Source organism: Leptosomus discolor, chromosome Z (assembly GCF_034619465.1).
Source record: "Leptosomus discolor isolate bLepDis1 chromosome Z, bLepDis1.hap2, whole genome shotgun sequence".
NCBI lineage: Eukaryota > Metazoa > Chordata > Aves > Leptosomiformes > Leptosomidae > Leptosomus > Leptosomus discolor.
Window position 1 is genome coordinate 62,391,979 of NC_141419.1, and position 71,336 is coordinate 62,463,314.

At 41.1% G+C, this 71,336-nt stretch overlaps 3 protein-coding genes across 5 annotated transcripts; 2 read left to right on the plus strand and 1 right to left on the minus strand.

Annotated features, from left to right (window-relative positions):
- Window positions 1-627: 627 nt before the first annotated feature.
- On the minus strand, window positions 628-12,363 carry LOC104349610 (programmed cell death 1 ligand 1). Of its 2 annotated transcripts, XM_086479593.1 has the most exons (9): window positions 12,350-12,363; window positions 9,201-9,269; window positions 8,242-8,595; window positions 7,466-7,747; window positions 6,106-6,216; window positions 3,574-3,624; window positions 2,592-2,651; window positions 1,547-1,605; window positions 628-904 (listed from the first exon to the last, which is right to left on the minus strand). In XM_086479593.1, the coding sequence occupies exons 2-8, from the start codon at window positions 9,253-9,255 to the stop codon at window positions 1,583-1,585; spliced, it is 936 nt and encodes a 311-aa protein (XP_086335719.1). In that variant the 5' UTR covers window positions 9,256-9,269; window positions 12,350-12,363; the 3' UTR covers window positions 628-904; window positions 1,547-1,582. The 2 variants fall into 2 exon arrangements, with proteins under 2 accessions (XP_086335719.1, XP_009953503.1); XM_009955201.2 differs by having other exon boundaries at window positions 628-1,605.
- An 8,835-nt stretch (window positions 12,364-21,198) lies between these two features.
- Window positions 21,199-48,540, plus strand: PLGRKT (plasminogen receptor with a C-terminal lysine). Of its 2 annotated transcripts, XM_086479582.1 has the most exons (5): window positions 21,199-21,226; window positions 21,486-21,572; window positions 42,543-42,673; window positions 43,656-43,765; window positions 48,340-48,540. In XM_086479582.1, exons 2-5 carry the CDS (start codon window positions 21,492-21,494, stop codon window positions 48,459-48,461), a joined length of 444 nt encoding a protein of 147 aa, XP_086335708.1. In that variant the 5' UTR covers window positions 21,199-21,226; window positions 21,486-21,491; the 3' UTR covers window positions 48,462-48,540. The 2 variants fall into 2 exon arrangements, with proteins under 2 accessions (XP_086335708.1, XP_086335706.1); XM_086479580.1 differs by lacking the exon at window positions 21,199-21,226 and having other exon boundaries at window positions 21,434-21,572.
- Window positions 48,541-55,255: 6,715 nt separating this feature from the next.
- On the plus strand, window positions 55,256-58,082 carry LOC147413298 (relaxin-3-like). The gene is made up of 2 exons (XM_086480314.1): window positions 55,256-55,493; window positions 57,715-58,082. The coding sequence occupies exons 1-2, from the start codon at window positions 55,256-55,258 to the stop codon at window positions 58,080-58,082; spliced, it is 606 nt and encodes a 201-aa protein (XP_086336440.1).
- Window positions 58,083-71,336: the final 13,254 nt, after the last annotated feature.

Sequence of the window (71,336 nt, forward strand, 5' to 3'; positions counted from 1 at the left end):
TACAAAGGGCCCTAATATTTCCAAAGCCATTCTTGCACTCCAGGAATAACTAAAAATTGGCTATTGCCTTCAGTGCCACCCAGACTGTGGCCTCAAAAAGCATGTTGAGAAACAGGAGGGGATGTTCAAGTTCCCATAGCACCCTTGAAGAAGCAAACGGTAAGAATCAGTATTTGCAGGCTCTGCAATGAATTAGGGAAATCACTTTATAGTAACTATTTTACTTAACTGAGGTCTACCAATGCTATTATGGTTATGAAATGCATTTCCCTATCCTACTATATAAAGCAGGTTGCTGAGATGTATTAAACACAATTTTATATCAGCTAGTGAAGCCCTAGGCCAAGGCTGCATTCACATTCTTGGGACTGCACAACCAACTCATTTATTTTGAACTGCAAAACAATGAGATTCCAGCTCTCCACTGTCTCTTCTTTGTGGGATGACATGGGTGTAGACACTATTCTACACCTGAACCTTAGATAGCAAATTTTCCCAGAAAAAGGACAAGTAGTGCTAACACTGCTTATTGAAAAGTCAAAGAGAGCAGGAAAAAACACAAGAAAAACAAAATACTTTTTATTAAAAAAATATAATTGTAAATAGCATTGTAATAAATAATTTTAATCTGTGTATGACCCAAAAAAAGCTACGCACCTAGCAAAATGTAACAAAGCAATAGCTTAAGAAATGGGACCCAGGAGCATGTTCCTTCAGCATTACTTAAGTAGTCACATGAGCATGTATTTCACGTTCTAGAAGTGAGAAGGGTCTCTGTCTTCTGTTCCCGAGATGAAAAAAAGGCAGTCCAAATCAAGAGCTGTTCTTCCTGAACGTCCAAAGAGTTGCATTATCCCCAAATGGTAAATCAGAAGGGTGATGAGCAGTAACCAAGTAGTGCCAGCTGTATCACAAGGAAATGAAATCCCCAAAACACTTCTCAGAGAAAGAGATCGAGAAGCTCAGTATTTTCTAATAATTTCCAAACCATAGTTGTGAAGAGGGTTTCAGTATCTATTTCAGGCTTAACTGTGAGTATCTGGTATTTTAAGATCTACAGTAAGGACAGAAAATGTCCTGTCTGTATGGCATCTTGCCTTGTTGCACCCTTATACTTTATAAGGATCAAAGCATTGAAAAAAAATCTTCATAAGCTGGAAAACAAAATATCTGCAGGGAACAGAGAGCTTGGGGCCAGGGGTGGGGGAAGAAAGCCCAGAAGATGGCCTGTTCAAGAACTAGCTATGAAATTCATGATGGTCATAGACCTAAAGTGCTTTACCTTAAAGATATGTTTAATGAAACGTCTCTTTGAAAGTGCATAAACTTGAGAAAGCAGAAACTTGGACATTTAAATAAATACCTCCATACCTGGGCACATATACAGAAGCCTGAATCCAAGGAGTTTTTATGCTATAATAATTCTATTCACTTCATTGCTGTTTTTCCCAAGTTACAACAATATGGAAGAAGATTGCCATCACAGAATAATTTAAAAGAACTAATATCCCCCTAAATAGAGCACAGAACATCAGAGCTGGCAAACCTTTGTCACAGAGGAAAAAAGCTTCCTCTGCTTTCTCTAGGTCTTCTCAATTTGCATATCTGTAAAAGGAAGAATCATACAAAAACATTAACAAATTAAAAAATGATGACATCACAGAACATCTCATGGCTTTGGGACTCTATTTCCTAGAGTTTGAAGGTACCAAAAAGATTTCCTTCACGGGCAAAATTAAAGATCTGACAGGAAATTAATTAAAAGGTCACATAGAAAAAGACGATCATGGGAGAAAATGAAGTAGTACTTCAAACACACCAGTGGGAAGTGCTCTTTAGCAAATAGAGTGAAATTGCTGTGGCTTAGGTCCTCCATTCTTTTAAAATCTTCTTTTAAAGCCTTTCAAATACATTCGGTGCTCTATCTGTCGGTATCCCTAGCAGCATATCCCCAGCCCTAACTCTTTGACTTGGAGCTCTATACCTGCGGGACCAGCAGGGTTACCTTTGTTTACTTTTACTAAAGTAAAGTGTATCAGGGAAGGATCTGAGATGTAATTAATATAAGTGCTTCAGAAGTCAGCAAGAATGTGAAAGAAAAACCTTAATAACACCATCCTTCTGCTCCATACCATAGTATGTTTCAGAGATTTCAGAGATTAGGTCATTTATTTTCTTGCTTTGCTGAGACAGAATCTCAAAACTTGAGACTTGCTTGAGTGGGTTAAGATCTCCCTCTCAATTGCCATCAACACTCCTTTAGTTGTGCTTGCACACTGTAGCAAAAGTGTCAGCTAGAAAAAAGACTAATTTGGCTTGTAATATATCTTCACATTCCATTTTTGCATGGCTTTTCTTCTTATTTTTAAAAACAGACTAATTATTTGATATAACTCCCAGAACACAATGAGTTATGATGGTGAGTTTGCAAGACAGAGAATGGGAGGCTGTACTTCTTTTGAACGCTCCATCTGTTGAAACCATGGACTAAATAAACCAGCCATGAATCAAGGCTCTGATGACCCCAGACGATTTATGCTGTCATAAATTTACAATTTGCTGCTATTTTTCCCTTTATCATTTATACTTACATTTCAGCTCTTCAAAGGAAGCATCTCTGCAGTCATGTGTATCCTTATCTTTTGACATCTCTTTAAACAAACGATATACATACAGATAACAGTCAGCATAGCTAAAACTTCCCATATAGTGATAAACCTTTGTTAAAAGCTGCTATCTCAGGCCATCCAGGAACTATGTGACTTAAATGCAGATCGGGAGAAGTGACTGATACCAAATGTTGTGTCCATTTGTGGCAAGCATTCTAGGAAAAATCCCAACTGCCAGTATGAACTAACTTTCATAGAGCAGTTTAATTTGCAGTGGTCTTCAAAAAAAGCCATGCAACAAATTAAAAAAAACCAACCATGAGCCATCACGACAGGAGGCTAAAGGATTTTAATCTCTCCCACTGTAAATATTAACTCTCTCCACTCTCCTCCATTTCTCACTGAGCTTTGGTCATAGCAAATAGCATCAGTTGCTCAACAGGAGGAAAAAGAAACTGTCAGGGAAGTTAAAGTTTCTTCCTATGTTTTCTCTCAACACTGCCAAACCCTCTGTCCCCAATGTTGTGACAAAGACCCTCGAATGCACGTTGTCATACTGAAGAAAACACAGGATCATGTCAACACGGCTCAAATTGCAGCGCAGAGTCTGCACACCAGGATGTGCTGCCACTCTGAGGTGTATATTCCAGGGAGCACCTCCCATTCTATCTGACTTTCCAAAATACAGCACACCACTCTGTCCTTTTCTTGTGCATATCAGGGCTGCATCTGCTCGTGAACAAGTACGCTTTTCTTTCATGTTTTCTTTTCAAGAAGTTGACATAGTAATGAAACCTCACACTTCAATTGTAATCTATAGTTATTACATAAATGAAAAGCAGAAAGCAAAATGAAAGTTGACTGGAAAACTGCATTTGGTTGTCATCATCACTACAAAGTAAATTCTCAAGGAATTATTTCCACAAGAATCACACTGGGCTAGATTTATGCCATATGTACATACTTGCTATTGATGAATTAGCCACAGGTGTTCTGTTGTCCTTATTCGCTCCAGCTGAAAGAAAATAAGAGAGAAAAAATCAAAAAGAAAATGGAATACTTAATTTAGATCTAATGGGGGCTTAAACACACTGGTAGGAAGGGCACACTTAGCATAGTGTAATCATTGGTTCTCAAAACACTCCATTTCTTCAAAGACTTTAAAATATTTTCTGCAGTTCCCCCAGTCTGTTTCCTTTCCAATTTACTTTCCTCGTTCCTAAGCCAAAACTCCATTGATACCATACACTAACATCACTGGAAAACACTTATTCAAATGGTTTTCCATTGTATATTTTCACCTAGAATTTGAACATATTGGGCAACAGGGAACAAGAAGGGGACCACCTTCTCAGTGTTTTCGAGGGAAAAAAAGCCCATATTGCAGAGAGGTCCCGTTCTGAAAGAATCACTTGTCTAGTCATCTAGGACAGCTTGGGTTTTAAAAGAAAAACCTGTTGCTACTACTTTCAGCTTCTGAATCAACTTGTAGTTTATGACACACACACCCCGCTATATATAACATAATCATGATAATCACATACATACATCATGACATGTATATACATTATCATGTATACACACAAACAATAAATATTATTCAAGCAACCTAGGAAACTTCTGACCTTCACTGAAATCCCCAGATGGGAATCTTCTGAGAAGTCAAGGATTTGGCTGTCCCTTCTTCCACTTTCATATTCTGCTCCTGTTCCTATCATGCTCTTAAGACAAGTATATTCTTATACCTACAGGCCTTCTGCAGCCTGTTTGCATCACCTGCAAGCCTGTTAAGCTTACAAACACCTCCCAGGACATGTTTCCATAGCACCGATGAAGGAGATGAGTTTGTGATCAAAACACTGAGTATCCACATTTAGTTCTATCTTGTATATATTTTATGGAACTTGAATGTGACTGCTTAGTGTAGAGTTTGCTTACAAATGGTTTTGTATAATTTCCAGACAGAAATTAGAGCTGTTCCTGGTTTTGACTGTGGAAAAGAGAGCTGGTAGAAAGGAAAACCAACAGTTCTGCTATACTGCCTCAGAAAGTACTCATCTCTCAGTGTGGAAGCTTTTGAAACACCACTTGAAAAGACAGTACAACTAGCCTTTTCATTAGTTCCAGCTGACTATGACAGTTCACGCTACCTACACACATTAACATCTCCTATAAAATTCAAGAATTTTGAGAGGAGCATTTAGTCAACTATCTTGTTCAGGGTTGTGGAGCAGTTCTGGTAATAATTTACAGAGTCATGCCAGTATGATACTATAATGCTAAGAGTATCAGCTTCAATGCTTCTTGTGCTTTTTCTCTGCAGACAACTTGACAAAAAAAAAAAAAAATAGAAATGGTATTTGGAAAAAAGAAGTAGCTACACACCAGCTAAAAAAAATCCACAAATCTGTTGTACAGAGGAAGTGTTTTGGCCAAAACCAGAATGTACAGCAAAAACACTCCTTTTGACATTTTCAAATGAGTCCTATGGATGTTCTGAGATCTGCATGACTTCATTGTATCTGTTAAAATGAAGAGTATAAAATACCCCTGAATATAAAATCCTCAAACACACCTACCTTCCCTCCAAGGAAAAAAAAAACAATACAACCAACCAAACAAAGAAAAAATATAACACGTTTCAAACATTTTTTTCTTTAATTTGGGGGCAAACGGTATTCTTTTCACTCTTAGATACCCTAAAAATTATTTCTCCAAGTTTTTTCTTTGGTTAGCTAGCAAGTGAAATCAAATTACTGCCAATGCTTTAGCTCTTCAGCACCCTGTGATGCTGAAAATGTCCAATTCAAGACAGCAAAGTGAACTGAAAAAGCTCAAAACTTAACAAGGAAATGAATCAAGTGGTATGAAGCCACAGTGGGAACATAGTCTCTTGTGAAAAAAAAAAATCAATCTTTCAGACTCAAAACCTTGGACATACCACTTCATATGTAGTCCACCATTTTTATGGTGTTTGAACCAAGATAAAGATATACATAGAATTTATAACAATTACATCACTTAAAAAACCCATGCGCTCAGAGTCCAGTAAAATTTTCCAGAGAATGCAGGAAAAAAAATTTAAAAATGAAAAAACCTCCAGTGTCCTATCTGCTCCTAGCATTCTGGTCCCAGTCAAAAGGGAGGAGGACAGAGAGTGGGACACTTTCATTTCCAGTAGGTGCATAAGCTGTGCTTTGATGTTTGAATAGACTATACACTAATCTTACTGCTCTGCATCATTACGTAGAAGAAAAATTAATAGACATGCCTTGGTAAGTGGTTTGTGAAGGGCTGACAACCTGTTCCACTCTGCTAACTTGCTAGTATTTAACTAAGTCAGACAAAGGAAAAGAAATAAACAATGTGGTAAAAAATTCAGTGGTTTCAGGATGAAAGATCTAAGGCAGACTTTTATTATTTCATTCCACATCAGCGAGGATGAATTAACAGAACAGACTGACAATAATAGAGATAAAATAAATAATTTTAATACCTTTTCTTATGCAGAGCATAAATAGAAGCACTGATCCAAAGAAAGCAGTCAGAATGAGAATTGCTCCAACAAAGCGTCTGCTCTCAGTCCACAGAACACCACCAGCTGAATCTTCAAGAAAAACAAGTGGGGGAAAGACATTACCTAATTGTGTAAGCTTCTCCCTTTTCCTTTCAGTTTCACAGTATTATTTTTGCTATGAGCAGTTCGGACATGATAACAACATTCTAGATTGTGTCCAAGGTCAGGTGCTGACGGTGCACTTCACCATATCTCATCCCAATAATGAAAAAAAAAGAGAGAACATATCCATATTTATCTTTGCTTCCTGCATTCCATGTGACAGTGCCTTTGCTTCCTGTCACAAACCCTGCTTGTCACCAAGGCACAAAGTGTTACTTCTAGCGCAGTTTCCTGTGCTACAGGACTACAGCAAAGAGTTGATTGAGAAACAGAACAGAGAGTCCCTTTCATCTGGTAAATCTCTGAATGCAAACGCTAAGCGGCCTCCTTGAATCCCAGAGGCATTTCTCCTTAAAACCAAACTTGCCCACTCACTACTCGTTCAAAGGATGACCTGGTTTTTCTGACTCTCAGCTGCCTGTTTCCACTCCTCGTCAGTCCCAAAAAGTGTGCCAGCACAGACATTTTTAAAACTGCACGGTGAACAGGACCAGGGAAATGACCTGACCAAGTAACAGTCTGATAAACAGAAATACTATTTTCGAGTTGGATCAGGTGTCCAGTCTGGTTGAAGGCTTGTGCAAACATATCAGGGTACAATTCAGAAATAAAAAGAGTAACCAAAAGCAAAAGCAGCAGGGGTGGTGCCCAGTTAAAAGGTGTAATGAGAAATTCTATCGGTCTTTTCCATTCAGGCATCTTCCTTCAATTCAGACTTTATGAGAAAAAAATGTATCCATGTACAATTTGTTAAATTTAAATATGCTCAAAGCGAAGGCTATAGTGGCAGGAAAACCCCAAATTGTTCAAATCTATTTGACAGTTATCATCAGCAAAATAGAACATTCTTGGAACGTGTGTTTAATTTATATGGGAGGGTTTCATTTCTAGGCTCTGAGCTATATGCTTTTCAAATAATGGAACTTTTTTTAACACTCAGACTCAATTTTCACATAACTGTAGGTCACGCAAAATTCTTATCCCTGAATTCCATCCACACATGCATGATGAACATGTGATTATGTACACTAACAGCAAAACTTAACAACACAGGTATTTCTTTTTAGCCTTTTCAAAATTAAATAGGAAAGAGAAACAAACCATGCCTGGTTCAACCGGGAGAAAATAACATACTATCTTGAAGTGTATTACCATAAATAAAACTTAGAAACATTACCTGCTATGTGTAAACTGGCAGATGTATTTTCTTGCAGCTCTTTATTCCAGAATATACAGTAAAAAGTCTCATCAATTCTACTTTTGATTGTAAGGGTACTTGTCACACGATACAGCTGGTCACTTCCAGTTTCATAACTTGTGTTTGCCTTATCAGTCAAATCTTCATATTGTCTGTTTTGCCATATCACTTCAGCTTGTGGGTATCCTTCTGACTGACATGTTAACTTCCATGCGTTGTCTCCTGCGCTCACCACTCTTTGAGTTACAGTTCTATAAGGTGCTAAACAAGTGGAAGCAGAGTATTACTAGTAGGAAGCTAGAAGAACAGCATATACCAGCAAGATGCCTTCTCTTTATCCCCAGCCCCTGGGACAAGTTTCAGTACACTAGCTTGAATTTTGTAAATAGTACTCTTGATAGGAAAAGTAAATATCACTACTGTGTCTCTCCATAGTAAGTTGAGGTACAGGTTTTATTACAATTTTGAGGCTGTTTAGAAAGAAAATTGCATTGCTTTTCTGGTCTTTGTCCTGTCTAAATGGTTTCACAACACCATTCCTCATATGTCATTATGGGAAATAAAGGACAAAACATGGATTCAACCTACACAGAAACACAAAGTTACACAGCTGCGCAAGCGCTATGAGGTGGCTGCCGCCTCTGGAGAGGGAGGTTTCTTTAAATGCTAACCCAGACGTGTGTTACTTCAGGTACTCCTCTGAAATCTCTTAACAGTATCAGATAGCACTGGACCTCCTGCAGTAGTGCACTCACCCTTAACTTGCAGATTGATTGTCTTGTAGTCGGCTCCCCCATAGCCAATAAGACAGCGGTAAACTCCTGCATCTCTGAGCTTCACATCAGTGATCTGAAGGAGAGACTGTCCCAAGTTCAGGTTCTCTTTCAACAATTTTATTCTTCCCCTAAAGTCACTGTGTTGACTTTTGAAGTCTTCCTCGCCTTTGAGAAGTACATAAACCTGCTTCTTCAACTCATCTTTCTTTTCCCAGCTGACACTTAAATCTCTAAACCTTAACTTCCCGTTCACTGGAAACGTGCATTCCATGGTCACATTGTGGCCATGTTCCACAGTGTAGAGCAACCGGGGAGCTTCAACTGTGAATAAAGCTGAAAAAACAAAATTTGGAAGAAAACTTAATTTTCCAATTGTAAGCCTAACCTTCGAAGTCATGTCTTACCACATACATAGGCCGTCTTGAGGACCAAAAGTATCTGCCCTGTTCAGAAAAGCTAAATATTTTTGCATGCACTTGCTTTGTGCACACACGCAGTGTGATGCTGTACTAAAAACAGGCAAATGTGTGTGCACAGCCCCACAGCTGTTGCCTTCAGAACACTGCCACAGTAATGGGTACTTGTTAGTGCCTCAGATGGAAATGTTCTGTTTATATAAATGTCAACCATTTTTACATGGAACACATGACAATTCCCAGGTCTGACAGTCTCAATAAAACTTTTTGTGTAATGAAAATGGTACATTGTCTGAAATGGTGTCTATGCTGAAACACTGACAGGGATTTGAACCTGGCACTGTTTCAAAGCACATATATCTAGTTTAATGTAAAAGCATGCTAAGATCTTTTTATTTAAAACATTGAAGGAAAAAACCCAAATGCTAGCACCTGAAGGAAAACTGAAGATTTAACATTTCTGTGCTTATACATGGAAAGGAAACAAGCAGTTCTGCTACTTCTTATGACTCAGCTTCTTACCGTTTAGGAAATGCCAGTAGAACAAAAATGTATACAAAAGCAAGGGCTTTTCCATGATGTAGACAGAACCTAAAATGATAAAATAATACACAAATATAAATACCTGCTGATCTTCTAACTTTCACTGTAAAATACACTTCGTAGCCACTCCACACAAAGAACTGGACAGAAGGCACTGAATTCCACTCTAGTTGAAAACAGGACAAAATTGCACCTTTAACTACAGTAGATGATCAGGCAGAAAGCTTCCTGCATGGGTCCAGAAAGGACATCTAATTTCATTTGCTTTAAACATTTATCCTTGGTTATGACAAAATATATGCTTTATCACTACCAGTCAATTAATAAATAAAATACAAATACCCAATTCTTGCTCTAAACTGCAGCAGGGAGTGTTGCTCCTGCTAGGAGGGAAATGGAGGAGTTTTCTATACGCGTTCAGTGAAAGAAATAGAACTTAGTTCTTCTCCACCTGTTCGCCTTCCTTTAACATTCCCTGAATATACCCTGTTTTGTAACACCTGGTCTCCCAGTACTTATCACAGGGCTGATGAAGTTACATGTATCATGAACAGAATTCATGCAGTAGTTAATCACTTAACCAGTATTTACACAATAGTGCCTCTGTAAAACAGTGACAAAAGCAAACAGTCTATGAACAAAATCTATTTTCTTTAAATTCTGCTGCTTTACCTCTGAACACGTAAATTATTTCAATTTTCTCTCAGAACTTTTTCCCCTCTTTACTGACATAGCTTTTATACTCCTACACAACACTCTAACATTATAAAACACTGACTAATGTCAATTCATACACTTAATCTTCACACACCCACTGCACTTGCCAAGTGTGTATTTTAAATCAGAGCAACACCAGTATCAAGCACTGCTATCATTTTTCAAATTACTGTCAAGAAAAATTCAAACTCACTGTAATGGAAGTCTTTCATGAGTACAGAGAACTATAGAATTTTATCTAAACAAAGACCTCATTTTGTATATGCAAACAGCCACAAAAATAAGGAAAGATTGCCTTCAACTGTTTTCTAGTGGTAGTTTCAGCATTTGTGCAAGAAATTAGGCAATTTCCTTCCCATCAGGCTTCCTAACTGATGATGTTCTCCTGGACTGCAACTCTCACCATTTTTGGCAAGATGTTTTGTCTTCCCTTCTCTGGTGCACTCCTGGATGACAACACATAAACTTTTACACTTCTAAGACCCATGCTTGTAGCCTGCAACTGCTGAACTTCAATTTGCATGCTTTCTCCCACTGTAGAGGAAAACAAGCCTTACTACACACAAAAGAAGTATGACTATTACTTACAAAATTCCTCAAGACCGAGATAGTCTGCTGCTGTATTCAATTTTTCACTTTCAGAGAGAAAAAAAAGTAGGTCCAAGTCAAATCCAGATGCACATGAAAAAATCCTCCTGCAATAACCATTACAGACCGTCCTCCTGTTTCACCCTGAGCAGAAGGATTCCCTGGCTGGATCAGTTGAAGCTGCTCGAGACCTAGATGCCAATCAAAGATCTTTACCAAAGCTGCAATCTTCTCACTATGTTTCTAATATATCCTACCACAATGTCCCTTCTCACCTCCTGTCAGCTTCTGACATCTGTGACAAACACAGTTTTATAAAAGCAAAAAGATATTCACTGTGCAAAATGCTCTTCTGTATTGCTGCTGACTGTTTCCCTCACAATCAAATGAAGAAGACAGGAAAAACAGAACTATTTGCCCAAAGACTTCTTGTGACAGAACTTAAATGTTGATGTAACTCCACCTACTTCTTTAGGAAACTTCCCCATTATTGGAAAATTCCCCACTAGGGAAAATTCTCTATTGCTAACACTGGTTCACTGTAACCAGAGACAGAAATGTTGGAAAAGTTAGTACATAAAATGCCACAGACATTTAATGAAACAAGTCACCTGATCAAAGCTATATGTGAGCAACAGTCACTGGAACACCAGTAGCAAGAAGTCACCCATCTACACAAACTAAGGGTCCCTACAGTGTTGATCTGAAGCTATGCCAAACAGCTGCTAACAATGACTGGAAATTTCTACACAACTTACTCATGTCCGCACAAGTCATAAGTAGGAATAATGAGAAAAGCTACATTAAAGTTCTCTGGTAAGAACCCATATTCTTTTCCCAAGATTCAAGCACAACACCTTACTACTGTGTAGTGCAAGAAGAGTTGTTAAGCCTATACATCAGCTTAGCAAAAGACAGAGAGCACTGTCTTTTTCTTGATTCTAGAAGCTGTTCACAGAAAAAAAAAAAAAACAAAAAACAAAAACCAAGTATTAGAAGCCAAAGGAGCACTCATATTAACTTACAGATCATAGTGGGATAACCTGGTCAACAGCAGAAAATACAACTTTAAATATATGTTTCAGTGTAGGTTCACCCACTTATGTTGTCTTTGCATATCTCAAAAAAGCGTTGAGATTCTCAGAAGAGTTAAAATACTGTGAAATGACCACATAAAATTTTTCAGAAGTATTTTCTTCTTTCCACTTGACAGCCTACTCACACTATCTGTCATGGAAGCAAAAACACATAATACACAAAACTGGTAAGAGTTAACCTTTTTACTTGATATGTGGGAGGAACGTGGAGACAGTGGTGTACACAACAGCTGAATGTAACATTTCGGTTCTAATAACCTGAAACTACCTTAGAAGGTTGAGGGGGTGGATTTCTGCAATAGGTGAGATTGATGAAGGTTAATTTCCACTGACTTCTTCTGAGCTTAAAAACAGGCTTAATAATATTTTCTCAGGGAAAACAAAAAAAAAAAAAAAAGAAACTGAAACAAATTTCTAAAATACTGTGAGACCACAGAAGCCATTGATGTAGCTAGCTTTCAATGTCAGGAGTTTAGTTTCCTCTTTCTCATCGCTTGCCTTGGGGTCACAGGGTTGCTTTTTCCCTGTAAGTATTTAGTAGCAAATGAAAGTCCAGGACAAGTCTTTTCTGGTTTTGCGTAGTGGTGGTGGTGCTTCGTTTTTATAGACGCATACACACACTTACATACATACATACACACACACACATACATGCTGCGGTTGAACTTTTTTTATTTGCTTGTTCTACGTCTGTTCTGTAACAGATTCTCCAAACATCTGTCTTACCTGCCACTGGGCGCTCCTCAGCAAAACCTGTGACCGGAGCCGCCCTCGGGGGAAAGAACCGGGGAGGGGTTCCGGCGGCTGCCCGTGCCCCGGCGCAGCGCGGCAGGACGCGCTCCGGCAGACCCGGCCGGGCACCGGGACCAGGACCTGCCGCCTCCCCGCCCCGCGCAGGAGGAGCCGTGGGCGGGGAAACACCGGCCCCGGCAGACAGCGCATCGGAGGCGGGCTGGGGACCCCCCCGGCCGACCCGCAGCCCGGCTCCCCGCTGCCTGGCGGGCCCTCAGGCGCCGCGGGCCGCCTGCCCCGGCGGCTGTGCCCGCCGGCGGCCGCTGGGGCTCTGCGGCGCGGCGGCGGCTCCACCTCAGCCCGCCCCGGTCGACCTCGCTGCGTTAGACCCCGGGCCTTCCCCGCCCGCCCCCGCGGCGGGTTCGGCGGCAGGGGAAGGCCCGGCAAGCCCTCCCGGCCGCGGCGCTCCGCGGAAAGTCAGCCCAGAAAGAGCCGGCCCGAAAAGCCGCGCGGCCCCGCGCTCCCCCGCGCCGCGGGCGGGCGGGCCAGCCAGGGAGGTCCCGCCAGGGAGGTCCCGTCCGGCTCCCGACGGCCACGGGTTCTCGGGAAACGAAACCGAAAGCGAGCACCGCCGCCGCCCTCCCGCGCGGGGGGAAAGGGGCGCCCGGCGGGAGCGGCGGTGCGCTCAGGCAGCACGGCTGCTCGTTCTTCTCCCCACCTTTTTTTAACGGTTTCGTGGTGAAATCATACCCTTCGCTTCCCGAACGGTGAAATCATATCCTTCGATCCCCACGATGCTTGCACGATGAAATCCGCTTAGGTGGAGGAAGACCGGTGCCGAAGGACTGGAAATCCAGCTGGTTACATAGCATCCCGGATGCCGGTAAAGTCCAGGACCTGTGTGCTGCTTCTCCAGAGACAAAGAAGCAACCCAGTTTTACTTAAATAGCTCTGTTCCCTGCCACTTAGATATCCTGCTGAGAGATAAAACTCCAATTCAATAACCTGAATGTACAATCTGATAATACAGCATGGTATACAGTTTCTTTGCTGTGATAATGTTTCTTCTATTATGAAACATAACCCCAACAAGATTTCTGCTGTAACTTTCCGAAAAGAAAGCAACCCCAAAACAAGAATATTACTCAGAACTTTAAACTACTAAAGAACCAAGGAGCCATCGTGAGAACAGTTTACTAGCGAGTAAATTTACAGGGTGGAATAGAAAGCAAATCCAAAACTGTAACACATGGCAGCATGCACGGGGCAGAGATGTGTACAGAAGGAGGAGAAGGACACCCAAACCCTTATACTCTCTGTGCTCTAAGTATCAGGTACTGCCACCTGCAATACATAGTTAATGTTTTTATGGGCCATAAGTCAGCAGGTGGTTGAGAAGCCACCAGGATCTCTACCTGGAAGCCATCAGGTTTTCTGTTGATACAGCACATTGCTGTGGAGGCTTGACAAAGATTGGTTTCCTTCACTGACTTGGGTCCGAACCTTCCAAAATCGTGTAACGTGAGTTCCTCAGAAAGGAAGATGTGGAACTTTAGGTTATATGATAAAAGCTGCTCTGCATCCCTACAGAGGTGCAATGGCAGCTGGAGAAGCCCAAGTTACACCCTGTCCCTCCTGCTCCCAGGGCCATCACAGGAGATATCAGCCCGTCAGAGACCCATCTCCACAGGCACAGAGGAGCACAGAGGCCCCAAGCCAGGTGGCAACCCAAATAAAAGACTCAGAGGAAGGGACTCCCTGCCTGGGCCCCTCCCAGAAGAGCCTCAGCCTCAGGTCTGAAGCCCACCAGGATGAACCAACACCACAGCATCTTTCAGACTGTGGGAGCTGCTGCCTGGTGGTGTGAGACACATTATGGGATGCCGGGGAAAAGCATTTTGGCATTGAACAGGGCTTATTATGAGATGCATACGGGAGGAACCAAAGGTTCCAAAGTGGGAACCAAAGGGACAGATCTAAGTGATTTTGGGAGGAACAACTGTGAGACAATAGAGGAGTAAGTGGATAAAAAGGACCAGTTGTATATAAATAGGTGCTAGTCAATGCACTTGTCTGGCCACGCCCTGCACCTGGTTATTGCAGTCTGTCCTCTCGTGAAATGGCTTTCTGAGTCTTTTCATGGATGAGGGACTTTTTATTCAGGGGTGGGCATGTGTATATGGGGGTCTGAGTGCCAACAACTGGAGTCACACCATGATGCAGCAACTAGAGACTGCAGTGAGCAGACTTCAGTGCCAGCAACTGGAGCGAGACCTTGGCTGTAGGGCCCCTGTGTCTGTGGTGGCAGCAGCTGGACTGGGACCATGGGCCAGACGAGCCCTGCGTCTGGGTGCTGGCAGCTGGGGAGACCAGAGTGACACCAAATTGCCAGCTCCTGTGATGGGACAGGGGATCAAAGGCCATGGGTGTAACACCTGGAGCAAGAGGGTGTGTGAGCGCTAACAAAGATCTGGCCAGATGAGCCAGTGAGGACATGTGGACATGCAGTGGCCAGGGAGGCAGGGCGTGGGTGTCTCTTAAAGCAAGATCACAGGAGGAGCTGGGACCCTGTCAGAGGACTTAAGAGTATTGTTTATGGCCAAAGGGGAAACAGAGCATATATATAAAATAAGCAATTTTTTGCTATCATACCAAGCTTGCATTTATCTACACCACATAATTATGTTAGCCATAAAATCATGGGGGTACCCTGCAAAGGTAAAAAATAAGGCAAATTAGCCACAGGAAACTGATCACCTGGTGAAACTGCTGCCAGAGACAAGTCAGATAACACCAAGCTGCAGGCAGGTCAAGAAAAGTTTAGATAGGGCAGGCCTAAAACACCTCAGCCCTGAGGCCTTGCAAACTCAGTACAAAGCTTATGGCCTGCTACTAGGACTGGAGATAAGAGTACCATAGGGCTACATGGCAACAACAGCTCCCTGGGACTACACGTATTAGTTTTAGCAGTCACAGTGTATTGTAGCATACTTAGCACATGCAGTTTGTGTGTTGGTCACATTGGGTGTTTCATATGCAATGTTACAGGGGAAAATCTTTCTGTGGATCTAAAGACTGCAGGTCAAGCAGAAGATTGGTGACTGAAGTTAACACTCGGCTTTATGAAGCTGCCTTCACCACCAGAAGGGCTAAAAGGTGTTACTACTAGACCATGCCTCAGAGCACACCTGGTTCTCTGGAAATCCTTCTAACATCCACAGCAACTGCTGCAGAGGGTAACCAGCATCCACTGTGATACCAGCAACAGCATCTGTGACCTCTGCATGTACCATAGAGGAGAGGACAGCACCTCTACAAACTCCATAATGACAATCCAGAAGTGTTAGGGAACCTCTCTAATGTATCAAGCAAGATACTGAAGGGCTGTTAGACTAAAATGTGACAACATAAAAAGGATAGTACAAACAGAAAATGAAATGTTGAACACTTCTCTATTCTTCAGTTTATTATAGCGAAGAAAATGCTTTCTAGTAAGCACTAAATCAAATCCCGCTAGAAAGAAAGAGAATCAGATCATGGGAGCAGGTATCACCTGGTTAGCATTTACAGCACTTGTAATGCAAGAATCCTTTTCCAAATGGAAAACCAAAATGAGCAAATATGAGCTGAGCAATCATTATCCCTGGGAATTATGAAGCAGCAGCATATCTCTTCAGTAACTTCTTCACTTTGAAGTCACAGGGTGAAAAAAATCTATTACACATGTTGTTACCCAGTGGGTTCCTCTCCAGTTGCAGATTTCACGACTTAAATTAACACTGGAAGTTGGATTTTGATTTTAAAACATCGGGAATTTGATGAGTCAGAATCAAAATTACCCATCCAGTTTTGTCCTTGCAGTTCAGAAAAGAGGCACACCTGTCATGGGAACCGGTGCCAGACATCAAGGTAACTAGTACAACTAATTCAGCTCCTATTTTAATAAACTTTAAATTGTTCAGTAATCAACATGACATTTGTAAATGACAAATTTACTTACAGAGCTAGGTAGTGTACATAAAAATAAGGCTACAAAACAGTCACAAAACCAGACAAAACAGCCAGCAACCAGTCTGAGAAGTCTCTTTCTAGTAACAACAACCAAAGACTACAAAGACATTCTGAGAACAAAGAGGAAGCTTCTAGTTTAGGAGCAACTTTACTAAGCCAATAAATGCTTTAGTTAACTAAGAGGATTGGATAACATTGGGACTTGCCTTATTGCAAACAAAAAACGCTGTGTCAAAGCTAAAGGTTTATATTCACTCAGTGTACGTGCTTGGATTTTCAAAGTTCAGCTATCTATACACATTCACGCACTTCCTTTTTTCAAAAGTTGACTAGTGGGAGGAAAACAAACCCCAAAAATCTTCAAGGATGTTATAATTTTTTGTCATTAACACAAGATAGTCGAAATCTGGATGTTTTGCTGAACACTCATTCCCAAAAACAAGTTAAAGAATTCATTATCATAGGGTTAAAAAAGTCTTAGTCATTCACGTTTACAGTCAGTCCACTTCCAGTGTACTTGGATAAATCCGCTACGGTAAAACAGGAAAATTGGTTTGCTAAAGACTATGAACTTAGGGCATTGATTTTTAACTCTTTCAAACTATTTAACTATTTTGACCCAGAAGCTTTAAAGTTATAAGATATTAAATAAGCATTTGCTGTTCCATTTTAGAAAATACTGATAGATTTTAGAATTTAGTTTTGTAGATAATCTTTCCAGTTCAATGGAACCAATCAGGCAGACTGGTACAGATGCAACCTCCTTTCCAAATATTAATTCCACAGGCTATCTGTAGCATAATTTGCTTCCTTCTTAATGTGGATAATGAATTGTTTTACAGCCAAATCACTATAGTAAAATTCAAACTGATTCATCCAAGTGCACTACATATAAAGGTAAGAGAAAGAATGCCTGCTTTCTTTCAAACATTTCCTGTGGTTGTTCTTCTATGTTCCCTTTTCTTTCTTGTCATGTAAAAATCACATTTAACTTGCCCAATAAACTCTGCACTGGCACAAGTTATAGTCAGTTCCATTAGTCCATTTTACTTAATTCTTGTAATGGAATTTACTAATTCCAATTAATTTACTAATTCCATTAGTCATTTTTACTTAATTTTTTTGGTTAAATACACAAGCAAAATTTCCTAAGATTTAATTACTTTTGGACCAACTATTTGTGGAGAAAATACATCTTATCATTTCAGTTTTTTAAAAAAGATGACAAGAATGAAGGAGATATGACTGCCTGGCTAACGGCTGCCAGTTTTGCATTACCATAAAATGTCTTTATGACTGTGCGTGGGTCTTCTGCAACAGCAGCAATGCCTACAGCTTTCTATACCAATGGAACACTGCCTGCCTTCTGAAATGCCAGCCGTCCAACAGCACCATGCAATATGTGACGTTGTCTGATTTTTCTTCTGTGGACTCCGTATCATGACCTGACAGACTGCTGGTCAACAGGCCACAGCCTGGAGAGCTGGAGAGCCAGGAGCCTGTACCTAAGCCTAGGTTTATACTCCTGTACTCCACAGGGCAACGCTTCCCAGCTGATGATGTGCCAGCACATCATGAGTAAGGTGCTGTACCAAAGTAGACTTGGCAGCTCTTGTTCTTCATTATGCATTTGAAACACAGTGGTGGCAAGTTGCTGATGGAGGGATAAGACAGGTATCAATCAGCCAAGCAGGACAGAGATCCTGGATTTGACTGTGGCTCTTCAGAGGTGTTTCTGATTTCCTGTGACAGCCACTCAAATAAAGAGCAGCAATACGGCTGGGGGTGTGGGAACTAGAACAGCACAGGCAATGTCCCCCAGTGTGGTGCCATGCATATTCACAGTAGCAGTGAAATCACACTGTTTGGATGGTGTCTGGAGCAGCAAGCAGGGACCAGCGAGGAGAGGCAACAGCTGCAGCCCCTGTTGCAGATGGGCTTCTCCCCAGTGTATACAGTCCGGTGTAGCTCAAACCTGCCTCCCCTCCACATGTATAAACCACAGTGGCTCTTTATGCCCTATGCGAAACTAACCCCCATTCTCCCTGCTACTTCTTTAATCCTTAATTCTTTCTTCAGAAACTAGCCCCATTTCCCTAGCAATCAGCCACAGTTTCCCACGCGTTCTCTATTCTTACATTACTGAAATCTGCTGCCCCATCATGTTAACCCCTCCACAGAAACTGCTGCAATACGGAGGTCTACCAGAGCTGCAATACAGAGGTCTAATGCAGTCTCAAGAACTGAACAAATTCGGACAATTCTGCTCAAAACCAGCAGAAATTTGGACAGACCAGAATGGTTTGCTTGGCTCCAAGGGTCTCAGTGGCTGCGGGCTGACGATATCTTTGGTAACCTGTTTTGAAGGAAAATTCTGTTCTTTCAAATTTACCAGTGAGAGATCTATCAATCACCATTTTCTCCGATGACGCCTAATTAAAGAAATACCTGTCAGTGGCTGCCAGCGCAGTACTGCCATCTTGCGCGGAGTTGGACTATAGCAGGAAACGTCTCCCCTGGATCTCTGCTGCAGCAGTAGCAGCTAAGACCTCAGGGAGTTGCGTTCCTCACACAAGCCACTACTCCAACACACTTGTTGGAGGACGGATTCTTCTACTCACAGATGGCCAGGTCTGTTGTGTAATTTAATCTATTAGCTATAATTTTTTCTGTCCTCTGCCTTCTCACTCTGATCGCTCCTTCTTGGTATGCCACTACTTATTTATTTTTCCAGTTCCTTCCCATAATTATGCTCATCTCTATTTTTCATAACATTTTACACAACCACCCATCACTCATGTATCTAACAGACTTCCATGTATCCTTCCACCATGCCTTACTACCTTCTTGGATCACAAGCAATTAGAATTAAGTACATGTAGTCCAAAGCATCCTCCAGTTCTTTGCACAGGGTTGTCATTTTGTGACTCAGCTTTCCTGTTTCCCCTCCCTTGGTTGTTGCTGTCATTCACTGTGTCTTTATGGCAGAGAATGTTTTGATTCTAGATAAAACCTTATGCACATATTAAACCCCAGAGAAGTTTGTGAGAACAAGGCTTTTCGATGTTCCTTTCCTATGACTGGCAGCTAGTCATTTTAGATAAACCAAGACTTAGGCAAGAACTTTTTTACTCAGGTGAGCCATGTAATACCTTCAGTAAAACTATTAACTGCGGGCAAAACCCTCGCTTTCAAAGGTGTATGCAGAATCTTGGGGCAGCTGCCTCCATCCTTGCAAGCGCTTACATCTATAAGCAGTTAAATGAACACTTACTCTATACTGTAAATCGACAGTAAAAGTCTGACATGATCCAGTCTCTCAAACCTCTGGAGCTGAAAATACATACTACCATCCTGTTTTTAAAGTCTTTACAAACTGAAACTATGTGTGGTCAAGAGATTAAATACTTTAAAAACTCACAGGCATTTTCAAAAATTAAAAAAAAAAAATTCAAGTTCTTGGGAGGTCTTGAAGTAAAAATGTTAAGCAATTTTCCACAATAGAAAAAAAAATTTTTTTTCCTTTTCTCCTATTTTTGCAGTGCCATTAGAAGAAGGGGAGGAGGAAAAATGAGAAGACAGCTGTCTTCTCAGGCATTTTTTCAAAAACACAAACTTTGCAAAAAAATACAGATTTAGAAAATTCATTAATACTAACTACAAGAATCACTTACAGGTCAAAACATTTAGTAGATGTTATTTGAAGATGACACTCACTACGTCTGAATTGTGAACCAGAAGACTCTTTCTGGAAAAAGATGATTAATTCTTATCGTAAAGTGAGATGTCAAATTCCACTATGAGGTGGCGTTTGAGGTGCCATATATTCTCATGGACTGGTGTTGGAAACTTTAATGAGGTACTCTTTAGTGCTGAAATAATCCTGGCAATCCTATCCAATATTTGTATCCCTGTTTAAAAAGCCAAGTGACAGTGCCTAAGTTTTGTCTCAACACTTTCTTAATTATGAAAATTTTATTTCTTTGGATTTCAAAGCCAGCCTTTATGTATAGTGCCATGAAAACACTCTGACACACGATGAAAGGCAGAGTAAAACAAGAAGCCTAATGTCAAATGCATTTAATTCCTTTCTGTGCCAATTTACACTCAGTACCAGGCTCCATCACGCCCGAGTTGTGGCTCTGCCAGGGCCTCTGTATACACTTAACGTGGAGAAGAGTTCCTGGAAGTTTCTTGGGACAGTTTCTATAAATTTAAAAAAAAAAAAAAAAAAAAAAAAAAAAAAGGACAATGACATGCAGCCGACTGCAGCGCTGGCATTTCCCCTCCATTGCATTTTTAATACCCACCCAAGCCGCAAGAACCAGCATGAAGCCCATCGCTTCTCTGCATGTTTAGCGTCTGAAGTCACCCGAAACCTGCAACGTCACTTCAGTGACGTTAACTGTCGGTTAAAACCACACGTGGTATCAGCCCCACCTGAACGGAACCGCATTTTTTTCAGGCTGCTGGAGAATTTAGGGTGTTTACTCGAACTTAGCTTGAAAAGAAAATTTAAAAAGGCACAATGTAACCTGGTTACGGAAACCGGAGGCCCGGGCACAGGCCCGCCCTGCCGCCCACCCACGGCCGTTTCGGGCGGCGGGCGGCCGCCGCTCCCCCTCAGGCAGCACCCGCGGGCGGAGCCCCGGCCGCCTCTCCCCCCGCCTCTCCCCCCGCCTCTCCCCCCGCCTCTCCCCCCGCCTCTCCCCCCGCCTCTCCCCCCGCCTCTCCCCCCGCCTCTCCCGCTCACGGGGCCGCAGGGCAGGGGGCCCGCGGGCGGGGCGAGGGGAGGCGCAGCGCGGCGGGGAGCCCGAGCCGTTGGGCTCCGACCGTGACCGACCGGCGGCTCTCCCGGAGGTGAGGCGGGGCCGGGCCCGGCCCGCCGGGAGCGGGGTGGGAGCCGCCCGCTGGCAGGGAGGAGGGCGCGGCTGGCGTAGGCCGGCTGGGCGTGAAGGGGCGGCCCGCGCAGCCGAGGCCTGCCCCGCGGCCTGCTCACGGCCCGCGGCCCGAGGCAGGCTCCTCCCGGGGGCGGGCAAGGCCGAGGAGAGCCGCCCGCCGCACCGCTCGCGTTCCGCGCCGCGCCGGCTTCACCTGTGTCGTCTCCTCCGCGCTCTAGGGCACGATGGGGTTCGTCTTCTCGAAGTCCATGAACGACAGCCTGAAAGCTCAGCAGGAGTTTATGCTCATGAACTCACGGCTTCAGGTAACGCGTGCGCCGGCGGCGGTGCGGAGGAAGGTCACCCCGGGCCCGCTGCCTGCGCAGGGCCGGGCTCGCGGCTTCGCCTCCCGAGGTTGCTGTCCGCCCAGGGTTAAAGGTGCTCCTTTTACACACCCCGCGCGTGCCGGCGCCGTCGTCTAACGCAGCAGGTTCGGACGTGTAAAGCCCCTGTTTTCTGGATCTAACCGCTTCCTCGGAAGTCGGCGCCAACAGGTTGTAGAGGTAGAAAAGACCCTTGCGGCAGTTAAACCAGAAAAACACAGTTTAGGAAACTTACCTTGAACAGTCTCCTGAAGCGCAACAGGGCTACTCCGGTGTTAAGCAACATGTACGTGTTAAAGTGAATCAGTAACAGCACGGTTACTAAAACACGGATACTGTTCTCTTAGAACACATGACTTAAATACGTTTCAACTCCTCCACTATCCAAATCTTTCAACCAATTCTTTCTTTAGGTTCAGTTAGATAACTGCAGTTACTCCAGATCACTAGAAAGACGCTACACAGCTGTTAGAAACCCCCGACTAAATAGGGCGCAGGGGATTGATTATTCCCTTGCATAAAATAATAGAATAGCAGCAGAGAAAGAGGAGGAAAAGCAGTTGGATGAAGGTTCAGAAAGTTGTGCAGAACAGAGCTTACAGCATAGCCCTACTTATAGCTTTCTGATTTGTTGTTAGTATCTTAAGAGCTGTAACTTTTTTGTATACTGAATGCTAGAACAAAATCTGAAGGACTTCGTTGGAGTTTGTCCCTTTAGTTTTGAGTTTAGATTGAATGCAGGTGAAATGTTTATAGTGACGAACTTCCAATTTATTAAGTTGCCGGTAGATGGCATTTCAAAGCAGCGCACAGGTAGTGGGTTTTGCAGGGTCACATGCAGGCTGAACTCTGGAAGTGACCCTGGAAACGTGGCTAAGGAAGGATTAAGATAGCATAAGGAAACACGATACAATAAAATACTGGGTAGCTCTTAACTGTTCAAAGAAAATCAACTTTAGCAAGGTTTTTAAAAATAATTTTTCATCTGTGCTGGGTTATAGGTTTCTCAGATGCAGCCACAAGTTTTGCTTACAAACAACTTATATTTTTTCACCTACACTGAGGGGCTTCTTCCATGCCCAAAGTTTTTGGAAATCCAAATGACAGGAAGGTTTTCAGTTGAGAGAATGATGATGAAATTAAAGTGGAGGCTTGCTTCGTGATCTGCTGCTCTGCTGTATGGAGTGAAAGACAGACACGAGGAAACAGTTTGAATTCAGGCTGACATTTGTAGGGTGCTGTGGGCTTTGAATGGCAAACAGTCTTTGGCCTCTTGACCCCAGATGCCCAACAACTCTAGTTCTAGCCCAAATGCTCAGGCCACATAAAAAATAAACTTCTCTGAGGACAGGTGCAAAAAGGCCCTCAAGATTGCGTACAAAATTTTTGCAAGTTGCTCCTTAGGAGCCCTCCTGTGCTGTATTTCTTCTTTTTGACAATAGTAATAGTCAACACAGTAGATTTCTTTCTGAAGCTGTGAATGCCTGATCATATCTGATTTGTACTATGTTTGCAAACATACCAGCCGTGTTAGAAAACCTGCGTCTTTTAAAAATGCATAACGTGGGCAGTTGTGTCAGGTGGGAAAGATGCAGTGGGAGCAAGGGGAGGACTAAATTTTGTGCTGTAAGGGGATGAAAGAAAACAGCTCTGCTCTGAGCTTAGGGAGCGTGTAGGGAAGAGGAAAACACTGCCAGCTGTCTTTTCCATATGTGAGAAAAACCTGGGATGTGTCTGGAGTCTAGTGTTAGACAAACTACTTTCAGGCTATTTGTGGAAGATAGTACTGCCTGATTTATTTGCTGTTAGGTGGAAATTGTAACTAGAAATACCTGGAGAAGTTGGGTCATGCCAGGAGCAGAATGAAATAGCTTAACTTAGAGCATGAGATATTCTTTTATGCTGAAATACTGGGATTTGGATGCTATCAGTTCTCCCATCTTCCTCTGAAAACCAGCGTATTTATTAATAAAATAAAAGCTTCCACTTCAAGCAGTATGATATATTTGCTATGGGAGGTTCAAAAATACTGATTTGTTTTAAACATAAATCTATCCCAAAACAACACATGGGATCGAAACCTTTTGGAACTTTTCATAGCTTCTTAATGTACTTCAGAGTGCCCCATGATTACCAAGTTGAGGGAATAGGGTACTATTGTTACTCCAAGCCAATTGGTGTGGATCAAGAAGTCATCGAATTATTTTCTCCTGGAATGCCCTCCCTACTAGCAGTGATGGTGTGACGCTGCTCAGAAATGAACTAGAAAGTCTTTGGGTTGACCTGAAACAAAGCACAGCAGGCATTGATGACACAGTCAGAATCTGTGAAGGCTTCTGTTCCTTGTAGATGAGGAGGAGTCATAAAGTTACTGTAAATTGTTTGGAACAGGATCCTTGTGCTACCAGTCTCCATGGCAGAATGCTTGGGTCCTTTTTTTTTTTTTAAGCAAAAAAAGTGAGTTATCTTCTCTCCTCTGAATGGAGAGAAGATACAAAACTGTTCAGTCATTGACTTCTCTGTGAAGGATTGTAAGCTGGAAGAAGACTGCTGCAAAAATAGGAAGGCGAGTAATGTGATGGAAATTTATAAAGGGCTCCCAAGCCTTGGTGCATGCTAAAGCTTGGTCAGTTTCAGAGTCACTCTGATGTGTGCTGGACACCCAAACCAGCTCGACTGCTTCGGAGCGAGAGTGTTAAAAGATGGTGTAAAGCTTTGTGCATATTTTGTTCTTTGTACCCTTCTGGGATAACTCTGAAAAGAAGGGGTTATGGCCTTGTAAATTGTATCTTACTGCTTTTTGAATTAATAACAAAAACTCAACTGTCAGTTTGCCTTGATGTTGAAGGACTTGCCAGTTGTTTGTATTGTCTTGGTATGGCTCCGGAATGAAATACCAGTCTGTATCAAGTGGAGACTGTTTATGGTAGAAGTTTGTTGAGGCTTCGTTTTTATCATAAGCCCACTCCTTAAAGTGTAACTTGCAAAATTATTTCCAAACACTAAATATATCAGATCTACAGCTCAAGCCTAGCACATGGCCTTGCGAAGTGCTTTTAGCATGGCTGAATGGGTAAGGGGAGGTTCCAGGTCTCGGAGCATTTATAGCAGATGATGTATTTTCATGAGCTATGCGAGTGCTCTTTAACACAATTAAAAGCAGGAATTTCATGTATTTCTTTGTTAAAGTGCTATGTTCTGTACTTTCTGTTCTGGTTAGACTTGTATTCCTTGCCATTTTTTTCAACAACCCAAATGTATACCTTGAAAAAGCTATTTCAATAACTATTTACTAAGAAACCCATTTCAAGACGTACAAGGCAACTTGTGAAAAAAAAATACACATTTTTAAACTGGCAATTAAGAATGCAGCAATATTTGTGGCTGATTGTTCATTTTACAATGTAGGTTAGAACACCTTAAATATAACCTTTTCTGTTTGATATTTCTAGACAGTGATATTCCTTGACCAACAGGTAGGTCTCTTCACGGGAAGCTGGCTGAGTTCACATACTTTGAAGCTTTCTGAAGACTTTATTGTGATGAGACAGGCTTAAATATGATTCGTGCATAATATAAGTACATTGTCTTCAAATAATTAAAAAAATACTGAAACAACTTTGTATACTCTCTTATAGTGTTATTTATAGTGATAAGCAAAATCATAGTAGAAGGTCATGGCACAGTACAGATTAAAAATTTTTAATTTAGTTTATTACCATTAATGAATTTGATTCTAGGACTACATAGAGCAAAGCTTACTAAATTAACGTTGCACTACAGAATATTTCTGTGCTGATGTGTAAAAGACATTCTAGGTGCAACTTTAAAGACTTTTCCTTTAGAATATGGACATAAAAAAGCTCTCTTGTGAATTTTTTTTCAAGCTTTCTCATGCATGTAGAGGAATCAAAAATCCTTTGTTTTGTTTTGAATGGAACCCCACCAACTCTAGTACTATGCCCAACCCCCACCCCTCCCCGTTAGATTTTAGTATGTGCCCTGCAGTTATTTTTATAGAGGTAATACCACTTTGGGCTCTTTTTTTGCTTTTCCTTACTTTGCTTGGGAAACTGTACACAGGGGAAACCAAGTCAGGTCTCAGATTTCCTGTGTATAGGCTGTATTCAGTGAACTACAGGATAGGTAACCCTTCAGACGAGGAGGCTGAGATTTTATTTTCTAAGGGGTTTTTTGGGTTATTTTTCAAGTGGTATTATGAGAGTTGAATGACATGAAGATACCTTGATGTATGTGGGAATAATACGGCATAGTAAACAGTGGTTTCTAGTCTATGAAATGAAAAAAATTAAGTCCTTGTAGCATTTGAAATCCTTGGTAATTGTTTTCAATTATATTTCAATGTATAAGGTGTTTTCTTACTTAATGAGAAGAAATTTTTCATTGGAATTCAAGAAAGAACTGGTGGTACACAGAGTCCTTTAATGATTAGCCTTTTTACTCTTTTGTATATATTAGCTTGCAACATCATTAATAATGAGATCTGAATTGATGACTAGTTTATTGTTTTCTTGTATCACGCTTTTTTTTAACATGAGATGACCAAAATGGGAAGGTGGTATCTGACCGATTTGTTTGTGATATCTTTGTGTATAACTATCATACCTAAGGGATTAAGTACTCTCTTGATGTTTTATACCTATTGAAGTTTTCACCCAGACACTGTTGTGGGAAAACTCTACAAAAAAGCAGTAAGCAGAAAGAGAAACACTGATTTTGGTCAGAGAATGGAATAGAAAGATCTGTTGTATAGGGGACTGCCTGGTGAAGTGAAGTAAGTGAGAGCAGGTCAGCTCAAAAAGCAAGAATTGTGTAGCTGGACTTTAAGCCAAGTGGAAAAGATAGTTCCTAGCTTTGTTGAATTGCTAAATGTGTTACTAATCAGGTTCTAAACAATGAACTTCTCTCTCTAGTAACTTAGAGCACAAGGAATTCTCTAAACTGTCGCAGAACTCTGTTTAAAAAAACACAACCCAAACCCCAGAAAATTAAAAACCTCTGTGTTTTCTCCAAACGAAACAATAAATCACATTCCCCTGTCCTGAAAAATTGTTCCCAGTATAGCAGCACAATAGGAGCATTTTGTTGTTGTGGCAGATGTTAAATAAACAAGTCTAGAACATATCCTGTCCTTGCAGAAGCTTTTATGAGTGACAAAGTGCTGGAGCTTTTACGGTATTGATGGTTCTGGAGAATGGAGGCCTGTATGTTCACAGGTACACATTTACACAGCCTGAGAATCAAGCAGGAAGAACAAGAGCTGTTTCTGGTCACAAAACTGCAACATCATGGGAATAACTGACGCATGGTAGGTAGAACACCTCATGCAGCTGGAAATCTGTAATGGACAGGTACAAGCTCTTCAGGAAAGACAGGTAGGGAAGACAAGGAGAAGGGCTGCCCATAAAGTGAAGGAGTAGCTTGTGGATTATGGTCAGAGGAGAGGCCATGAAACATGACACTGTGGTGGGAGTGTGCTGCAGACCACTGAGCAGGGTGACGGACACATGAAGCCTTTAAACAACTGAAGAAAGCCTCTGTATTACTGATTCTGGTTCTTACGAGACTTCAGTCTCCCTAACATCTGCTAGAAGGGCCATAAAGCAGGACATAAGCAATTGAGTACATTTCTGGAAAATGTGAGGGCTGTTTGATACAGGTGGGTACTGGATGGGCCATCCAGGGCTCATGCGCAGCTGGATTTGTTACTTGCAAATAGGGAAGAACTGATTTGGGGATGTAATATCAATGGCAGTCTTAGTCGTGGTGGTGAGATCAGGGTCCTGAGGGGACTGAGGAAGGCAGGTAGCAGAGTGCTGACCCTGGACATGGGGAGAGCAGATTTTGTCTTACTTGGGGAACTGGTACGTGAGATGCCATAGGAGGTGACTCTGGAGGATCAAGGAGTTCAGGAAAGCTGACATGTGTCCATGGCAAGACAGAGACCCTGGCAGCAATACAGGCTGGGGACTAACAACTGGGGATCAACTCTGTAGAGATGGAGGGAATGCTGGAAGACAGCAGCCAGAGCATAAGTTGGCAGCATGCCCGGGCGGCAGAGGAGTCAAAAGGACCAACAACGAGGGCTTTATGAGCAGTAGTGCAGCCAGTAGGTTGAGGAAAACAACTGTTGCCTTCTGTTCAGTGCTTTGTTAAAAGCATTTAAATACTGCACCCAGTTTTTGCCCCCCTTCTCCTACTGCAATACAAGAAAAATGTAGATGAAATGAGCAAGTTTAGCAACGGATCATCAAGATGGTGAAGGGCTGGAGTACTTCCTGAGAGGAGGCCAAGTGGACTTACTCAGTGTGGAGAGGAATGCCTTCTGGCATACAGGATTCAACAGCAGCCCACCAGCGACTGTGAGGAGGTTATCAGGAAAGCAGAGCCAGGGTGTTCACAGTGATGGACTGCAGGAGCGTGACAGATATTGGATATATATATTGAAACAGGATGTGGGGAGCAGTTCAGACTGAATGTAAGGAGAAAGCTTTTCCCTTACAAGGGCAGCCCAGCAGTGGAGCAGAGGCCCAGTGAAACTGTGCAGCCTCCATCCTTGGAGGTTTTCAAGACCTGACTGGATAAAGCCCTCAGCAGCCTGGTCTGAGCACATGGCTGACCCTGTTCTGAGCAGGACCTGCTGAGGTCCTATCCAACCTGAGTTATTCTGTGACGCTCTGACCACCATGGAAGCAGGCACAGACTGTGGCCTACTGTATTTTGTGGATCCTGTGAGGTAAGATTCCCAGTCTGAGAATTATGATGAGTTACTGCTTGATGTCAGCACTTCTGTTGAGCACCACATGCACAGCAAACAAGCTGTGACATGGTCTAGCTTTTAACTGGCAGTTGTCAGTCACATACTTTAGGTGTGTGTGACACTGATACAGAAGTAACATCACAAGGAAGGGAATTCAGAATTGAAGCCTCAGTTTGCCCTGCATGTCAGACTGCAAAAACTAAGGAAAAATGTGGGTGTCTGTTGGAATAATTTGCTTGAAAATAATTGTACAATCTCCTGTATATTTTGAAAGTTTCATAATATATATTGCTGTATTCAGAGATAAGCTTCCCCACCACTGCTTAATATTACATATCCAATGGTAGCAAATACATAAGGCTTGCCAATGTGATGCCCATCTACGAGAAGGGCCAGAAGGAGGATCCAGGGAAATACAGGCCCGTCAGCCTGCCTCGGTACCGGGGAAGATTACAGAGTGGTTAATCTTGAGGGCGCTCACACGATATGTGCAGGACAACCAGGGGATCAGGCCCAGCCAGCATGGGTTCATGAAATGCAGGTCCTGCTTGACCAACCTGATCTTCTATGATCAGGTGACCTGCCTAGTCGATGAGGGAAAACCTGTGGATGCATCTACTGGACTTCAGCAAGGCATTTGACACTGTCTCCCACAGCATCCTATTGGACAAGCTGGTGGCTCATGGCCTAGACAGGTGTGCTCTTAGCTGGGTTAGAAACTGGCTGAATGGCCAAGCCCAGACAGTTGTGGTAAATGGAATTAAATCCAGCTGGTGACCAGTCACAGGTGGTGTCCCCCAGGGCTCAGTATTGGGACTGGTCTTGTTTGATATCTTTATCAACAACCTGGATGAGGGGATCAAGTGCATCCTCAGCAAGTTTGCAGATGGCACGAAATTAAGCGGGAGTGTTGGTCTGCGTGAGGGTAGGAAGGCTCTGCAGAGGGATCTGGACAGGCTGCATCGAGGGGCCGAACTCAGTTGTATGAGGTTCAGCAAGGCCAAGTGCCAGGTCCTGCCCTTGGGTCACAACCACCCCATGCAGCGCTACAGACTTGGGGAGGAGTGGCTGGAAAGCTGCCCGGCAGAAAAGGGCCTCGGGGTGCTGGACATGAGCCGGCAGTGTGCCCAGGTGGCCAAGAAGGCCAACAGCATCCTGGCCTGTATCAGCAATAGTGTGGCCAGCAGGAGCAGGGAGGTGATCGTGCCCCTGTACTGGGCACTGGTGAGGCCGCACCTCGAATACTGTGTGCGGTTTTGGGCCCCTCACTACAAGAAGGACATTGAGGTGCTGGGGCATGTCCAGAGAAGGGCAGTGAAGCTGGTGAGGGGTCTGGAAAACATGTCTTATGAGGAGCAGCTGAGGGAACTGGGATTGTTTAGTCTAGTGAAGAGGAGGCTGAGGGGAGACCTTATTGCTCTCTACAGCTACCTGAAAGGAGGTTGTGATGAGGTGGATGTTGGTCTCTTCTCCCAAGTAAGTAATGATAGGACAAGAGGTGATGGCCTCAAGCTGCGCCAGGGGAGATTTAGATTGGATATTAGGAAAAATTTCTTTACTGAAGGAGTGGTTAGGCCTTGGAACAGGCTGCCCAGGGAGGTGGTGGAGTCACTATCCCTGGAGGTGTTCAAAAGACGTATAGAGGTGGTGCTTAGGGACATGGTTTAGTGGTGGGCTTGGTAGTGTTAGGATAATGGTTGGACCTGATGATCTTAAAGGTCTTTTCCAACCAAAATGATTTTATGATAAAGCAGACAAAATCAGCAATTCCGGTAAAAAGCTATAACCATTATTTTAAAACTTGTTGCAGAAGTCTTGCTTTAAGATTACAGCAGGTTGTCGCTGCCAGACTTTCAGGGGCAGATGAGACTGATAAGAGTGGAAGACTGGAGTTCTTGAAAAATGTAAGTTTTAGGAGAAAGTAATACAGGAGGAGGCAAAAGTCACTGAAAGTGCTGGAAAGAAAAGAGATTAGTTAGGGTGTACCATCATTTCTGTGGCTAACAGATTTTTTTTATTGTTTTGGGATAGCAGTTCAGAGCGATATGGAGTTTTGTTTGGTTGAGTTTTGGGGGTTTTTGTCCCAGCAAGAGAATTCCTTATCAGACAAAAGGATAATCTTCTCTGTGGGAAAGCATAATTACATTCAAGAGTCAGAGATAATCCTCCAAATTAGTCTTTGATGGGAGACACATAACCTTTGAGAAAATAAACAGGCTAGGAAAATAATATACTTCTGACAAACCTTGTATTTACCCATAATAAAAATGTTTGATTATAACCTCCTGTCTGCAATATGAATCTCTGGATAGTCTCATTCCCCTTCTTCTGCCATGTCTCCTCTCTCCCTGTTTTATTATGTCAGACTGTAAAGTGCATTCTTCTCCCCAGGTGATATTGGATAGTCAGGAAACAGCTGTAGATCTGCTTTCATAACAGTTAGTCTTTGGGATTTTATAGACTTGCTCCCTGTATGCTCCCTGTGTGGGCATGGGAAAGGTTCCATACTCTTTGGGGACGAAAATGCCAGTATCAGGTAAAGCTGGAAAAGTAAGGGGTTGATTTTTCTATTTTGACAATATCATGCAATTACATTTTCTTTTCTGAAAATCCATGCTAGCCTCTCCTTGTTTTTCAAATCTTTTCCCTATTTTGGGGTCCCCAACGTCATGTAGGTTAATTTTGAGCCATGGGACGACTATATTATCCTATTCTAATGTGGGCCAGCCGGTGGTATTGAAGCTCCTCTGCAGTTCTGTACCTAATTGGATACATTTATGCTCCTTTCCTTTTTTTTTTTTTCCCTTGGTGGTAGATTTAGGGTTTTTTCCTACTTTGTTTCAACAGCTGCTTTTGAAGTTTTGGCAGTGATGCAAAATAATAAGGGAAATAAAAACTAGAGGCATTTTTTCTCCAATTAGTAAAAATTGTTAAGTTAAATAGCTGGGCAGATAGTATAAGAGAAGTGTAAGAGATTGCTAGGGAAACTCATCCTCCAGTGTGATAATGCATAGTCTGGCTTTTTAAAGATGCAAAAGAATATATCAGCTTCTTCTGTAAGTGAAACATTCTTTTGGACACAATACAGAAATGCCAAACACATTTGACTCTTGCAGATTCTATACCTGTAGAAATAATGTAATTCATTCAAATTATAGATCACAAGATTTCTACTTCTGAATATTTCTCTTAAGTGTTCTATGCTTTCTTCTGCTCTTCAGCTCTTGCCTATGGATAAGGATGTATGCATTTTACACTGTATGTGTGACCTACGGCACATACATTCATGATTCAACTTGAAGTTAAACTGCTGTTGAATGTTTTCCGTGTCTGCAAATGGTTCTAATGCTCTCAATCTCATAAGAACATGCTTTGGAACATTATTTCATCTTAACGTTAATTAATTTCGTTGGACTTTAATTTGGGGTTATAAAAGATGTGTGACAAAGGTATTTACATTTGGAAAAACTATCAAAAACTCAGTGAAAGCATAGATAAATGCTACTTAATATCATATTTTTTCTTTCCTCTATGCTATCAGCACTTGGTTAGAGGCAAAACATAGCATGATTGCATTACTTCCCTGCCAGGGTTGTATTGCCTTAAGAGGTTTGCATTGAATGGCAATAAATGAAAGGAATGAGGCAGTTTTCTCTTCATGTTCAACAATTTGTCCTTAAATCTGAAATTAAAGTATGGAAGTACCCTGTAGCAAGCTTCTTAATAGACCATGTCTTACGACCAAATTATATTGGATTTTTTTTCTGAATTAAAGTAATAATAATAGTAAAAAAAATAAAGTCAGACCTATTATAAGTGATGGAAAAGGACCAGAACATTTCAATTTATATCCAGACACTCAGCAGTTTCTCAAAATAAAATCTGGCCATAATTCAATGAAACGTTGTTTATGTAAAATTTTAGATTGGAGGATTGGTTTAGTATTCTGATTGTCTTGATGAATTGGAAAATGCCTGAGATAATAGGCAATGGTATAATAGGTAATAGAGTAAATGCCAGTCCAGAACATTATATCCAAGAAGGAAAAGTTAAATAGATTAACCGAGTATAAGTGATTGGACATCAGGAGCTTAAAAAAGACCTAGGTTTTATATACTTGTGTGTAAGTATCAGTGTATTTTTTATGTATATATATATACATATATATATGCATGCACCGATATATAAGCTGAGTCAGATTCTTGCAAAAAGCAAACGTAATTATGGATTTATTAACCAGGGTATAAAATTACTCAATTTGCACTAGTGATGATGTTGCTGTTAAAAAAGATTTTGATACTTCATTTAATGAGCAGAGAAGCTGTGAAAAGTTCAGAGGATGGTAGTAGAAATAATAAAGGCATTAGAACCTATGAGGAAAGGATGAAAAAATTGTATTTGTCTGATGCTATAACCACATCTGTTATGAATTTTAAGTTTATGGTGGTTTTTTAATCCATTAATTTTTCTTATATGTCCTTCTAGAGATATTGAGTCTTTTCCATTGCAAAAGCAAGCAAGCGAGGATTGGGATAAATATTAGGAGACTTTGATTGTTTAACTGTCATTATACAGGTTATTAAGAAAGGCAGTTAAATCTGTCACCAGTGGTCTTGATTGGGATAAATAAATGTCTATTTCAGCTCCCTGCTTTCAGGCTAACTTTAAAGGACCTCTGAATATGCTTTCTAGCCTTATCCTCATGACTATGCAGACACAAGCTGAAGTACCTGAACAGAATGGAGGTCCATTTAACCAAGGGCTGGGTCATAGGTAGTAACTTTTTCTTCTAGATTTATGTTCCACTGAATACTGCTTCTTCCTTAGCAACAACTCTTTTCCAACCTTACAATTTCTACCCAGTTCAAACACTGTGGTACACAGTTCAAACACAAACAGTTCAAGTACATGTGATAATTTTTTTAAAATACAGAATATACCTGTTTTTCAGGACTCAGCACTGATTTCTGTGCAAATGCTATTATATTGTATCGTGTTACCAGTGAGATTTTTGTCTAGCAAAGGTTATAAGATGTTGTAACTTCAATTATACAGCTGTTTGTTATTGGTATTTCATTTTCATCTCCATGTCTTTCTGAAAATGTACACAACAAAGTTTTATATATACACCCAGTAAGAAATAAGCTAAAACCTTTCAACAGGAGTTTTAATTATCTGATAATCTAGTTATCCTCCTAGTGGTTTTTGAAGTTCTTACTTTTTAAGAACCCAAAATTTCTGTCATAACATACATAACAGGATATGATGAAGGAGACAGCTGAAGCATTTTAAACACTTGTTCAAGTGAAAAATGAGGTTACTCATTTAGCATAGATAAAGTACAAGCTGTATTTGTACCTGCATGGTTAAGGAGATACATGGTTTTCATACAAATATGTACACCTTCCTTCGGTTATTGTTTTTGTGAGATTCGAATTGAATAAGGGGTTCTACTGTCCTTAGGATACATTAATACATAACACTTTGCTGAACGTCCTTTACTACTGCAGATACTGAGAATTTTGTGAGGGAGAGATAAGGAAAACCTGACTTATTTATCAGGCAGCTTAATGATTTTCTCTGCCCTCCTCTCCCCAGTTAGTTTTAATCTAGGAAAGAATTTGTATTTGAGATGAAGGTTTTATGTGCGTATTTTTTATTTCTGTTAAATTAAAAATGTATGAAGAATGTAAAGATGCTACTACAAGATAGGTCAGTAGGAGTTTTATGAGGGACTAGACATTGGGCCGCATTCTGTTTTAGCAATTCAACTTAAAGACAAGTGCAAATTGTTAATGAAAACTAGAGGAGAAGAAAACAAAACTTTTGAAAACGGCAAGTATTAATGTCTGTTTGATGTGTAGTAGACTAGGAGTCCTCCATCTTGGACAGGTAAGATGAATTGACCTAATAAGCCCATCATTTCATTCTTGGTAGGGACCTATATGTTTTACATGTCCCTTGTCCTTATCCTAGGGTGCTTTTTGAGTAGTGAGCTAAAAGTAGGAATGGAAAAGAGAGTGTGAGAAATTATGAGTAACGGCAGGGGAAGTTGCTCTCTTTTATTTGAAGATGAAGTACATTTTCAAATAATGCTGAGGGATTCTGTTGGGATTTTTCTTCATAAATTCAGTTAACTCATTACTTAGTCAACATATTGTTGATGATTTATCAGTTGACCATGAAATGAGGTGGCTGTTGAAAGGCCTATGTGTGCTATGTTTTGACTCTTGGCAGGAGGAAGAATGGCTAATGTTAAAAAGCCAGTGAGTTTCTGACTAATAAATTTTATTTTCATGCTTTATCACTTTCTCTGACAAAAAAAAAGAGAGCTGACACATGCTTCTGCATAGGCTGCTTTCTATAGAGTCCTTCCTCTGCCTAATAAAACTTTGTGTGATCACATTCTTTCCATCTACAGATTTGCCAGCTTATCTTTGTTAGTAAAAGATCAGCAACCTCCAAGATGATACCTGAAAAATTTAGTTTTTCCTAATATCTTAGACACGGACTAATTTTCTGCAGGGTTTTGTAAGTCCCTAACCTTTTCCTTTCTAAAGTTTTCACTGAGAATTAGTCAAAAGGATTTTTTTTAAAGTTCTATTACAGTGAAAACAAACGTTCCCTTTCTTCCGTGTGAAGTAAAATGTAAGCAAGCTTTTCCTTTCCTGACTACTACCATCCTTTTCCCTTTATGGTGGGAAAAAGCGAGATTTGTTTTCTATTGACAAGATACTGGTAGTGCTTATGGCATCTCTAATGCGTTTGTCTTGAAGCACTGGAAAAATTGTTTTGCCCCTTAGGTGATCTGGGCTTAATTCAGGAAATAAATGCTCTCTGGTAACAATTCTATATCCTTATTAGTTTGCGTGCATCAAATGGAACGGAACAAGATGAATGATATCTGTACTGAGGAAGATTAGAACAATCTATCTCACAGGAAAAAAGCCAGTTTGGTTGGTATTAGCTGGGAGATTGTATACTCTGCCTGATCACTATGAAGAAATAAATGCCGTGGTTTACAAAGAAGAGATTTTAACAGCTATCTCTAACATCCAAGGACTACCAGCAAAAGATGCAAACCAGACTGATTGCTCCACCAGTAGTAGGACAAATGTTAGTTAAATCTGTTCAGTGGAATCAGTTCTACCAGCCTTTTTTCTGGGGAATATCTCTGACTAGTACATATTGTTGTGAATGCAGTTTGCTTAGATAAAACTTCCGTCTTTCTTGGAGGTGCACCTGCAGCTAACCCTTACGCATGTAGGCTTTGTTGGGGGGATTTAACTGACTTCAGATTAAAAATGGCTTCTGAAGCTGCCTCTAACACTATGAATTTTCCAGAGTTCCTTCCTTCTTAGTAGAGCAAACCTACCATTTTAGTCTTCTGCTGTTTAGTCCACTGAAGTAAAATCTGGCCATTTACTTGTTTTTCTATGAAATACTATTTCTTGAATGCTAAGTTTAAAAACAAAAAAATAGGGGGGCCGGGGAGGAGCCCTGTATTGATCAGTGCTCATAAGAACCTGGGAGGTACAATGGATAAAAGATCTTATACCTATTTTAATTCCATAACAAAAGTGGTATAAAGAGAGCCACAGTAATTTTGCAAGTGAGAATCTGAAATGGACAGGAAGAAACATCATGTTTGCAGGTTTTGTTGGTATTGTAACACCCTTACTACCGCAGTGTCAGCCTTTTCTTCTCCATTTCTTAAGCCGTTTCTTTTGCAGCCATTTCTTCTGGTTTTCATTTTGATTCAATGCTCTGAGTCTTTCGTTTTGAAGAAACAGATATGTGAGGCACACAAGGTGTGTACCTAGAGGCGGTATTGGCGGATAGAAATAACTTTCTACTTAGTTATTAGTCAGATTCCAAAATTACTTGATATTGTAATGTTCACTCTTTATCTTTCACTGCGTGATCTATTTTATTATTCCTACAGGATGGATACATGTTTTTTACGTAAATGGCTATCCAATTACTTTGGTTTGTCTTTATAGAGCTTGTATAAAACTCCTGAGAATTCTAAGCACTGATAACAGTACCTTAAAACTTTGCTTACTCTGTAGATATTATTAAATGCAGGTGGAGGACACCCTTCTTCACTCTGCTGCATGTCCATTGCTTAAAGGCCACACGGCAGAAGCATGGAAACGCTAGACTACTGCCAAGAAATCTTGCTTTCATACCACAGTCCATTGGATGGAGCAGCTTAAAATGTCAAACAGATTTAGGTGCTTTTGATATTATTTTCTTCTTATGTGGCATGTAGTTCCAGTAACTTATTGACAACAACAGGAATAGAAAGGAATTTTTTTCAGTGCAGTTTACATTCTGGCTTGTGGCTAATATTGTGAGGCCCCTTTCTTTTTATGCTAGCTCTTAGCTTGTATATATTTTGTGATGTGTCTTTGCACTTAGTAGCTTTAAAAATGGAGTTTTCTTTTTAGGGAGTGTAGTTTCTTGCAGTGCTAATAATTTTAATTGCTCTGTGCACTTGATGTGAAACACAAGCTTTGAAGCAGCAGGATAAAACATTTAAGTCTGATTTATTTTAACTGTTTGATCTAGAGGCCCATTTCCTGACACTTCTGTGTGCAGGCTGGTCATAGAACCAAGCAGACACTGAGTGATTATTGCAAGTTTTCATCTCTGTATTGCACTCTGGTGGCTTACAGTGGAGGTGTGAACATAGATATCACTATTCTATTTTCCATTTATTTTTGCTAAACAACCATTTGCAGTAGCTTCTGGTTTTGCACATTGATTAGGAAGGGTGACACTTTGGACGACATAAGTCCTTAATCTTTCATCTACTTATGGAATGCCAGGTGCATTGCTACTGCAAGGGGTTTCTGCACTTACTTAGCTCTACTTCCTGCACACCAACTTTTGTATGTGTTTTGTAAGTAATTTGCAGATTTTTGTGTGTATAACTGTCATGGTTTTGAAAAATTAAGCCTTACTTTCACTGTGCCTCTGAGTACTCAGAAGTTACTGGTTGTTTAAAGAACACTCAGAATCTCTGATCATTGAAAAACTGTAAGTGAAAATAACCTTCTATTACAGGCACAGTAGCCGTGGCCTATAACATATGTGCGAGAGATTAGCCTGTGACAAAACTGGAGGCTCTTTAAAATGAGTATAAGGATATTCCAACAGTTTCTTCATGTTTCTCTTAGGTTTAGATAGTGAGTGTCAGAACTTAAGCAGAGATGGTGTGGTTTTTTATCTGGCTGATAATTCCTTCTAAGATAGATTAATTCCTTTTCTGACTGAGTATCTGTTTAGCAGGCTGTCAGCATAATTATATCTTAGTGATGGTGACATGAAATACAGTACCCTGAATAGGTTTACTGCCACGACCACTCTCAAGCCAAGTGTTTATACTGCCCACTATTTTAGAGGCATTGGGGAAAAGTCTATCTGCCAGGAGAGCCACTAAATGTATCCGGTTGCAAACAGAGGCCGTACCCAGGAGTGGTTACTATGTCTTCCTCTCCTCAGATAGATCTTGACCTGCATGATACACATCAAAGAAATCATATTTAATACACATGGTCAGTGAAGAGAGATCATTTTGCACTGGCTCTGCTTTCCATTTCTCTTGAGCCTTTGTACAGCACCTTGCATCCCATTTGTTTTGCTTTGTGCCTCACCTTAATAGAAAACCAAAGTAGCATCTGTTCCTTCCTACAGCATCTGAACGTGAAACTGAAAGGCAGAAAGAAAGAAAGAAACTAAGAGTCTGAAGTATCAGAAATTTCCAGTCTATGTGCCGGTGCTGATGCGGTTTGCAATCCAGAGAGGACTGTTTATTTTTTTGCAGGTTGTCAAAGTTGATTAAATTATTTCAGATGAGAATTTCCTCCCACTGGATTTTAATCAATGAAATGATGGTATAAATGCTCTTTTCTGTGGTTTGACATCATTGTGACAGTCTGAAGAATAATCAATAGAAATGATAAGGATGGTTACCACTGACTAGTTTATTAGCATTATCAGTTTCACAGTAGCTGACCTTTTCCCTCTCCGCCTCACTTCTCTTCATCTGTCATGTTTCATTTTGTCAGATTGATTTCCTTTTACTATAACAGTTGGTATGTGGCAGTCTTCAAATGCTAATCAGCCCTTACAGTTTCTTACATGGTGTTGTGACACTACTAGCTGTATTTAAAGAAAAATGGGAAAATTATTTCTAATTGGGTCCTCCTGAGAGTGTTATAAAATATAAAATGTTACTTGCTGCTCGTACACATTTTATTTTTAAATATAAATTTTAAAATTCCATGGTCGGTATTTATTACCAGTAAAGAAGTTACTACTGTCATTTAAGAAAATCTGTTCATTGTAGAATTAAACTCACAGAAATTTATATAGGGTGTTTGTTTTAGATTGTGATATTAACTGTACTTGTAGATGGGTTTCTGAAACATGGTCTGGTTATTGTAGGATGCAATTTCTTAACAGTAATAGAGAAGCATGCCTGGATATGCTCCCATGCATCCACATCACAGCTTCAGCTCTCTTGTGCCACGCACAGCAACCTGGCTGGGAAAACTGCAGCATCTCCCTTCCTCCTATGGTAAATCTGCACCTGAGACCCTTTACCCATAGTTTTTACGCAAGCAGAGTCATGTAAATAGTCTGTCCCTGTTGAAGTTTTTATGGGTATATAGATGGGAGGCGTATGTATTTAAAATGAAATAGAATTTATTCCCTAAGACATGGCACTTGGATGGTGAACTGTTGTTCACCTGATGTGTATGATGTACACCTGTGGCTTGTTTCCTCAATAATCGCCTTCTCCCATCAGTGAGATTATTCTCGATAAGCTATAGCACACCTCTGCTGAATTTGAATGATACACTGTTTTTTATCTTATCACCTGTCAAGTTCTATATGTGAGGTTATGGTTTGCAGTAAAATTAATACCTGCTGTTCTTAATTCTTTCTTCTAATCTGCCATAATGGGAAAAGAAGTATTCTTAAATGTCATTGCAAAATAAGTCCTAAGGGAGTAGAACTTGGCCTTTGTTGTAAAATCTGCATGTTATAGGTCAAAAGTCTTCTCCGCCCTTTCACTACCCCAGTGTGGCTGGCATTTTCGATAGAACACATGTGGAGGAAAATAAGACACAATTACTAGGAAATTAACAGCTGAAAATGGGATATTGATTCGAACTGCAGTCAAACATGATTTGGTTTTCTATCTTTCATCTAATTTGGAATCATCTTTTGTGATGGACTCCTATGTCTTTTCCTATATACATCTGCTTTCAAATCCTGACTTGCTTAAGGTTAATGTAATCTTATTGTAATAGTTTCGCCTTATGATCTATCAATAGTTGTTTGCCAGGGTAAAGTCAGCACTATCAGGGTATTCTGGTTATTCAAAACTGGCAGAGCTCAAAGTGTTCGGTTCAGAGTGGCATGTTAAATGGGTAAGCACAAGAAATTTGCCCCTGAATTTTTTTGACATTTTGAATGGTTGAGGTACATGGGAGTTGCTTGAATGCCCATGTAGGTGCTTAATTTTGCAACTTAGAGCATCCAAAATTCATTCAAATGCATATACTGTTTTAGTGTCCAACATAGCTCATAAACATATTTAGCGGATCAGGTGTCAGGTCTGGACATGTTAAAGCATGATTAGAAAATAATTGTTTGATTATCTTATCTGGCTGTTGTTGATAATATACAAAACAAGTCGTTTTCTTTTATACTAAGTTATTTATATGAATTACTTGTAGATAGACATTAAAGCATCATTGGGCTTCTGAAATTTGGTATGACGGCCTCCTACAGAAAGGTGTTTGTTTGACCTTTGTGTCTGTGACTTAGTAATATTTTTTTCTTTTAGTACTTGGGTTTTAAACAGCCATCAAAGTATAACTTGGGGAGGGGTTTTGTTTGGTTTTTTCTTTTTTTTTTTTTTTTGCTTGTTTGTTTTTAAAGAAATTGTGTTACGATCCTTTAGTTTACTCTTGTAGATTTAAACTTAGAGCTTTCTCTTTATTCCATGCTTACTTTTTTCTGTGCTCTGCGCATATTAAACTGTTTTTCTTCTTCTCCATTAACTTTCCTTTTTAGCAAGTCCTATATTTCATCAGCATATCCTTGTTCCACTTCCTCCCTATGTACTTTTTAAAATTGAAGCTCATTTGAGGTAATACTGTGCATCTTGGAAGCGTAGTCTCCTTATCTGTGCTGACAGACAAACAAAGGATCCCTTAATACTTTTCACACATGTGCAAACCACACACATAATCAAATCAAATGGGAAAATAGAGGTCATTAAATTGATATTACATGTCGTTATTTTATCTTGTCACGTCAACCCTCAGCAATTTACCAGGCTTAGAATATTGGGAACCACAATGGGGCTAATTAATGGGCACTGTGCTTGTTTACTTTAGAATTTCCAAGTGTCTCATAGGTAACAAAATAAAATCTAATTATTTTGATATTTTATTAAGTGGTTTGCCAGCCGTTATATAATTACTTCTTCTATAAAAGCGATCCGAAAATTATGGATATCAGGAAGGTAAAGGCTGTTGATATTTTTTGTAAGAACAATTGCAATGTAAGTCTTGAGGAAAGAGAAACAGATGAAACAGTATTCTCACAATGTTGTTTTTCCTACTGTGTATAATTATATCTAATTAGATCTGTCCTGTCCTTTTTTTATTATGCTGTCTAAAAAATTAATTCTACCTATCTAGGTACTGAATGAGCTTGTAAATAAGATAGCAAGATCAACATAGTCTGAAGAAATAATTAGTAACAATTTAACAGAAATTGTTCTGTTCAGGCTAAATCAATAGCAATGGAGATGAATAAATGGGTGGAAACCTTAAGTAATTACAAATCCTTTAAATTATTCTTGAATTAGAAAGCAGGAGAAAAGAACAGATCTAATTACTTTATAGATGTATGAGAAGAGAACTTTCTGAATTCAGTCTTTGTTCTTTCTTTTCTAGAATACACTTTTTTAGGCAGCTGATATTCTGTTCCCTGTACCTTGTTGGACTTTTTATGCAACTTGATTAGCTAGACTAGGCAGACCAACTCAGGTATTCTGTTGGGGTTTTTTTTACCAAAAAATCAGTTACAAACATTAATGGGAAGAAGCAGACTTCTTACTGTGTTAACTAACTTCTGTGGTCTGTTTCAGGCTGCTTATTTTTGGCACAATTCTTATTTGTTGCATCACTCTAAGGAGGAAAGACATTGTCCTTTTTGGTGTTTTGTACAGTAGAAAGGAACTTTTTAGAAATACTTTCTTTTTATTTGCCTTCATTTAATGGAAATGTACCAGTATGTTTAGATGGGGCACTTAATTTAAAAAAAAAAAAAAAAGATGATGATTATAGAAAAATAAAATAGTAAAAAAAAAAAAAGAAAAATAAATAGAAAAAATAATAGAAAAATAATTTTTTAGAAAAAAAAAAAGAAAAGAAACTAGAGAGTTCTACTTTGCGTGAATATACAGTCTAGATTGTACTTTTTGCCTTACTGTTTTTTATTTTAGTTACATAAGTATTTTCTCATGGACTTTTGATATGTATTCCAGTATCTTTAAAAGATCTGATATCTTCATGGCATTTTTTTCTGTATTTGTTAACTATGGTATTTCAAAAGAGCTGTTAGCTTTGCGATGCATGATAAAGATAAATCCTCAAAAGTGGTGTCAAGGTTGACTCTAAGGGTTTTAACAGCTAAATTAAAATGAAGCAGAATAAGTTGAAAGGCAGCTAGATGGTGCCCTTTGGATCACCGTGGAAATGCAGAGGTCAGAGAACCTTAACCTAGGGACTGCTGCTGAGACTTGGGGAGCTCTCAAAACCCAACACTGGTATTTTAGTTGTCTTGATCTTGAGAAGCAGCATTAGAAAGATTCTACATTAAAGCATTTGCTAATTGACCTAAATGCTTTCTTGGTATAAACTATTCTGAGTTATTACTGAAGACGACCATTATCAATCAAAAGCTATGAATGACTGAAGTAAAAGAACAAAAAAGAAACCTTAGTTTAGTGTTTTGGATTTATAAACAAATGAGAGATTGACTCAGCCTTTAAAATAAATGGATGACTTAATTTTGTTTAACCTCTCTCCCTTCTGTAGCTGGAAAGACAACTACTGATGCAGAACCAGATGAGAGAGAGACAAACAGCCATGCAGATTGCTTGGACACGGGAGTTTCTCAGATATTTTGGAACATTTTTTGGACTTGCTGCTGTAGGTTTAACAGCTGGGTAAGAAGTTCATTTCCTAAAAGAAAATGTAAATATATTACATTAATATTTCTATATTGCTGGATATTGCTTTTGTGTTATAACAGCAGTTATTTTTATCCAGTAACTGCTCAGAACTTGATCAAATGACAAACTGACTCTGACTTCTGTCTGCTTCCAGATGTATTTTGGTTAAGTCTGTAATGCAGACTTACGTAAAAGCAGAGACATGTGAGCTGACAATAAAATGATACAGCTGAAATACCAAAAGTTCAGTGTAAAATAAGAGTTGTGTGTGGAACAGGAGGGATTGTTTAAAAGCCATGCTATTTTCTTGTCTGTATTGTGATTTAATGAACTATTAATGAGCAACAAATCCTCCATCATCTGGGGTTTTTAATATGTCGGTGAACAAGTGGACATATTCTGAAATCTGTTCACTTAAAATTTGTGTCAAGAAACTCACCCAAGGGGAAAAACCTGGCTAATAAATCTGTATTGCATGGGAAAGAACTTGCCTTATAGGACTTTTGCTTAGTAACATGTTTTTCTGGTGCTATAACATGATTAGAGGGAATGTAGGGAATATTTATGGTTTTGTGTACATAGTACAGATTAAGTAGACTTTATGTGTTATGCAGGCTCAGCTGTATTTGGTACTGAACATAATTATCTTGATGTATGTTGCATGTGGTTGGATGCATATATGCATGTGCACATACATGCTACACAGGTCAGATAATGCCATTTTTCTTAGATTTGTTCAAAACTCAGTTGAAGCATTATTTGTAATACCCTTGGGTTGAGTAAGAAGACAACCAGAAGATGAACGCTTCTGAGGAAACGGAGAGTTGTTCTTCTTTCATTAGAGAATGTAGAAGGATACACAAGTCCTAGACAGTCAAGGTCAGCCTAAACTAACAGTGCTGATCTGCTGAATGTCCTAAATAATCTTTTTTTCCCTCCTTCTTTGTTTTTTGTTTTTGTTTTTTTTTCTACACAGAGCAATAAAAAAGAAGAACCCAGGAGTTTTACTGCCAATAGTTCCCTTAAGCTTTATATTTGCCTATCAGTATGATATGGGCTATGGGACACTATTGCAAAGGATAAAAGGTATGTGTATGTAAGTCTAGTAAGCATGTCTAGTTCACACATAGACACAAGCTTAATATATCAGATAACCTCTTATCTTTTTAGAACGGCTGGGAGAAAACTTGCCATAGATTTTCACGTGTTTGTTTTGTTTTTTTTTCCAAAATCTTACTATTTAATTTCTTTTCTTCTCTGTTACAATCAGATACTTTCCCGGTCAAGAGTACTCACTCTACTTTTACAGCCTTTCCCTCCAGTTAAGACTGTTCCTTAATTTCTCCTTTCTTGTTTGAAAAAATGTGAATTCTAAGGCTATACATATAGCTGAAGTAAACATTGAATATTTGGGAGAAATGACAGATCTAGTGATTTCCTTCCGTATTCCACTCCAATGCTGCTGTTTTGGCAAGGGGTAGGGATGATAAGAGCAGATAAAGGGATACAGACAGGAATCATGCCCTTATACCTTCCTGACCAAACACTGTCATCAGCTGATGATCTTGCCGCAGTGCCTTCCTAAGATGGAAAAAAGAAAGGTGGGTCCCAGGAAGTGGGGTCCTGCCTCATAGTTGCCAGTGGTGGATCTGATTAAGTGATGTGTGTTGAGGATTACGGAGGTGTGTTTGTGTTAGCTCTGACTCCTAGTGAAGGAGACATGCTTAGAGAGTGTTCACTGTATGTGAAGACAGCATTGGGCTGTGGCTTGTCACCTTCACCAATCATCTTAGTTAACTAGCTTGATTTTCCTGTCTGCTCCTGACACACACATAATGAAATAAAATAAAAATTTGTTTCAGCTCTTGGTCTTAGCCTCCAGATCTAAGAGTTACGGTTTCCTAACTCTGTGTACTTCATTGAAAATAATGATCGATTAATTAGACAAACTTGTGTGATATTTCATGCCACATACAGTGCAAATATAGGTAAGTGATGCAGCAATGTGTATCTGAAAACTTTTCCTAAACCCCATTAAATACATTCCTTTTTTAATATGAAGAGGCAGCTAAGCACAGGGAGAAAAACTGGATGGCTTTTGGAAATCAGAGTGTTGAGAAGGAGATTAGTACATACAATGCAGAAGGAACACTTGGAATTTAGTATTTGTTAATAATTTTTTTTTTAATGAGGTCATTTTCATTCCAGAATTTTTAAAGAGTGAGCATATCATAATGCAATCCCCATGGCAAGAGTACATATTGTGGACCATGTGGTCCTGTACAGGTTAAAGAGGGGCAGTGCAGTATCCTATTGCTTTCCAAACAGGAAAAGTTATCTTCATAACTTCAGATCCACTAGGGCAACTTCAGCAGTATGCAAGGCTTGTGAAGAGGTTTTCGAGAAAAGAAGCTATGGAGCCAAATGGACAATAAAATTAAATATGCCAAACTAACTCCTTTTCTAGGAAACTGTTTCTCTTTTCGTAGAATAAGAGAATCAGAGTGGTTTGGGTTGGAAGGGACCTTAGAGATCACCTAGTTCCAAACCCCCCTGCCATGGGTAGGGACACCTTCCACCAGACCAGGTTGCTCAAAGCCCCATCCAGCCTGGCCTTGAACACTGCCAGGGAGGGGGCAGCCACAGCTTCTCTGGGCAACCTGTGCCAGTGCCTCTCCACCCTCACAGGAAAGAATTTCTTCCCAATATCTAATCTAAATCTCCCCTCTTTCAGTTTGAAACCATTACCCCTCGTCCTATCACTGCACTCCCTGATCAAGGGTCCCTCCCCACCTTTCCTGAAGGCCCCCTTGAGGTACTGAAAGGCTGTAAGGTCTCCCCAGAGCCTTCTCTTCTCCAGGCTGAACAACCCCAACTCTCTCAGCCTGTCCTCACAGGGGAGGTGCTGCAGCCCCCTGATCATCTTTGTGACCCTCCTCTGGACCTGCTTTTCTTACGCTGGGGGCCCCTGTGCTGGCACAGCACTGCAGGTGGGGTCTCACCAGAGCACAGTAGAGGGAGAGAATCACCACCCTCTGCTGCTGGCCACACTTCTCTTGATGCAGTCCAGAATGCTGTTGGCTTTCTGTGCTGTGAGCACACATTGCTGGGTCATGTTCATCCTTTCATCCACCAGCATCCCCAAGTCCTTCCCTGCAGGGCTGCTCTCCATCCACTCGTCCCCCACCCTGTATCTGTGCTTGGGATTGCCCTGACTCAGGTGCAGGACCTTGCACTTGGACTTGCTGAACTTCATTATTCTTTGTAAAAAGACATGAGAGATTTGGGTCTACAGGTCCTACTTACAGGATAGGATAAAGAAAAGGAAGAAATTTAATTAATTACTAATGTCAGCACTAGAATAAAAGGAAGTGGACTAGGCTGAATGAATCTGGGCTGGAAATGAGAAGAAAGTTCGTAATTATGTGGAAGTCAGGTTCAGGAGTTCATTCCTATTTTAAGATTAAAATTAAGTAGTTGACAAGAAGGTTTTATGACACAATGGACCTGCGGCCACAGTGCTTGTTCTTATTATGCAGCTGATCCCAGTGTCCATTCCCGTACTACTTTCTCAATCACTTCTCTGCTTGCCCATGTATTCTGATGGTGCATGCCATGCTTCACCTCTGTGGTGTAATGATGAGCACGTACACCATTCCCTTTATTGTTCCCTCTTTAACTGGTCTCTTTCCTCCAGGGTACGCCTATCTTCAGCCTCACAGCCAGTTCCCTCTCCTGAGCTAATCTTCAATTATTTCTGTGCTGCACAGTCTTCCTTGTATCTGAACCACCTTGATCAAATAGCCCTGCACCTGCTGTCTTTCATTCTTTGGAATCAATTTATAACCCTGGAATGTTTCTCTGCTTCTCTTTCACTAGGCATTTTGTCTCTGATCTTGCTTCATTTTTTCTTCTGTCTCTAGCCTACTTGTCCAAACATTTTCTCATGACTTGCTTATACTCCCACATTGAAATTTGAGGCGTTTTTTTTCCTGCTTTACAGTTTAGGCTAATTAAAGCGAAAACTGAAGGCACCAGGGGAAATACCTGTTTTGAAGTTCTGCTTGTGCTGTTGAAAAGCCGTCAGTGTGCCAGGGCCCTGTATCAGAACTGGATCTCTTGGGTTACAGAACAGCCCTCAGGCCCACTATCTTTTATGAATGGCTGAGGGCACTAAGAATCATTCATGGACCAGCCACTATCTGTGTTCTTGGCCTTGCTGTTCTGCTTTTCCTCCCGGTCCAGGCACATATTGCTGGTGTTTTTCAGACAAATGATTAGGGGAGGGATTATATAGCCAGCCTCCAAATGCATAGAACTTCTACACTAAGCATTGAAAATTCTGGCTACCTTTGCTGAGATTTAGATAGCTCACTGCTTGATCCTGAGCCGTGTGAGAAGGGTGGTGATGGGGCAATCTGCTCTAGCGAGCGGATGTGAGTGACAGGCATAGAGGTTTGACTGCAACATCTTTCTGTCACCCAAGATCTCTTGCTCTTACTGGTTACTGGGAATGGTGACCAGTGTCGACCTGTTGCATATTACTGATGTGTGGAAATCCCGAGCATGGTAATACTACCAAAACTGCAGCTGGATTTCAGCATTCAAGACCTGTTTTAAAGAATGACCACAATCTTGACTGCATTATTCAGTCAGGTTTTTTGCACATAAATGCAGCTTCAAATCACTGCTCTAACAATCATCAAGCTAGGAGTTAAGGCATAGATAAACAAGGTTGTTGGCATTGTACCAAAGGGCATCAGCCAAAGCAAACACATTCTTTGCCTAATCTTCATCCTTTCTTATATCGCAGTCAGACCACCGCAGCTTATGTATGATGTTGAATCTGTATCTTTGTTTTTTGGATTCTCTGTCCTAGATGTTTTCATTCCAGCCTTACCCGGAGCATTCTGCACCCTACAACTTTTCCCTGCTGTGCTGTTAGGACTGCATGTTTAGGTAACTGGCTTAGCAAATCTTTCTGTAAGCAGTACGCTTTGACCAATACTTTTTCAAGTCCTGTGCTACCCACTTGCTGCCCATAGCCTGGCATCCTTTAGCCTACGCCTGAGACAAGAAGAAAAATTGTGCCCAAATATGGCATGTCTAGAATACTGTGTACGGGGAATTTACTTGCTAAAGCTTATGTACACTTTTATATGTACCTCTGATCCACTTTCTTGTCAGACTCCTAATTGGCCAAACACAGCATGGAGTTGGTACAAAGTACATGGTGATGCTAAGTCCTTGCCGTTTCTCATGCCTCCATTCCAAAGCACGTGGATACTAAATCTCCAACCGAAACATTACTGTAACTCGGTGTAGTTTTAGGAGAAAGGGGCTAACAGAAACAGCAACAACAGCACAATTGATTGTTTTGGTTGAAGTTCTTTCAAAGAAAAGCCTAAGGCAGGTATTCAGTTCAGACCAAACACTTCTGTGTGCAGTTATACCAGCAGTCCAAAATTCCTTAAAGACAACTGTAATGCTACATTGGCATCAGCTTGTTTGTAGAATACATAGCTGTGACCTGGTATTTTGTTGTTCTGGCACAACCAACAACAGCTAAATCAGTTTCTTAATTTTTTGTTGTTGTCACTTCCTTTGCTTTCTTGCAGTAAGGGTGAGGAAATTTATTTAATTTCTTTATTTTTTTTAAGGTGAAGCAGAGAACATACTGGACACACAAAGCACTTTGCTAGAATTGCCGAAAGGACCAATCACTTATGAAGACCTGGAGAAAATCAGGAAATCTCAGAGCAAGTTCTTCATAGAAAAATAGAAAGATGGTATTAAAGCTTAGTACCTGGAAAGTGATTGTAATACTGGTTTTGGACATAAATGAATCATTAAATTTTTGAGAAAATTCTGAGCTTTTATAAAATCAAAATATTATTTGGGTTTTTCTGAATCAGTACTTTCTAAAGCAATGACTTTCATATTGTATTTATCACTTGAAAATATCTGTTGTTGCTGCTGTGTATATTTCTTGTTTAGAATGAAATAGTGAATTTCCACTGTCTATTTAGAGTCTGAAAATAACTTTCACTTGTAGTAAAAATGTCTGGTACTGATTATAATCAAATAGGTTAATTGGTAGTTACAAATTTGTATAAATATGGTCATAATTTTCAAATATATTTAAGGATACACAGCTCAATTTGAAGTCAGGAATAGACAGTCAACTTCTTTGAAAAATAAGACACTTTTTATTTGCTGTTCTTTAGGCAGTAAACTGACCATCTCTGCTTCAAATTCTGGAGTAAACAGTTTTATCAGAAGTAAGTTCAGAAGTAAACACGTCACTTGCTAACTGTGTGTTTTACTCTTAGGAAAAACTGTATTAAAGTATAAGCAGAGATAATTTCTCAAAAAGAGAAAACAAATTATGTAGCTATTTCCTGAATCTTTTTCATGCTTGTTTGACATTCTGAAACTCAGAATAATTTGTTTACATGAAATCAGAGTTTCACTACTAAGATGAATATTAACTTAGGCTAACAGTGAGCAAAATTATTAATGTGTGTTTTTGTAATGGCTAGATCCAAGGGGCCTTACAAGTACTGAGAAACTGAGGGATTTTTGGCATGCTTTTACTCCAGCATGGTATATAATGAGAATATAATTTTAGTATATTTTAGTGTTCTGATGTTATACTTGGCAAAAAAAACCCATCTTTCTGTATTGGAAGTTTTGTTTAAAAGCAGGTTATTTTGTGTTTTGGGTGGAAACTCTTCTACCATTAGTCTAATTGTGGAACGAAAAAACAGTGCTCAAAAAGCATCCTATAATGAATTAAGCCTAAGTCTGTACTGTTCATTTGTTGAGTTAAAAATTAAATTCCAGCTGGAGATAATGCCCCAAATATGTTTTTGAAGACTACTTGACTAAAATTAGAACATTGCTACAGCAAGACAGGTGAATATATAACAAAGCAACAGCTTCTCAATGTAGAAGAAATTAATAACACAGTTTCTATAGCTATGTAAGACTGATTTCTGAAAGTGGATTGACTTCTGCATTCAATTACTTCTGTAACTGGTTCTGTCATCTGCATGTAATGACGCATACAATGTGTAACAGATTTCAAATGTGATGCATTTTAATGTGCAGAGTCATAAAATGGGTTGTAATAGATGATGTGGTTATAATAGCTCGGTCTACACTTTGGCTGTTTAGGATTTAAGGCAGTGATTTTAGTCATCTTGGAAGACGTGCCTCAACTCAGCCTATGGTGCTACCCGTGTTCTGTGGGCTCACAAAATGCAGCCCAAGACCACCTCACGTTTTCTGCCTGTCTGTCCTGTAACATAATCCCTCACCACTTGCTGCTATATTTTTGTACTGCTGTTAGAACAGATCTGTCCCTGCTTACTTGTTTTGCTTTGAATAACAGATCATCTACTGCCTTTCCTCCAAGTTCTAAAGTCCACCTTACTTTAATTTTGAAGAAGTCATAACAGCCTTTCATGTGTCGATCTCTGTCATGTACTGATACTCTTTCTGTCAAGAAAAAAAAAAAAACCCAGCTTATTTTGGTATTTGTATGTCTCCACCTGTGCCTTTTAGCCCACCTTTTAATCCTACGAAAGACATTTGTACAAGAGAGCAGTTGTAATAGTCCATACAGCAGTTTTATTTACAAAGCCTAGAAAATTAGGAAATACCCTAATCCTGTCCACTGTGGATGAGGAATTAGTATCTGTGTTTATGATAGATTGCTGACTGTGGTGTTGGATCAAAGAGCTGTGTTAAAGGAAGCAAGGACACTAAGCAAAATAATGACCCAGGTAGCAGTTTTAGGAGATAATAGGATAGCTATTTGTTGCTCCATTCTAGCTAAATTTGAGTATTTTTTTTCTCCCAAAGGTTAAACTTAGATCAATAGTTTTAATCTATTGCAAGACTCCACACTAAAAAGTGGCAGAAACAGGGCAAGTTTAATTCAGCGTTACGCATTGAGTATCAGTGAAAGTGAATAAATTTATGCAGGAAAAGCAACAGGCTCTAAGCAGGACAGTCTAATGCCAAACCCAGAAATGGATTTAAAGGGGCTACATAGAATGTGCCAAAGATCATCAAGAAGTTAAGGGTTAGTCACATTTTCTGCCTTTATTTTTTAATGTTAGCTTTGCTTTTTTTTTCTTGGTAGATACATGCTTTTGTTTTGAAGATGCGCATTCTTTGTTATGGAGTATTTCTACTGCCAGTGTATTAATCAAGATGTTTGCATGCGCCAAGCCTAGTCAAATCTGTCACCTAGACATCCAGCTACAGAGAGGCTGAACTGTATGCCTTCCTTCAGAGAGCAGTGGAAGAAGGCAGGAAAGCTTACCTTTGACAGGGCCTACTTCAGGGAAATAGATGTTTACAAGCACAAGTTGCCCGTAATATTCATACCAGCTGTCCTCACTGAAATAAATAAATAAAACACCTGAAACATCCTGCTGTCTTCTGTCTCTGGTGCTCAGCTGGCTTCGGCTGTAAGACTTACTTTAATATATCACAGCAACTGTCTTTGTTTTCATGAATCAGTGGGGAAGAGAAGGAGAATAACTGCAGGGGGAACTTGTTCTGACCTGAGGGCACTTACTCTTACCACCTTAATCCTGTTGTTTTTTCTGGTGGTAATATTTGATAGCCATGTATCCTGAATCAGTGTCACTCGGAGCAGGATTATTCTGGGAAAGTGAGAAGTAAGTCATGGGTAGGATTTCAAAATTAAACTGTTTGTGTTCTCGTTATGGATATGTCTTATTTAGAATCCAAGAAAGTGTGTGCTACTGGCGAGCCACAACTGCCTGCCCCACACTTCTCTTGTTAATCTGGTTTTGATAGGATACACGAGTATTGTTGAGAAACAAAGTCACTGTGGGGGGTCCAGTTTGGGCTCCTTCCTTCATTCCTTGGATGAATGATTTAACCTTTCGGAACCCTTCCTTACACAATAGGCAAAGTTGATTCTTGCAGCCACTTCCTAAACATATTGAAGTTCTTTTATGACTGAGTCCATTTCACTGCTTTTAAAAGTGGAAAGGGAAAAGCATTTTTGTGGACGTACAGGAAGGAGATTGTTTCTGCATTATTATTTAATTGCTTAATCAGTCTTGGAATTCATTATATGAAAATGCTTGGGTGTCTTAATTTTTTAACTATTAGCTTCCTTAAAGGTGAACTGCTCTCTAAAACCCATGATCATCTGATGAAGATATCTGGGTAGCACTAGTATTTAGTCAACAATCACATGCATGCAGTGGTATTTCACATTTCTTGTGGAATCCTGTGTGGTACTAAGCAATCTTAAGAAATATTTTCGATCCATGTTTGGGCAGCTTTCAAAAACTAAGTCTTTCCTGCAGCAGTGAATTGCGTGAATTTGAAGTGAGGTCTGAAAAAAGACTAATGAAGTCTGTGCATTTCTGTCCTACCTCTGATCTGCTGTGTAGATTGTCTGACATTTAACATGTGAATCAGCCTTTTATTCAAGGTATTCAAGGCTATCAGGGTGTTGTTAAAGGGTATCTTTTTTTTTATTAGCCACCTGTTTTCATGAAACATCCTCTGCCCTCTATAAGCTTTGATTGCTGTTGGCCAACAGATTCAAAACGTAGTGCAAGGTAGAAGAGCAGTACAATCATCTTTACCTAGTTTTAGGAAACTAAAAAATACAAAATACACTGAGACAATACACTGTCTTGCAAGATCCTACAGATCACAAATGGAATTTAATTTCTTGGCTGTTGTCTGTTCGTCTTCACAATACAAACCGTAAGAAGGTGGATAGTTACTTCAGATTGGTTGTATTTAAATTACTTTCTTTTGCATGTATTGCTTGGAGTAGAAGTAGTTTTTCTAGCTACGATGAACAGATAAACAAGTCTAGCCTCTGGCTTGGTTTAAATTCATGGAAAATTACTGAGAGATTGCCAGTTAGGCTTTTCTGCATAAAATCCTGTATGATTTAAAGTTATATGACTGACATAGTAAATTTCTTTATAACCTACTATTCCAATCACAATAGATGTAGTCGAAAGCCCTGGATGCAAAGGCAACATTACTAAAATATGGCTGGAAGAAAAACACTGAGCAATATACCCTACTAGTGAAACTGCGTTAAGCATAGTAACATTAAGCAATGTCAAACTACTGCCAGCTCATTCAGAAACGATCCTTAATAAAACTCATTAACTTGCTGCCTGTTGTTGCAGTCTTTAATCCTAGCAAGAGAGCATTTGTGGCTTATGCTTTTCAATTAGAAAAGTGATGAAGAGTGCTGCAGTGTGGGCTCCCCTGAGGAATTACGAATGTCTTGAAAAGATGTTCCCTCCAAGGCCTCTTTGACAACTCGTGCTCTATCACCTACCAACAAGCACGACAGAAAGTATTGTCTTTCACATTCAGTAGCCCTGATGAAGAAGCAGGTGAGGTCAGAAAAGCTGTTTTGAACTATTTGTTTTCCAGTCTCTCAAGCGCTTGCATTTAGCAAGGTTATGTGCTTCAGACAGTTGCAAAAACGAGGTTCTGACAAAAAAAACCCTAAAGGTCACCATCGTAATCCCTGCCTTTGGTTAGGGCTAGTTAGATGAGATGCCACAGTAACTGATGGTCCAGTTAACACTGAAATTAAAGTATGTGGAGCATCGGGAGTTTTCCAGCTAGGCTGACAAATCAGCCTGCTATTTGGGGACCTCTTTTGAAATTCCCTGGTAAAAACTCTGAGAAAGATATATCTAACGTTTTGCTGCTTTTAAAGACTGGACCCAATATGAGGCACAGGTATCAAAGCAGGGTATAAAATAAATTATATTCATTTACAAGCTAAGTAAGTCACCAGGTCAGTCACTGCCTGACTCAGGAGGCACCTTCCTTATTGCCCTGAAAGTCCTGGTAGTCCTCTTGCCAGACTACAGCTCTCCAGTCACTGAAAACAATTCACTTGCCTAGAAGACTACTTACAGTCCATGAGTAAGTTCACCTGATGTGATGAGTATTTTCAGAAAAAGTCCACGACACCAACAAGATCAAGCTGCTCCTAGCCTTAAAAATGCAGGTTGTGGTTAGCCCTGATAACTTGTCTGTAACAGAATAACAGATAAGACTTTGAGGGAGAAACAGATTGAGGTATTGTTCTTCAGGAGTTTTGGGCTACCAGGCTTCACTTCTGCAGATTGCATCCTGGGTGACAGCATCTACTGTTGGAGCAGTACCACTGTCTAAAATGTTTAAGACTGGACCAAAAAGAAAGTCAAGTTAGATGGCTTTGCAGGTTTCCAGCCTTCCACGGCCTCTTTCTAGATCCAGCTCTGTGTAAAACACCGGAGTACTTCTCGGAAAGGCGATTGGAGTCTACATCTTCTCTGCCAGCACAGGTGAATCACTCACCTCCGTACACTGGGCTGTGGATGCACATTGTCTTTGTGCTCTCCTCCTAGATTGAGTTTTGAGGGGTTTTCTCTATACGCTAAAAGTACTCAAGGGGTAGAAAGCACAGCCCTTGTGCCAAAGGATCTGTAGCCAACAGCTTCATTGTGTTCTTAGAGAGATGAACCTTGCTGGTTTTCCACATATGACTTTATAAAAGAGGACAGCAGCCACTCCTCCTACTGTGCTGAAAAAACCTCCACAACTGCAAAGCAGTTTATTTTCAGAGGGTGCATAGTTCTGCTTGGTCCAAAGAGTGCCACTGTTGTGGGCAAGAGCCCACTGGTGAAACACCCAGGCGTGGAGCTCCACATTCCCAGGGGGCGCGTATCAGAGCCAAGGTGTCTCTGGTGCTCAGCTGCCTATGGCTGCCACTGAACACGGGTCTTGAGAGCAACAAACGTGAGAGGAATTTAGGCTTTTAAATCCCACCGCGGGTGTCCATGGCTTAATTAGTTCTGTGCAAGCACATTTATTTTATTTCGCTTGCTTCTGCCTTTTTGCTTCAGCCAACACTTTTAGGATGTAGGAGTAGTTAGGCAGATTCTAGACCTGCAAGGGAAAAAACAGATGAGCAGAAGTTTTCCCACATTTTAAGACTCATTTGAGAGGGCATCGACGACTGGTATGTGACCACACATCGGAAAAGCTGAGAGGGAGACGGAGTGCCTGGCGGCGGGGATGGAGCATGCCTCCGGGCCGGCAGGGAGCAGGGAGGGAGCCCGAGGAGGGAGGCCGAAGGTGGGCTGCATCTTCACAGAGGGGTGAGGAGCCGCGACGGCAAACAAGGGGCAGAAAGAGGAGGGAGCCCTGCCCGAGGGCGCCTCGAGGCCGGTTTGAGGCACAGCGACCGCCTGGCGAGAGAGCTGCCAGTGGCGGCGGCGGCGGCGGCGGGGCCGGGGCCGGGGCCGGGGCCGGGGCGGGGGCGGGGGCGGGGGCTCGCCCTCGGCGGGGCCGGGCTGGGGAGCGGGCCGGGGCGGTGACTCAGCGCCGCCCTCAGCGAATAAAAGGCGGGAGGCGGGAGGCGGCAGCGCGCGCGGCACGCGGGGCGGCGGCGGTCAGGCTCGAGGCCGCGAGCGAGCGCGGTCGGTCGTTCGGCGGGTCCGCCTGGGAGCGCGCCCGCGGGAGCGGGACGGGGCCGGGGCGGAGGGTGCCATGGGGGCCACGCTGCGACTCTTCTGCGCCGCGGCGGCGCTGCTCTGTGCGGCTCCGCCGGGACAGCCCAGCGTCCGGGGCGCGGCGGCGGCCGCCGCCGTGCTCCCCGTGGGCGAGGGGGACGGGTACGGGGTGAAGTTGTGCGGACGGGAGTTCATCCGCGCCGTCATCTTCACCTGCGGCGGGTCCCGCTGGAAGCGGCTCTCCCTGCTGGCGATGGAGCCGGCGCCCGCGGCCGGTGAGTGTCGGAGGAGTGGGCGGGGCGGGGCAGGGCCGGGCCGGCGGCGGCGCCGGGCGGGGTAGCACTGCCGGGTGGCCCCGGGGCAGCGGCGCTGCCTGCCGGGCCCCAGGGGGCTCCCGGGGCGCCTCGCCCCGCTCGGGAGAGGCCCTGCGAGGAGAAGGAGGGGACGGGAGGGAGCGGGGAAGGGCGAGCGCCCCGCGGCGCGTCTGGCTGCCGGAGCCGCCGAGGGGGGCGTCACCGTCGCCTCTCCGTCCTCTCGTTCCCGGGGCTGGCCGGCGTCTCCCGTGGCTTCTGCAAGGAGGCCAGCGAGTTCAGAGAAGAAGACACTTCACCTGCGAAATGTTTGGTCTGTTCGGAGACCTCGCTCTGGGCAGGGCTGAGCGTCCCGGGGCTGGCGGGACACTTTTCATTTAAAAAACCCGCAAACAATCACACTTTTCCTCTCGGCCGCGCAGGGAGGTGTGGCGCACCCTCGGCAGCGGTAGGGAGCGTCTCTCGCTACGGCTTCGCTCCCTCCCCGGACCTCGGCAGCTCTGGGGAGGCCCGTCTCGGTTTCCCGCCTCCGCCAGGAGGTCCGGGGCCGTGCTGGGGGCGCCGCCGGATGCGGAGTCGGGGCGAGGGGCGGGGAGGGAGGGTTGTCACTCGCGTGTGCTGCTCGCTCTGGCACGTTGGAGGACGGACGGGGCTCTCTGGTGCTTCAGGTTGCGATTTAAACACCAAGAACGGCTTCAGGGATCTTTGGGGAGACGGTTAACGGGTAAAATATCCCTCGGAGAATTTTACTGTCGCGTGTTGCAAGTCCCATTCGTTAAGAAAGTGTAAGCAGGTGTTTTTGGGGCTGTGTTCTCAAACTACGATATCATAAAAGTAACTTGAAGTGACGAGTCTCATTTATGTTGAAATTTTGAGTAGCGAAACCAACACTTTTAACAAGGACGAAAGTTGGAATTATGGCTAAAATGCGCAACAGAAGAGCTTATTTTTCCTTGCTTAACCATGTTGTTAATGAAATAACATTGGACCTCAGGCAGTTTTTTGGGTTTCTTGGGAGGTTTTTTGCCTCCTTTTTTCCCCCCAACAGGTTGAATAGAAGATGTAATTACAAAGGTAACTTAACAAATTACATCTGTCCCCCTCTGCTGAGACTGTGTATTTTCCCAGCAAACTTTGTTTTCCTCTTTTTTAACAGTAGCTTCTGAGACCTTCAGTCAGTAAAGAGCCCCCAGTCTGCTGCATGCTGTCTAACTGAAAGTCTTCTCTGCCCCAAAAGACTACTAAATGGCAGTTAGTGTCTAATTAGTAGCTACAACAACTTTTAATTTTGAACATATTCAGGCAGCTATTCTGTCTGAAAGTTAGCTTCTATATATTAATTAGCCATATTAAACATTCACTGGATGTTCTCGTGTTCTTTCAGCTTGCTGAAACAAAAACCGTATTAACAGCATTAAGACCACAAGACAAACACTTTTTTGGGATTTTTTTAACTTAAGACTTGAACGAGCTGCTTTTCTTCACATTAGCTGAAGTGAGCAATGCCACTTCTCTTGCAGAAGTAAACCCAAGAGAAACAGGATGAGGTGAAAGGAAGTAGAGCTGGAGTTTTGAGAACACTTCAGTCAGTGAGACAAAGTGTAGAGTAAATTCTGCAAGCCTCTGCTATGTCTTGAGAAGTGGAAGAAGTGAGTGGAAAGCATCGTCTAAAAATAGCTATAGAAAAACACTATCTATAAGAAGCAGCTTACATACAGTATTTGCTTATTTAGTCCAATATTTAATCTTCCCTACATTTGTTCTTCATATGATGCTAGGTTGTGTGATCGTGCATGGGAGAAGAGTTGTCTGATCTAATTCATAAGCCACATGCCATAGCTCTGTGTGGTTTCTGGGTATGTGTCTTTACAACAAAATTTTGTTTCTGTAGAAATATTGAGACTTCTGTATCATTACATTGCAGTTGTGATAGGATGTCTACCTCAGTCACAGTTGTAGCTGTGTACTCTCCATGTCTAACAGGCAGCATAGCCCTTAAAACGTAAAGATTCTGCTAAAAGTAAGCTGTGAGTAAATCACAGGGTGGAGACTCTGCAGTACTGACAGTTCTAGATAAGTGCTTTGCTTATTCCTGACTGAGTGGTTTGTATTGATCTTTCTTAGAGCTACATGTTCCTTCTGATACTCCTACAGTCTGAACTTTAAAAGTCTTCTCTTTAAACAGATTCTGCAGGAACAGCGAGTAACAAACTACTGGGAAACTTCAAGCTGCAATCAATTTTGAGTCCTGAAGTGCCGCAGATGCAGAGAAGCAGCCCATTTCTTGGATGGGACACATTTAAGGACTTGTATAGTTTGAATGACTATGATGAATATGTACCTGTGGTAGATGACTTCAAAGAACTTGTTCACCAGGTAGAGGAGGCTGTTCGAAAGGACAGGGAAGGAACAGGAATTGCAAACCCCATGGGATTGAACAGTTATCTTTGGGCCAGGTATCCTAGAAGAAAACGGGAATCTCTGGGTTTGGCAGGAATGTGCTGCAAATGGGGCTGTACAAAAGCTGAAATTAGTACTATATGCAGAGTTTAAAATCCTCTCTGCACTTATGCATGAAATCAGTGTTTGTTACAGTGCTACTTGACTGAATACTGTACCGAGAAAGAAAACCTTTGCTGTATTTTTTGTCTGTATGTGCCAGCCAATACTGCTGGTTTTCTTTAAAAAAACAAAAACAAACAAACCACCAAACCCAATAAATCCACAAGTATAATCGTAATGACTTTGTTTTGCTGCAGTAACTTTTAATCTCTATTTTTTACTAAGTATTTTCATTTTAATGTTGAGCTTTTGCACTTACATTACAAATGTGTTATTTCTTTGTAACACTTTGGGAAGAACTTCCATGTTTCATTAAAGTGTAATTATACTGTTACCGGATTGTTCTTTCTCTGTCAACAGAAAGAACATCCAGCAATGTTCTTGAAATGAGATTTGTGGTACAAAGCTGTACAGAAAGGGTATTTTGCCAGTTGAAGCTCCACTCAACACTGACTCAGCTTGCTGATTATTTTGAACACACTTTTTCCATTTCCTTGCAATTGCAGAGTTGTTTTATGCAATTATATTTTTTTCTAGAAACTTTACCACAGTACAACACTTGCAGCCTAAGTAGTTCTTCATATTCACAGACGGGCTTAGATAGTTAACAGGCGAAGTATTAATATTTTAATTATTCCTTGTTTACCTTATTTCCCCCTTTTTTTTTTCCTTCTGCTAAGTAAGAGTGTTGGATGTGCTTAAAGCAACTTGTTCTATAGACACTCAGACATCTTCCTGTATATTCTTACGGTATGCTGGTCTACACTACTTCAGATGTGTTTCTAAGTTGCTAATTGCTACTGTATTTATAAGTAGATAACTAAATCTTTGTAGTGTCTAAGCTTTTTGCCTTCCTGGCTGTTTTTGTCAGTGATAACAAGTTGTATTTCTAGCTATGTTGTTTACGACTTGAGGTTTTTGGGTTTTTCTGACCTTTATGATGCTCATGGTAACTTAACTTAGATTTGTAGCAGTAGTTGACTCAAAGTACGCTTCATAGCTTAGCCTGCACAGTTGTTACCTTTGGCTTCATTCTTCAAATTGTCTTTTGAAAAGTGTCTTTTGATTGAACTACTGCTTAGTGAAGTTATTCACTTTATCCCTTTTCCTAAGGTATGATTGTTATTCCAGCAATTAGGCATCTATCAATCCTTTTTAATTTTTTTAAACCATGTCAATTATATTCAGTAGAGACTGGGCAGAATGGGCATTCACTATGAATGCTGTTATCTTCCAGCTGAAAAGCAGTGCTTCTAACATCATTGTTACAGTGATATTTAACAAGAAATTAGTTAGCTGCTTCCACACCATTGTCATAGTGACTGTAAGATCCTTTTTGTCACTCTGGGCAGAGAAGGTAACTGTGTAAAGTTCTGCTATAGTTTTCTTTGCAACAGGCTAGCTAAACTTCTGTAGCTTAGCTTCCATCAACTTCACCTCACAAATAGTTTTGGGTTTGGAGACTCCTAGTTTACATCAGGATTTCCTAGAAAAATACAGAAGGAGTTTGAGGGGAAGTATTTCTTAGTTTTGAGTGGGATCTAGGGCTTTGGGAGTTAAGATTCCTTAGTAAGGTGAAGACTAAATGGTACATAAAATCCCTAAGAAAAGGGAAAATTCTATGCTTGGTGAAACTGAAAATTAGCCTGTATGCATTGTTCATTTTGCTAGAAAACTTTGTGCCAAGCTTTTAAAAAGGAATATTGGGAAAGACAAGCATGGTGTTCACTCTGCTTGCTTGCTCCAGTAGCAGTGGTCTGTCCATGTAGAGAGCCTGCATATATAGCAACCAGGCTTTCTTACATCCCAAGTGACAAAAAGACATAGTTAAAACCTTGAATTTATGAGCTTAAGTCATGAACGGAACAATCTAGAGTTCAACTTGCCAGGTTAGACCTAACCCATTGGTAAAACTATGAATAGCTTTGAAATAAGTGTTCTAGATGAACTGTTTCATGCTGAGACAGAATTATAAATAGAAAAATCAGTCTTTATCTGACATAAACAGGCATTTTCAGAGGTATGAGTCAAGATAGGTCAGTATGCATAACCCAGAGAAATGGTGAAATTTGTGTTTCCGTTTGGTTTCTTAATAGGCCTCATCATAGTGTGTAACAGCTTTAGCAGGTCAGCTGTGACAAATACACAGCACAGACTGAAATTCAGTCTGTATTTTAGAGTGGCAAAGTATTTGACCCTGTGTATACACTAGGGTGTGCAAAGGTTTCCTTTGTTTTAAACCAAACTGAGTTTTCAAAGACCTCTAAGGCTTTCTGTGTGGGTAGGCCGTATCTTGTTACGGTTTCTTTGCACTGTAGCCAAACGTGACAATTATGTGTCACTTAATTGCGACAGGTTGAAAGGATGCTATCTACCCCTGCTGGTGTGACTCAGTGTCTAAACACTTTTTAAAGACCAGAAGCAAACCTTTTACATAAAATGAGGTGTCTGACTAGTTACATGGGGGAAGCAAATATGTTTTGAAGCAGACAGCTCAATATGTAAAATAATTAGTGAGTTTGCATATTGATCTAAATAGCAGACCAGAAGGACATTGTCTCTGCTGTAAGCTCCTCTGCAGCATAAGCTATACCTAACATGAGCGCAGCAGCTCAGAGTAACACCCTGTGCTCACCATCACAACTGTTTAGAAACATACACTTTTTGACAAGAAATAAGCTTTTTTTCCACCCATTTTGTTCACAGAGCAATTAGCTATTGAGGAAAGTGTTGTTTTAGCAACTTGAGCTTACAGAAATTGCAGTCCCATTGATGTAGTCTTAACCCACAGGAAGTGTCCAATTTCTAGGTAATCTACTAGGATGTGTGAGCCATCATCTGCACAGTTATTTTGAGTTTGTGAGTAGAAGACAATACATCAGCAGGTTCCCATATGAGTACTGCTCTTTGTTTCTGCAAGTTTATTATTCCGGATGGTTTGGGAGTTATTTGTCACTGTAGTGTAGTCCAATTCAGATCTGACTATGAACTCCTCAAACAAAGCCCAAAGATGTGGAAATAATCCATAGCAGCATATACAACAGGTTTTCCAGCTCTATTCCCTGCTATTCCCTTGTTTAAAACCTGACAGAACTCTTTGTGTAAAGCATTAAGCAACGTGAAGATTGTGATATACGTAGAGCCAAATACCTCAAATGATGATAAGGTGTAATTTTGATCATACACAGAATGCTAACTGTGCCACAGGGGTCTATATGACAAATCCCAGAGACCTAGAGGACACAGCCTGGTCCTATTTGGTCAGTTGCTTACTCTGCCAGTTGTTTCAACCACACAGGACAAAGCTAGATTCCTGAGTTACTGGAGTAGATGTGCTATCCAAAAAGTTAACCTTTATTTCTATGTTCTGGCAAAGCCGGAGATGCATCTCGAGTTAGCACTCTAAGTTTTTGGAAGACTTTAAGACTACCAGCTTTCCTCCTCAGCAGAGACTCAACAGAAAATGCAAACTCCTTTCCTACTCAGGACAACAGAACCTGGATAGATTTGTATCCTATCTGTGGCTCCGCAGCCACCCAGCAGCATCAGCAAGCAGCTGAAAGAGAGTCCTTTTCTCATTTGTGCCACATTGCCACCACATGTGGAAAGAATTTTTTCATCACGCATCTTTTCTGTGTCTCAAGAGCCAAACGCCCGAGCTGTTGGCTCCTTTCCCTGGATTTTAGCTCTGGCAGAGTTACTTGGCTGTTAGACTCTGACTGTTTTGTGCCACCTGCTTGTGGTCAGGCCTTGATATCAAATACTGCACCATCACAGTGTGCTTGTCCGGTACTATTTTCTGACCTATTTACAATGGAGAACCAGCACTAATAGGAAGGAAAGTAAATTCGCTAGTCTGTGCATCAGCCTCTTTTCCTCCACCTACTTCGCCGCTTTCTACATTTTCCCTAAAAGTTTGTTATACTTGATTTGCAATGCTAAAATTTCCTCAACTGCAGCATGCTCTCCTGTTTTAACCTTAAGAGGTTAAAGCCAGATTCATATCTATGACTCTTCAAGAGCACATCATTGTTAACACAGCTGAGTGAGGTAGTGTATCGCTCATGTAGAGAAGCTCAGACAACAACCAAAACCCAGCTTCCAGCCTTTGTGCTTTGAAAACATCTGGGTACTGCCCCTCAAAGTAGGCCAGCCAAACAGGCCCCAGCAAGATGTGCCTGTTTGTCTTGTCTGGCTCGCCTGCTCTGGATTATACTGTTTAACCTGAGACACGCCATGTCATTGAAATCTTTCCGGGTCCTTCTGCAAAATCTCAGCGAGCAAGTGAGGCATTGCCTCTGGCACTGAGGCGTGTCTCTTCAGGAACTGTTTTTTCTAGACAAGGTGAAAGCGAAGTGCAGTAAGATCACTCTTTCTGCCTCTACATCAGAACTGGATCATTGGCTCTTCCAGTATCATTCTTCAGTGGCTCATTCAATGCCCGCATGATGAAGTTGTTCCCTGTGTCAGCAACCTGGTGTAAAGAGTTTGCCTGTGACCATGTGCTCTTGGCACTGCACAAGTTACTGACCTCAGCAGCAACTAGTCTTGACACCAAAGGCCACTGCTGAAGTGCTTCTCTGTGACGGTAGTTTGGCATCCTTTTGTCCCTGTGCCAAGAGACAGAATCTCCTGAAGTGTTTCCCATGCAGCAACACAGTGTGATAGTAGGCTTTTCCCTCCTGCCCTTTTCTGATTTGAGCTCACATTGCTGGGCAGAGGGCTGCGGTGCAGTGCCACCCTGATCCCAGCAGTCTTGTGTCCTCTGTGCAGAGCTCCTGAGAGGCAGAGACTTCAGTAGGCTGGTCAACATCCCTGTCCTGCTGAAATGTGGAGTCTTTCAGTAGCATAAGAAGATGGTGTGTTCTACAATGGGCTGATGGCAGCTAGGACACCTTGATGGTTTGAGGGGTGGGAAGATTCATCCTGCAGACCCTTCTAGCCCTGATACAAGGAACAATGTTGGCCAAGTTACCTGAACAACTAGGCAACTTTTCAGAGCCTCTTAAGGTTTGAGCAGTATTGCTGCACTTTCCCTGCAGAGGAATGTCTGGTACTTTTCACACCATGTCAGATTTCCTACATTACCAACATTCATCCTATGTCTCAGCACTAGGTCTGTTGGATCTCTCCCACTCTCACTGAGCGCTGCATGAGAGAGAGAACCATGTGTACACGTATGTATCTAAACGAGAAGGCTCAAAAATGGAATAGGTCATGGAAGAATGCATAGTCTTCTGCATTGCTCCAGTTGTCCAGCAAACAGTCAAACCTTGTTCGCCAGATGAGAGTCTAATTTTGTTTAGCTTTTAACCTTGATTTAGCTTTTGCAGGCTCATCCACCTGATGTAAGAGAAGCATTCTCAGCTTTGCTTTTGGAAACTTAGATGACGTCCAGCCTGGTGCTGAAGGGTGTGTAGATACACCTTCCTGTCTATCCGCTCAGCTGTTTGTCTGTGTTTTCTCTTAGAGGTGTGGAGTGCAGATAGCTTCAAAGAGATACACTTATCTGGGAGAGGACCTTTTTAGTCATCAGAACCTCATCCTCTAAGGTTCACACATCCTCTTTTCAAGGATTTTTCAGACTACCCTGCAATTCCTGGGAAACTTTACAAAATTTGTATGTGGAAGCACATCTCTCAGTTTCCTGCTGTCCCCCTCAGCCTCTCCTTTTGGCAGATCCTCAGTAATTATAGGTTTGTCAATCCATCTTCAACCACACACCAGTTTTTTCTCTTATGGTGGTTCCAAGCTTGTGCAAAACTTTACTCAGGAAACAGCATCCATCTTAAAATTTGTCAGTGAGCTCAGTTTGAGCTTGCATAGGGTCTGGGGCCACACAAAGGTCGTATTGGAAGCTAAAAATCAATCAGGAGAGAGTTTGTAAAAAAAATAGACTCGTGATGATTTGAGCTGTGTACCTATTCTAAATTCAAGCCTTGCTAAATCATGGTGACTTGGGCTTCAAAAAAGCACTTGTCCTACTCATAGTATAATCCTTTTTTCTTGGAAGTCTATGTAAGTGGGCTTTCACTGGTGTTCCTAACTGGGCTTAACTATTCTCTCTTTCAGACTTGCAGCATCCAATAATTTCTTAAATTTTTCCTTTGAGCTTAAATTTAACCATAAACTTAGATTACACCTAAACTAGTCAGTTGACCTGAATAGGTAATTAGAGGACCAAAAAAACGCCCATGACACAGCCTGCTGCTATCTATGAAGAGGTCATCAAGGAGCCAAGCTTTTCATGGGAGTACATGGTGTCATGACAAGAGACAATGGTGATGACAAAGTGAAACACCAGAGGTTCAGGGAGGAGCTAAGAAGAAACCTTTTGCCCAGAAGGACAGCCTGGCAGTGGGGCCAAAACTCAGGGAAGCTGTGCTGCCTCTAACCTTGGGGAGTTTTCAAGCCCTGGCTGGGTAACCCTGTGAGAAGCCTGGTCTGACCCCACAGCTAAGCCTGCTGTGGGCAGGGTGTGAGGACAGGAGCCCTGCTAAGATCCCACCAACCTGTGTTCTCCTGGGATTCCACCCATAGGAGTGCAGCAGGGACTGGCTGCAGAAAGTATGGGAACCAAGTAGTCACATAAAAGACAGTGTTTGGTATAAAGACTTAGATGTGGAACGAAGAATTTTCCTGATGTGGTATTGAGAGAGGTAAGCAGAAACATCTTAGTTCATTTTATACAAATACATATTCATTATATGCTATTGTTCATTATATACTGATAGATAACTAGCACATATATATATATACACACACACACACTATAATTAGTTCATTATGTAGTAATGCAAGAGGATAGGAAACAGAAATAGCTAGATGTCTTAAATCATATTAATAATCATGTCTTAATTGGCATGACAGAGATTTGGTTGGGTAGTTCATACAGACAACTATGGTCTGTTCAGGACAGATAGCTAAGACTAAAAGGCTATTTCAAGGATGTGTATGCTTATTCTTTAGTTCAGAAGGGCTATCAGAGGTTGGAGTGACTAAACATTTCTCAATAAAAGCAATATTGCTGTCATGTAAGGGACTATGGTATGCTGTAAATAAAGAAGATGATGGAGATTAGTCTTTCTCTGGGTGATAAAAGGACTCATCAAAAGCATAAAAACTTTATACTAATGGGAAATTTCAATTATCATTTTGATGAGAAAGCCATACAGAAGGACACAGATTACCCAGAAAATTCTGGAAAGGTGTTGAAGCACTCTGCAGAAGATGGAGAAAACAGCTGGAGGAGAATGTGCTATTTAATTAATCACTACAAAAGATCTGGCCAAGAATGTGAACACAGTAGGCATCATAAGAAAGAATGACCATGATACAGTCATCATTTTTAGAAAAGAAAGGAGTATTAAAACAAAACATGACATAGAGAAGAAGAAAAAAAATGGTATCTAACGCCTCCCCCTGTCATGTTCCAGTATTTACGGAAATTGCCAAGTGCAATCGACTAGCACAACTGCGCCAGTGATCTCTGGCTGAGAATTGAGACTAGGCTAATGTCACGGATGAGTGGAATGCACCTCACTCAAAAGAGAGAAGCAGCAATATATTTTATTGTGATAAAATAGTAATTTGACAGAGTTCAATAATTTAAAGGTGAAATTCAACAAAGTTTAACAGTGGTTTAACAAGGTTCAGTAAGTTCTATGGCAAGGTTCACCTTAGTTACTGCATGTAAGAAACATACAACGGAAAACTGAGTTAGAGTTGAGTTGGAATAATTCACACAGAGAGGGGAGACACAAAGAGTAGGAAAGACCCTCCCATTGAGCCACGAGGTTCAGAGTGGACCCCCTTGCTTTCTAAACCCCTTACAGAGCCTAGGTGTGGCTAGATTCAACCTCAGTCTCACACTTGGACAACCTTTGTGCCTAATAGAATTAGTTGTACAATGTTTATAATAATATTGAGTAGCTACCTGAATTAGTAATATTCCACTAGTATTAATTCAGCGTGCTCTCAGCCACTTACTGAGGATGTGTCGCAGGTAAGGGATCTCTCTGCTTTGCACAAGGAAGGATCTTTGTTGCAGGTAAGGGATCTTAAGCCCTGAGAGACATCCCTGCTAAAGGAGAGAGTCACCGGGCGTGCAGTCCAGCTGCAATTTGGGGAGAGCTCAAATGGACCCCATCCCGATGCCAGTATTTATAGGGTGAAGTAGTTGGCTGCTAGCCAGTAGTATAGACAAGATAGATGTCTTTGTTTTAGCTCTGGTATCTTGTTCTGTAGGTTGGTTATCTTGCATTTTTGAGTTTCAGAACATTTTTATGAGGCACCTTCACTCCCTTGTACAGGAGCCAGGAGCCTTCCAGGTTGCTGGTTCACCACATGGCGTGAGGCCTGTTACTCCTTAGCCAGTCCGAACCAAAGTGTGACTAGGGGTCAAGTGTACCCCACACAGCTAAGGGAAGAACAATTTAGAGCGGGCTTCTTAAGCTGGGTGCTTGCATCCCCCAGGCTGAGACTGCAGAATCATCAATAGTTACCTGTGAGAATTCAAGGAGGACAACAGAGCCTGGAAACATGTAGGAAAAAATATACAAACTGGTTAAAAATTGGACGAAGAATTACAGATCAGTCAGTCTGACTGTAATTCAGGGGGCAAGAGGAAATGTAGCAAACAGTCAAATAAACAATATGCAGGTACTTAGATGATGATGAACAACCAACCATCATGGATTTTAAAAAAAAATCATATTATCAATCTTGTGGTTAGGTAAGATGTTACACATCTTGGCATCGAAATTAACAATCCTTGCAAATAATCCCGGGTAGCACAAACTAGAAGAAACGATTAATAAAAGCAGTACTGTCAGACCCTCTTAGTGTGGTGTTCGAGCCATTTGTCAAAGGTGTGCTCTCAAGGAGGAGAGACGGACCAAACTGAGTACAGGGCATCCTCTCTTTGGTCTATTACTATTGGGCATTTTCATTAATTGCTTGCATGAATGAAGAGAGACAAAGAAGATGCAGAAAGAACTAGAGAAAGGATGCAGACGAATTTGCAGATGGCAATAAGGAGGAAAGGACTGGAATTATGTTGGAAGAGTTCAGACTGATCTTCAAAAAATAGGGAAATTATTTCTATGGTTAGGAATAATCAAAAGCATAAAATACAAGGAGTGTCTGGCCATAAGAAGAATCTGGGGTTGTAGATGATCACAGAATGAGATAAAAATATCCTGTTGTAAAAACAGGCAAACATCATACATGGATATATAAATGGGAATTTTAACTGTAAAAGATGTGAAATATTTCTTCTGCTGGGAACAAATAAGGCCATGCTCAGTTTTGGACATCACAATACAGGAAGGAAGGGGTCTGTAAAACAGCAACAAGAATTATTAAGATATAGAAAATATGGCTTATAAAGAAAAAATGTAGAAATGGCAGTTGTTTTATACAGAGCAAAGAAGACTGAGATGAGAACTTGCAGAAGTCTTCAGCGATGTAAAGGCAGCAGTAAAGACGAAAGAAATAAATTTTACATGAGTGTAGGACAAAGAGCAGTGTGTTTAGACTGAAGAAATGTATTTTAGAATTTGAAAAGACTTTTTAAGAGCGAGGAAAATTAATCACTGGAATAGATTTCCCGTAGAGGTTATGGGATCCTTACTGTATATTGGACAAATATCTATCAAGAATAACTTCAATATGGCAGGAGAGGTAGATCTGCAAAGATATAAAAATCCACTAGTCCATTTTATAGGATCTCATAATTACTACCTATTTATAAAAAATAGCAGAAATCTATCAATTTGGGCTGCTTAGTAAGTGGTATATGATCTGACAAAATGGACTTGATTGTGATCACCTGATTCAATCTCCCTGTCCATTAGTTTAAACTATGCATTTATAATGAAGACATATTTAAGGCATTTCCTTTAAAATCCACTTGGCAGTCCTCACATCTAAGGAATTTGTTATTCTCTCACCTCAGGAACTCTCCTGTGATTTCTGAAAGATTTGCCAAATTTTTCTCTCCTCTCCCCCATTTATGAATTCAGTTTGTGGTGGGATTCCAACAGGTTTGGTCCTTAATGGACAAGTTCTTCTAGCCTTTGGGAACAAGTCTTTTTTCATTTGCTATCAAAACATCCTTTAAAATAGCAATCTCTTTGACTAAGGGAATACAGGGATTCATGTCAGGTGCTCTTCTGTTGAAGGCTGAAGCCAAGCTTAGGTTTAACCTTAAATTTTATTCAAGGTCTTTTCAGAGGTAAGAACCTGCATGTACTTCTCTGTAAGCTCCACACTTCCTAATACAGAAGCTGCTGTACATGAACTAGATGTTGTTTGATTTGCCTTTTTAATTGACAGATCAGTATTTCTGAGAAGCCACTTCTAATAGTGACTTGACTGAGTGTTTTTAATGACTCAGTTAGAAAAGCCCATTGATCCGATTAGAGGCCAATCAGCTGTAGCTCAGGCAACACATCTAGTATCCACATTTAATAGCTGTTCTTTTCAGCTCCTCTTGATATAATTGTTTAGCTCCTGTTGTTTCATCATTCAAGTTAGATGTACTCAATAATACACTAGATGATTGCTAAGTGGAGTTATTGTTGGGGGGAAATTACTGCAATTTTAAATGAATTGCAATACACTTGAGCTATATACTCCATTACGTTTAACTAATTTAAATATCTGATTTGTTAATATTAAATTACTTACATTTTACAGAAGCTCCGTAAAAATCATTCTATATATAAAGACTAAAATGAGTTGTCTAGGTTCAGTGAAACAGTAGGCAAGATAATAGCAGCAAAGCAAAATCACTAATAGCTATTACATTTGCAGGACTTTTTCTTCTTTTTCTTCTTTTGAAGAAGTAATACAATAGCAGCTGTATTACAACGGGAATGGAATACAATGTTAATTTTCTCTCACCATGCAGTATTCAATCATATGCCACACAGCTGAAATTGATTGTACATACCTAAAATATATACTGATCACACACTTTGAACTCTAACAGGATTTTTGTGCTATCCTTGTTAGCTGGTCTGACTTGCAGCAATTCTCATACAACTCCGCAATAATATCCTTTTTGTCTTCTGGCATACTTAATCCGGCTTTTGGTTCTTCCCACATTTCCAGTTTTTCCAAGAGTCTTTTATAAGGTAGCAGGTGTATTCATTTGAGTCATCTGACATAACTACGTTCTTATTATTGCTCATTATTACAAATAAACAAATTATTTGAGATCTCTTGTCTGTATAATCAGATTTATCTCCACAGACGCACTAGTTCAAGACCCGGGACTGACTGAAAATTTTAAGTTTTCCATTCCATCAGAGTTAAGCCTAGGCAATCACCTCACTCCTTCCCACCTGCCTCACTGGAGGGCTTTCAAGTGGCAGCTCAGTTCCAACATGGAGCAGCTCCACCTCAGCCACATCCTGCCTCTCTGTGGTGCTGGACTTCCACGTTCCCTTCCATGTGCCTCTGCGCTGGTTTGCAGCACAGCGTGCTCACCTCCCACCCTAAAGCAAGGCTTCACCATTGCCAGCACGGTCACAACCCTGGTTGGCCTGCTTCAAATTTTTGTACGCTTACTGACTGAGCACACCAGTGGGCCATGCTGACTGACCAGCTCTGGAGCCACAGTTCCCCAGGGGCACAACAGTCCCAATACACGAGGCTAAAACTCCTCTAGGGCGGTCTCCTTCTCCTATATCATACTGTTCCTGTAACAGCATGGTTGTCCCAATACTTGCAACATGGGATGTCTCAAAAGCCTTCATAAAGAGATTGTGATATCACCACATCAACTTCCTTATAGCCTTTGAGTCACACAACTTACAGCAAAGTAATAAAATCTTGCTTAGCCCTGTGAAATGAAGGGCACATCTAGTACCTTGCTCATGTGCAAATATTCCTTATTTAGATCTTCTCCATGGATTTGAAATTGAAGTTGATTCTCGTAAAGACTTTTAAATATTGGATACCATTCTGCTTTCCATTTATCATTAATCTATTTTGCTAAGAAAAGAACATTAGTCAAAGAGTATGGATGCAAAATGTAGGGAAGCTTGATTCCAGTTATCTTATCATCAAACTGTGTGTTCACGTTCTAAATACAACCTCACACTCCTGAACTCTAGTTCACGTTCCAGTAATCTGCAGTTTTGGGTTAGAAGCTCAGGTATACTTTCAATAGCTTTTGCATAGTTCCCCTAGCAGTTGCAATTTAGCTCAATTAATTTTTTTTTAACAACAGGATTACAAAAAGCGAATTATCTATGCCACCTGCCACAATCTTCACCACAGTCATGTTGCAAAATGATGCACTCTAGAAGAGCGAGCCCAGGCTCACAAAAGCCTCACAGAAAGGTCCCCTACACAATGCCTTTGCAAATAAATGCTAAGTTACCACACAGCTGCTTGGAGACTCAGGGATCCTCGTCCCCTCATACCTCCAGTTGTGCCTGACAGAGCAAGCAAGCCTGGCTCCCAGAGCTCCAGACTGTATGTGCCTTGGGATCCGCATGAACATTGACTTGACAGCAACAACTGTGAACCAGAATTTCTAGGTATGCCCACTCCCTCCAAACCCCCCTGAAGCATGCGGCTCTTGTTTCTGCCTGCTGTGACAACCAGCGTTTCTGCCATCACGGAGACTCCCCACACAGAGGATCCTGCCAGCTCTGGCACAGCAGCACAGGGCAGAGGGGCAGATCCCTGCCACACGGGGCACCAGCCTCCCAGCTGCACCAGCAATGCAGGCACAAGGAGGCAACGCCAGCAGGTACAGAGCTGCCCAGACCCCCTTTGTTCAACTTTGTGTCTTTTCTATCAAGTGCTGTAAAGCTTCTGAGCTAGCATTACTTCCAATGTAGCTCAAACACTTGTCTGAAGGCATTGAAGTAGCACTACAGTTTTACAGACACTCTAGAAAGGAGTTAAAAAGATGATCTGGTTTATGATTGGATCATGTCTTTCGGATCTTACTGCTTATTGCAACGTTTTCCAGATTTAATCTTTTCAGTCCTGTTTCTTTTGACCTGTTCACATCAGCAGCATCTCGCACTGTGAATTGCATGCATGGGGCTATTATGCACCTGGATGTCTACAAGTTTTACCTTTCAGTCCAATTTTGTTTGGCTGCAATAAGAGAATTTTTGTTTTCTAGGCCACTGTTTGCCTTCAAATTCCAGTTTTCTTAATACTGTGTAGTGTATCATACACTTCACACAAGCACAAGTCAGATGCGCAGCACAGTCA

Excerpts from the sequence above, each read along its gene's own strand:
- LOC104349610 (XM_086479593.1), bottom strand. The coding sequence starts at position 9,255 with ATGGAAAAGCCCTTGCTTTTGTATACATTTTTGTTCTACTGGCATTTC. Across the intron at positions 8,596-9,200 it reads CTACTGGCATTTCCTAAACG|CTTTATTCACAGTTGAAGCT; the intron begins GTAAGAAGCTGA and ends TTGTTTTTTCAG. Across the intron at positions 6,217-7,465 it reads TGCCAGTTTACACATAGCAG|ATTCAGCTGGTGGTGTTCTG; the intron begins GTAATGTTTCTA and ends TTTTTCTTGAAG.
- PLGRKT (XM_086479582.1), top strand. The coding sequence starts at position 21,492 with ATGGGGTTCGTCTTCTCGAAGTCCATGAACGACAGCCTGAAAGCTCAG. Across the intron at positions 42,674-43,655 it reads GCTGTAGGTTTAACAGCTGG|AGCAATAAAAAAGAAGAACC; the intron begins GTAAGAAGTTCA and ends TTTTCTACACAG. Across the intron at positions 43,766-48,339 it reads ACTATTGCAAAGGATAAAAG|GTGAAGCAGAGAACATACTG; the intron begins GTATGTGTATGT and ends ATTTTTTTTAAG.
- LOC147413298 (XM_086480314.1), top strand. The coding sequence starts at position 55,256 with ATGGGGGCCACGCTGCGACTCTTCTGCGCCGCGGCGGCGCTGCTCTGT. Across the intron at positions 55,494-57,714 it reads GGAGCCGGCGCCCGCGGCCG|ATTCTGCAGGAACAGCGAGT; the intron begins GTGAGTGTCGGA and ends CTCTTTAAACAG.